This window comes from Zalophus californianus, chromosome 5, assembly GCF_009762305.2.
Source record: "Zalophus californianus isolate mZalCal1 chromosome 5, mZalCal1.pri.v2, whole genome shotgun sequence".
NCBI classification, from domain to species: Eukaryota; Metazoa; Chordata; class Mammalia; order Carnivora; family Otariidae; genus Zalophus; species Zalophus californianus.
Genome location: NC_045599.1, coordinates 5977908 through 6049996, shown reverse-complemented (window position 1 = coordinate 6049996; position 72089 = coordinate 5977908). Strand labels below are relative to the sequence as shown.

The 72089-nt window shown below is 40.4% G+C and overlaps 2 protein-coding genes and 1 pseudogene across 2 annotated transcripts; 1 reads left to right on the top strand and 2 right to left on the bottom strand.

Annotated features, from left to right (window-relative positions):
- Positions 1 to 14351: 14351 nt before the first annotated feature.
- On the bottom strand, positions 14352 to 15259 carry LOC113928653 (annotated as a pseudogene).
- A 5716-nt stretch (positions 15260 to 20975) lies between these two features.
- LOC113929367 (T-cell-specific guanine nucleotide triphosphate-binding protein 2-like) lies at positions 20976 to 35961 on the bottom strand. Its single transcript, XM_027606223.1, has 2 exons — positions 35788 to 35961; positions 20976 to 23135 (listed from the first exon to the last, which is right to left on the bottom strand). The coding sequence occupies exon 2, from the start codon at positions 23113 to 23115 to the stop codon at positions 21793 to 21795; it is 1323 nt and encodes a 440-aa protein (XP_027462024.1). The 5' UTR covers positions 23116 to 23135; positions 35788 to 35961; the 3' UTR covers positions 20976 to 21792.
- A 31738-nt stretch (positions 35962 to 67699) lies between these two features.
- On the top strand, positions 67700 to 69260 carry LOC113929369 (T-cell-specific guanine nucleotide triphosphate-binding protein 2-like). The gene is given in 2 exon segments (XM_027606227.1): positions 67700 to 67760; positions 67763 to 69260. Coding segments are annotated over 2 exon segments (1257 nt in total). The 3' UTR covers positions 68959 to 69260.
- The last annotated feature ends 2829 nt before the right edge of the window (positions 69261 to 72089 follow it).

The window sequence follows — 72089 nt, the reverse complement described above, 5'->3', positions numbered from 1 at the left end:
AGAAGATCTAACAATTGTAAATATCTATGCCCCCAACATGGGAGCAGCCATCTACATAAGCCAACTGTTAACGAAAATAGAGTCATATTGATAACAACACGTTAATTGTAGGAGACCTCAATAATCCACTCTCAGCAATAGACAGATCATCTAAGTAGAAAATCAACAAGGAAACAAGAGCTTTGAATGATACACTGGACCAGATGGACCTCACAGATATATACAGAACATTCCACCCTAAAATAACAGAATACTCATTCTTCTCGAGCGCACATGTAACTTTCTCCAGAATAGACCACATACTGGGTCACAAATCAGGTCTCAACCGATACCAAAAGATTGAGATGATTCCCTGCATATTCTCAGACCACAATGTGTTAAAACTGGAACTCAATCACAAGAAAAAATCTGGCAGAAATTCAAACACTTGGAAACTAAAGACCACTCTGCTCAAGAATGTTTGGGTCAACCAGGAAATCAAAGAAGAACTTAAACAATTAATGGAAATCTATGAGAATGAAAACACCTATGGGGTCCAAAACCTATGGGATACTGCAGAGGTGGTCCTAAGGGGGAAATACATAGCCATCCACGCCTTGCTCAAAAAAGTAGAAAAATCACGAATTCACCAACTAACTCTACACCTTAAAGAACTAGAGACAAAGCAACTAACGCTGCCTAAGCCATGCATTAGAAGAGAAATAATTAAGATTAGAGCAGAGATCAATGAATTAGAAACCAGAAACACAGTAGAGCAGATCAACAAAACTAGAAGTTGGTTCTTTTAAAGATTTAATAAGATCAATAAACCACCTGGCCAGACTTATCCAAAAGAAAAGAGAAAGGACCCAAATCAACAAAATTATGAATGAAAGGGGAGAGATAATGACTAACAACAAGGAAATAGAAACAATTATTAGAAATTATTATCAACAACTATATGCCAATAACTGAGCAATCTGGATGAAATGGAGGCCTTCCTGGGAACCTATAAGCTGCCAGGACTGAAACAGGAAGAAATTGACAACCTGAATAGGCCAATAACCAGTAAAGAGATTAAAGCAGTGATCCAAAACCTTCCAAACAACAAGAGTCCAGGGCCTGATGGATTCCCTGGGGAACTCTACCAAACACTGAAAGAAGAAATAATACCTGTTCTCCTGAAGCTGTTTCAAAAAATAGAAACAGAAGGAAAACTTCCAAACTCATTCTATGAGGCCAGCATTACCTTAATCCCCAAACCAGGCAAAGACCCCATCAAAAAGGAGAATTTCAGACCGATATCCCTGATGAATATGGATTCCAAAATCCTCAACGAAATCCTAGCTAATAAGATCCAACAATACGTTAAAAGGAACATCCACCATGACTCAGTGGGATTTATCCCTGAGATGCAAGGGTGGTTCAACATTTGCAAATCAATCAGTGTGCTAGAACGCATTAATAAGAGGAGAGAGAAGAACCATATGGTCCTCTCAATTGATGAAGAAAAAGCATTTGACAAAATACAGCATCCTTTCCTGTTTATAACTGTTCAGAGTATAGGGATAGAGGGAACATTCCTCAAATTCATAAAATCCATCTATGAAAAACTCACAGCGAATATCATCCTCAACGGGGAAAAGCTGAGAGCCTTTCCCTTAAGTCAGGAACATGTCAAGGATGCCCACTCACCAGTATTGTTCAACATAGTACTAGAAGCCCTAGCAACAGCAATCAGACAAGAAAAAGAAATAAAAGGCATTCAAATAGGCAAAGAAGAAGTCAAACTCTCTCTTTTCGCAGATGACATGATACTTTATGTGGAAAACCCAAAAGACTCCACCTCCAAATTACTAGAACTCATATGGCAATTCAGTAATGTGGCAGGATACAAAATCAATGCACTGAAATCAGTTGCTTTCTTACACACTAACAACGCAACTGTAGAAAGTGAAATTAGAGAAACGATTCCATTTACAATAGCACCAAAAACCATAAGATAGCTCGGAATAAACCTAACCAAAGAGGTAAAGGATCTATACTCTAGGAACTACAGAACACTCATGAAAGAAATTGAAGAAGACACAAAAAGAGGGAAAAGCATTCCATGCTCATGGATCGGAAGAATAAACATTGTTCAAATGTCTCTGCTACCCAGAGCAATCTGTACCTTCAATGCCATCCTGATCAAAATTCCAATACATTTTTCAAAGTGATGGAACAAACAATCCTAAAATTTGTATGGAATCAGAAAAGACCCCAAAATGCCAAGGAAATGTTGAAAAAGAAATACAAAGCTGGGGGCATCACGTTGCCTGATTTCAAGCTATATTACAAAGCTGTGATCACCAAGACAGCATGGTATTGGCACAAAAACAGACATATAGACCAATGGAACAGAATAGAGAACCCAGATATGGACCCTCAACTCTATGGTCAAATAATCCTCGACAAAGCAGGAAAAAAGATGCAATGGAAAAAAGAGAGTCTCTTCAATAAATGGTTCTGGGAAAATTGGAGAGCCACATGCAGAAGAATGAAACTCGACCATTCTCTAACACCATACATATAGAAAAACTCAAAATGGATGAAAGACCTCAATGTGGGACAATAATCCATCCAAATCCTAGAGGACAACATAGGCAGTAACCTCTTTGACATCGGCCACAGCAAGCAACTTCTTTCAAGATACATCTCCAAAAGCTAGTGAAACAAAAGCAAAAATGAACTTTTGGGACTTCATCAAGATAAAAACTTCTGCACAGCAAAGGAAACAGTCAAGAAAACAAGGAGGCAACCCACGGAATGGGAGAAGATCTTTGCAAATGACACTATACATAAAGGGCTGGTATCCAAGATCTATAAAGAACTTCTCAAACTCAACACCCAGAAAACAAAGAATCAAGTCAAAAAATGGGCAGAAGACATGAAAAGACACTTCTCTGAAGAAGACATACAAATGGCCAACAGACACATGAAAAAAATGTTCATCATCATTAGCCATCAGGGAAATTCAAATCAAAACCACACTGACATACCACCTTACACCAGTTAGAATGGCAAAAATGGACAGGGCAAGAAACAACAAATGTTGGAGGGGTTGTGGAGAAAGGGGAACCCTCTTACACTGTTGGTGGGATTGCAAGTTGGTACAGCCACTTTGGAAAACAGTGTGGACGTTCCTCAAAAATTTAAAAATAGAGCTACCCTTTGACCCAGCAATTGCACTCCTGGGTATTTACTCCAAAAACACAAATGTGGTGAAAAGAATGTCCATATGCACCCCAATGTTCATAGCAGCAATGTCTGCAATAGCCAAATTGTGTAAAGAGCTGAGATGCCCTTCAACAGATGAATGGATAAAGGAGATGTGGTCCATTTATACAATGGAATATTACTCAGCCATCAGATAAGATGAATACCCAACTTTTACATCAACATGGATGGGACTGGAGGAGATTATGCTAAATGAAATAAGTCAAGCAGAGAAAGTCAATTATCATATGATTTTACTTATTTGTGGAACATAAGGAATAGCATGGAGGACATTGGAGAAGGATGGGAAAAATGAAGGGGGGAATCGGAGGGAGAGATGAACCATGAGAGACTATGGACTCTGAGAAACAAATAGGGTTTTAGAGAGGAGGGGGGAGGAGGGATGGGTTAGCCCAGTGATGGGTATTAAGGAGGGCATGTACTTCATGGAGCACTGGGTGATATACGAAAATGGATCATATGGATCCATGGATCCAATGGATTATGGATCACCACATCAAAAACCAGTGATGTATTGTATGGTGACTAACATAATATAATAAAAGTAAAACAAATAATTATAAATAAAAAAAGAAAAGAGAGAGAGAAAAACAACTAATAGCCCATGAAGAAAGGCACTGAGAATTTAATTATGCATTGAAAAGAACTGATGTCAGAATCATCGGGATCCAAGGGTGGGTAGTAAGAGAGAGGGCTAGAAGGTATATTTGAGCAAATCATAACTGAGAGCTTCCTTAATCCAGGGTTGGAAACCAGCATTCATGTCCAAGAGGCAGAGAAGATCCCTCCCAAAATCAATAAAAACAGATCAACACCCCAACGTATGGTAGTGAAACTTGCAAATCTTACAGCCAAAGAAGCTATCCTGAGAACAGCGAAGGAGATGAGGTTCCTTATGTACAGACTGAGGAACATCAGAATAACATCAGAACTATCCACAGAAACTGAGCAGACCAGGAAGGGCTGGCAAAATATATTCAGGATACTAAATGAGAAGAACATGCAGCCAGGAATACTTTTATCCAGCAAGGCTGTCATTCAGAATGGAAGGAGTGATAAAGTGTTTCTAGGACAGACTGAAACTGAAAGAATATGTGACCACCAAGTCAGCCCTGCAAGAAAATTTTAAGGAGGATACTCTAAGCAAAGAGAGACCCCAAGAGTAACATGGACCAGAAAGTAACAGAGAAAATCTACAGAAACAGGGACTTTATAGGCAATACAATGGCACTAAATTAATATCTTTCAATAGTTACTCTGAATGTAAATGGGCTGAATGTTCCCATGAAAAGACATAGGATTTCAGATTGGATATCAACCATCCATATGCTGTCTACAAGAAATTCATTTTGAACCTAAAGACACCTCCAGATTCAAGGTGAGTAGATGGAGAAACATTTATCACTCTAGTGGACCTCAAAAGAAAGCTGAGGTAGCAATCCTCATATCAGACAAATTAGATTTTAAACCAAAGACTGTAGTAAGAGATGTAGAGGGACACTATATCATCCTTAAAGTGTCTACTCAACAAGAAGATCTAACAAGTGTAAATATCTTTGTCCCCCAATGTGGGAGCAGCCAATTATATAAACCAATTAATACCCAAAGTAAAGAAACATATTACTTCAACACTCCACTCACAGAAATGAACAGATTATCTAAGCAGAAGATCAACAAAGAAACAAGGGCTTTGAATAACACACTGGACCAGATGGACATCACAGATATACACAGAACACTCCATCCTAAAACAATAGAATACTCATTCTTGAGTGCACATGGAACTTTCTCCAGAACAGATCACATACTGGGTCACAATCAGGTCTCAACGGATACCAAAAGAATGAGATCATTCCCTGCATATTTTCAGACCACAATGCTTTGGAACTGAACTCAACCACAAAAAGAAATTTAGAAGGAACTCAAACAATTGAAGGTTAAAGAACATCCTGCTAAAGAATGAATGGGTCAGGGGTGGGGAGAGGAGCAAGATGGCAAGAGGAGTAGGAGACCTGGATTTCATCTGGTCCTAGGAATTCAGCTGGATAGGGATCAAACCATTCTGAACACATATGAACTCAACAGGAGATCAAAGAAAAGAATAGCAGCAACTCTCTTAAGAGAAAAGCGACCACTTTCTGGAAGGTAGGACGTGTGGAGAAGTGAATCCAAGGCAATATTTGGGAGGATAGATAGCGGGGGAGGGGGCCTCCATTGACTGCTTCTGGCAGGTGATAGAACAGCAGAGCAAAAAATCAGAAATTTTAGAGGTTGGCTCCACTGAGGGACATCGCTCCAGTGGCTAAGCAGGGGGTGGAACCCTCGCTTGGACAGTGTGATCTCAGGACCCTGGGGACACAGAAAGACCAGGGTGCCTGAGTGTGGCAGAGCTCCCAGGTATCAGAGCGGGGAAGCCGGCTGTAGAGACAGAGAGGAGGAGTGGTCTCTCAGTTCGGGGCTGCCATAAACCGTGATCCACGGCACAGTCGGGCCACTGCACTTCCAGCAGGGACCCAACAAGCGGCCGGTCTGGGGAGACTCCCCTTCCTCCTCCCGGGACGAGCGGCGTGGGAGTGCACCGCAAGTACCAGCTGGGTTTGGAGACCCCACACGGGGTCAGGTGCCAGAGATAGAAACACTTGGTCACAGGCCAGATGAGCATGGAGTGTGGCTAGAGACCGGGGATATGGGAGTAATTGACTGCTTTCTCTGGGGGTTCACTGAGGAGTGGGGCCCTGAGTTCTCACGTCCTCCAGGGCGGAGATTGGGAGGCCGCCGCTTTCAGCCTCATTCTTCAAAGCTGTATGGAAAGCTTGCAGGGAACAAAAGCTCCCAAGAGCAAACCCGAGGAGATTGCTTAGCTGGGGCAGGCGGGGGGGCAATTCCACCTCCCACAAAGACATTTGGGAACCATGGCAACAGGCCCCTCCCCCAGAAGATCAGGAAGAACAGCCAGCCAAGACCAAGTTTACCAATCAATGAGAATGACAGAACTCCAGTGCTAGGGGAATCTGCACATAGAATTCATGGCTTTTCCCCCATGATTCTTTAGTCTTTCAAAGTTAATTTTTTTTAGCTATCCTTTTTTTTTGTTTTTTTTTTGAATTTTTCTTTTTCCCTTTTCCAACCAACATCTTCTCAATACATTTTTTAAAAAATTGTTTTTTATTTCTCATTTTTAGAGTCATATTCTATCCCTTCATAGTAGTTACCCTTATTTTTGGCATATATATATCAGTTGTTCTCTCTTTAAAATTTTCAGATACAGTTTCTTCTAACAGATCAAAATATACCCTAAATCTCTAGTGTATGGCTTTGTTCTCGTCTCCTGCCTGATCAGATTCTCTTCCTTTTATTTTTACAAAAATCTTCTTTCTTTTTTCAACCAACTTCTTATCTTATCCATTCCTTTTATAAAATCTTTTATAATGTTCATCTTTACAGTCATAGTCCCAACTCTTATTTTTGTACATATATAAGTTTTTCTTTCTTTAAAGTTTTGGGAGGCACTTTCTTCTAACAGACCAAAATACGCCCAAAATCTAGGGTGTGGCACTGATCTATGCTTCAGCCTTATCATATTTGATCATATTCTGGTTTCTTTGTTTTGTTTTTGTTTGTTTTTTTCTTTTTTCTTTTTCTTTTTTCTTTCTTTCCCTTTCTTTTCCCCCGGTTTCAGGTCTTTTCAGATTTGTTTAGTGTATATTTTCTGGGGACGTTGTTACCCTGTTAGCATTTTGTTCTCTCATTCATTTATTCTCCTCTGGACAAAATGACAAGACGGAAAAAAGCACCTCAACAAAAAGAACAAGAAACAGTACCGACTGCCAGGGACCTAATCAATATGGACATTAGTAAGGTGTTGGAACTAATGTTCAGAAAGATAATTTTAAAGGCACTAGTTGGGCTTGAAAAAAGCATGGAAATTATTAGAGAAACGCTTTCTGGAGAAAAAAAGAACTAAAATCTAACCAAGCTGAAATCAAAAAAGGTAATAATAAGGTGAAATAAAAAATGGAGGCTCTAACTGCTAAGATAAATGAGACAGAAGAGAGAATTAGTGACATACAAGACTAAATGATGGAGAATAAAGAAGCTGAGAAAAAGAGAGAAACAGCTACTGGATCATGAGGGCAGAATTCGAGAGAAAAGTGATACCATAAGATGAAACAACATTAGAATAATTGGGATCCCAGAAGAAGGAGAGAGAGGGAGAGAAGGTATATTGGAGCAAATTATAGCAGAGAACTTCCCTAATTTGGGGAAGGAAACAGGCATCAAAATCCAGGAGGCACAGAGAACCCCTCTCAAAATCAATAAAAATTGGTCAACACCTTGACATCTAATAGTAAAACTTACAAGCCTCAGAGACAAAGAGAGAAGCCTAAAAGCAGCTCGGGAGAAGAGATCTGTAACTTACAATGGTAGAAACATTAGATTGGCAACAGACCTATCCACAAGACCTGGCAGGCCAAAAAAGACTGGCATGATATATTCAGAGCACTAAATGAGAAAAATATGCAGCCAAGAATACTCTATCCAGCTAGGCAGTCATTGAAAATAGAAGGAGAGATAAAAAGCTTCCAGGACAAACAAAAGCTAAGGAATTTGCAAACACAAAACCAGCCCTACAAGAAATATTGAAAGGGGTCCTCTAAGCAAAGAGAGAGCCTAAAAGCAACATATACCAGAAAGAACACAGACAATATACAGTAAGTCACCTTATAGGCAACACAGTGACACTAAATTTGTATCTTTCAATAGTTACCCTGAATGTAAATAGGCTAAACGTCCCAATCAAAAGACACAGGCTATCAGATTGGATTAAAAAACAAGACCCATCGATATGCTGTCTGCAAGAGACTCATTTTAGACCCAAAGACATCCCAGATTGAAAGTGAAGGGGTAGAAAACCATTTACCATGCTAATAGACATCAAAAGAAAGCTGGGGTGGCAATCCTTATATCAGACTAATTAGATTTTAAACCAAAGACTATAGTAAGAGATGAGGAAGGACACTATATCCTACTTAAAGGGTCTATCCAACAAGAAGATCTAACAATTGTAAATATCTATGCCCCTAACATGGGAGCAGGCAATTATATAAGGCAATTAATAACAAAAGCAAAGAAACACATCGACAACAATACAATAATAGTGGGGGACTTTAACACCCCCCTCACTGAAATGGACAGATCATCTAAGCAAAAGATCAACAAGGAAATAAAGACTTTAAATGACACACAAGACCAAATGGACTTCACAGATCTATTCAGAACATTCCATCCCAAAGCAACAGAATACACATTCCTCTCTAGTGCCCATGGAACATTCTCCAGAATTGATCACATCCTAGGTCACAAATCAGGTCTCTACCAGTACCAAAAGTTTAGGATCATTCCCTGCTTATTTTCAGACCACAGTGCTTTGAAGGTAGAACTCAGTCACAAGAGGAAAGTGGGAAAGAACTCAAATACATGGAGGCTAAAGAGCATCCTACTAAACAATGAATGGGTCAACCAGGAAATTAAAGGAGAATTTAAAAAATTCATGGAAACCAATGAAAATGAAAACAAAACTGTTCAAAATCTTTGGGATACAGCAAGGCAGTGCTAAGAGGAAAGTATATAGCAATAAAGCCTTTCTCAGGAAACAAGAAAGGTCTCAAATACACAACCTAACCCTACACCTACAGGAGCTGGAGAAAGAACAGCAAGTAAAGCCTAAAACCAACAGGAGAAGAGAAATAATAAAGCTCAGAGCAGAAATCAATGAAATAGATACCAAAAGAACAGTAGAACAGATCAACAAAACTAGGAGCTAGTTTTTTGAAAGAATTAACATGATTGATAAACCCCTGGCCAGACTTATCAAAAAGAAATAGAAATGACCCAAATAAATAAAATCTTGAATGAAAGAGGAGAGATCACAACCAATACCAAAGAAATACAAACAATTATAAAAACATATTATGAGCAACTCTATGCCAGCAAATTAGATAATCTGGAAGAAATGGATGCATTCCTAGTAATGTATCAACTACCAAAACTGAACCAAGAAGAAATAGAAAACCAGAACAGACCTATAACCACTAAGGAAATTGAAGCAGTCATCCAAAATCTTCCAACAAATAAAAGCCCAGGATCAGAAGGCTTCCCAGGGGAATTGTACCAAACATTTCAAGAAGAATTAATACCTATTCTTCTGAAACTGTTCCAAAAAATAGAAATGGAAGGAAAACTTCCAAACTCATTTTATGAAGCCACCATTACTTCGACCCCCAAACCAGACAAAGACCCCATCAAAAAGGAGAATTACAGACAAATATCCTTGATAAACATGGATGCAAAAGTTCTCACCAAAATACTAGCCAATAGGATCCAACAGTTCATTACTTCACCACGACCAAGTGGGATTTATCCCTGGGCTGCAAGTTTGGTTCAACATCCGCAAATCAATCAATGTGATGTAATACATTAATAAAAGAAAGAACAAGAACCATATGATCCTCTCCATAGATGCAGAAAAAGCATGTGACAAAGTACAACATCCTTTCTTGATCAAAACTCTTTAGAGTGTAGGGATAGAGGGTACATACCTCAATATCATAAGCCATCTATGAAAAACCCACAGAAATATCATTCTCAATGGGGAAAAATGAGAGCTTTCCCACTAAGGTCAGGAACACAGCAGGGATGTCCACTCTCACCACTGCTATTCAACATAGTACTAGAAGTCCTAGCCACAGCAATCAGACAACTAAAAGAAAAAAAGGCAACCAAATCCACAAGGAAGAAGTCAAATTCTCACTCCTTGCAGATGTCATGATACATTATGTGGAAAACCCAAAAAACTCTACCCCAAAACTGCTAGAATTCATACAGGATTTCAGTAAAGTGGCAGGACATAAAATCAATGCACAGAAATCAGTGGTATTTCTATACACCAACAACAAGACATAAAAAAGAGAAATTAAGGAGTTGATCCCATATACAATTGCACCCAAAACCATAAGATACCTAGGAATAAATCTAACCAAAGAGGCAAAGGATCTGTACTCAGAAAACTATAAAATACACATGAAAGAAATTGAGGAACACAAAGAAATGGAAAAACGTTCCATGCTCATGGATTGGAAGAACAAATATTGTGAAGATGTCAATGCTACCTAGAGTAATCTACACATTCAATGCAATCCCTATCTCAAAATATCATCCCCTTTTTTCAAAGAAATGGAACAAATAATCCTAAAATTTGTATGGAACCAGAAAAGACCCCGAATAGCCAGAGGAATGTTGAAAAAGAAAAGCAAAGTTGGCGGCATCACAATTCCAGACTTCCAGCTCTATTACAAAGCTGTCATCATCAGGACAGTATGGTACTGGCACAAAAACAGACACATAGATCAGTGGAACAGAATCGGGAGCCCAGAAATGGACCCTCAACTCTATGGTCAACTAATGTTTGACAAAACAGGAAAGAATGTCTGATGGAAAAAAGACAGTCTCTTCCTCAAATGGTTTTGGGAAAATTGGACAGCCACATGCAGAAGAATGAAACTGGACCATTTCCTTACACCACACACAAAAATAGACTCCAAATTGTTGAAAGACCTAAATGTGAGACAGGAGTCCATCAACATCCTAAAGGAGAACACAGGCTCTTCGACCTCAGCTGCAGCAACTTCTTCCTAGAAACATTGCCAAAGGCAAGGAAAGCAAGGGCAAAAATGAACTCTTGGGACTTCATCAAGATAAAAAGCTTTTGCACAGCAAAAGAAACAGTCAACAAAACTAAAAGACAACCAACAGAATGAGGGAAGATATTTGCAAATGACATATCAGATAAAGGGCTAGTATCCAAAACATAAAGAACTTATCAAACTCAACACCCCGAGAACAAATGATCCAAACAAGAAATGGGCAGAAGACATGAAGAAACATTTTTCCAAGGAGGACATCCAAATGGCCAATAGACACATGAAAAAGTGTTCAACATCCCTCGGCATCAGGGAAATCCGAATCAAAACCGCAATAAGGTATCACCTTACACCAGTCAGAATGGCTAAAATTTACAAGTCAGGAAAGGACAGATGTTGGCGGGTATGCGAAGAAAAGGGAATCCTCCTACACTGTTGGTGGGAATGCAAGCTGGTGCAGCCACTTTGGAAAACAGTATGGAGGTTCCTCAAAAAGTTGAAAATAGAGCTACCATATGATCCAGCTATTGCACTACTGGGTATTTACCCCAAAGATGCAAATGTAGGGATCTGAAGGGGTACATGCACCCCAATGTTTATAGCAGCAATGTCCACAATAGCCAAACTGTGGAAAGAGCCAATATGGCCATCGACAGATGAATGGATAAAGAAGAAGTGATATATATATATATATATATATATATATATAGGAATATTATACAGCCATCAAAAGGAATGAGATCTTACCAGTTGCAAAGACGTGGCTGGAACTGGAGGGTGTTATGCTGCGTGAAATAAGTCAATCAGAGAAAGACATGTATCATATGACCTCACTGATATGTGGAATTCTTAATCTCAGGAAACAAACTAAGGGTTGCTGGAGTGGTGAGTGGTGGGAGGGATGGGGTGGCTGGGTGATAGGCATTGGGGAGGGCATGTGCTATGGTGAGTGCTGTGAATTGTCCAAGATTGTTGAATCACAGACTTGTACCTCTGAAACAAATAATACATTATATATTTAAAAAAAAAGAAGATAGCAAGAAGGGAAGAATAAAGGGGCAGAAATCGGGAGGGGAGATGAACTATGGGAGATGATGGACTCTGAAAAACAAACTGAGGATTCTAGAGGGGAGGGGGATGGGAGGACGGGTTAGCCTGGTGATGGGTATTAAAAAGGGCATGTTTTGTATGGAGTTATATGTTTGTTATATGCAAACAATGAATTATGGAACACTATATCAAAAACTACTGATGTAATGTATGGTGATTAACATAACATAATAATAAAAAAATAGAAAAATAGAATAAAAAGAATGACTGGGTCAATCATGAAATTAGAAGAACTTACCAATTCATGCAAACTAATGAAAATGAAGACACATCAATTCAAAACTTATGGGATACTGCAAAGTGGGTCCTAAGAGGGAAGTACATAGCAGTCCTTGTCTCTAAAAAATTGGAAAAAATCCTAAATACACAAGCTAACCTTACACAGAAAGGAGCTGGAGAAAGAACGGCAAATAAAGCCTAAAGCAAGAAGGAGAATAGAAATAATAAAATTAGAGCAGAAATCAATAAAATAGAAACCAGAACAGTAGAACAGATCAACGAAATTAGAAGCTGGTTCTTTGAAAGAATTAATAAGATCAATAAACCTCTGGCCAGACTTATGCAAAAGAAAAGAGAAAGGACTCAAATTAATAAAATCATAAATGAAAGGGGAGAGATCACAACCAATTCCAAAGAAATACAGGGAAATATTAGAACATATTATGAGCAACTATAATGGATATATTGCTGGAAACTCATAAACTACCAAGACTGAAACAGGAAGAGGTAGAACATCTGAACAGAAGAACATCCAGGAAGGAAATTGAAGCAGTAATCAAAAACCTCCCCCAAAAAACAGGAGTCCTGGGCCAGATGGATTCCCAGGGGAATTCTACCAAATATTTAAAGAGGAATTAATACCTATTCTCCTGAAGCTGTTTCAAAAAATAGAAACCGAAGGAAAACTTCCAAACTCATTCTATGAGGCCAGCATTACCCTGATCTCCAAACCAGACAAAGACTCCCTCAAAAAGGAGAGCTACATAGTAATATCCCTGATGACCATGGATGCCAAAATACCCACCAAGATCCTAGCTAATAGGATTCAAAAGTACTTTAAAAGGATTATTCACCATGACCAGGTGGGATTTATTCCTGGGATGCAAAGTTGGTTCAACATTCACAAATCAATCAATATGATAGAACACATAAATAGAGGAGAGAGAAGAAACATATTGTCCTCTCAATTGATGCAGAAAAAAGCATTTGAAAAAATACAGCATCCTTTCTTGATTAAAACCCTTCAAAGTATAGGGATAGAGGGAACATACCTCAACATTATAAAAACCATTTATAAAAAGCCCGTGGTGAATATGATTCTCAATGGGGAAAAACTGAGAGATTTTCTCTTTAGGTCAGGAACATGACAGGGATGCCTACTCTCACCACTTTTGTTCAACATGGTACTAGAAGTCCTAGCCTCAGCAGTCAGACAACAAAAATAAATAAAAGGCATTCAAATTGGCAAAGAAGAAGTCAAACTCTCTCTCTCTGCAGATGACATGATATTGTATGTGGAAAACCCAAAAGACCCCACCCCAAAATTGCTAGAACTCATACAGCAATTCAGCAAAGTGGCAGCATATAAAATCAATGCACAGAAATAAGTTGCATTTCTATACACTAACAGTGTAACTGAAGAAAAAGAAATTAAGAAATTTATAAGATACCTAAGAAGAAACCTAAGCAAATAGGTAAAGGATCTGTACTCTAGAAACTACAGAACACTTATGAAGGAAATTGAGGAAGACACACAGAGATAGACAAACATTCCATGCTCATGGTTGGAAGAATAGACATTGTTAAAATGTCTATGCTGTCCAGAGCAATCTACACATTCAGTGCAATCTCTATCAAAATGCCATGGACATTTTTCACAGAGCTATAACAAACAATCCTAAAATTTGTGTGGAACCAGAAAAGACCCCAAATTGCTAGGGGAATGTTGAAAGAGAAAACCGAAGCTGGGGGCATCACAATGCCTGACATCAAGCTATGTTACAAAGCTGTGATCATCAAGACAGCATGGTATTAACACAAAAACAGACACATAGATAAATGGAACAGAATAGAAAGCCCAGAAATGGACCCTCAACTCTTGGTCAACTAATCTCCTAAGTCAGTTTTAACTGGAGGAAAGGATTTCCTCAGGATGGTTTTCATTTTATTGGCATCTAAATCAAAGAACCATCTTTACTTCATCCACCTGAAGAAGAGAATGACATAGTTACCCAGAATTGGACATAGCTGGGAAGGCTGAGGAATGCTTTATGACAGAACAAGTCATGAAATCAGTCTCCAGTTCACTTTATGGAGAGGGTACAGATCCAGAGACTTCCTGATGGCCCTGTTCTCCTCCATGGGCATCCCCATACTCTGGGCCACATGATAGAGAGATTCCTCATCTATTCCAAAGAGCTAACAGCAGATGTTCAGACACTACTCTAAATCGTCTTCATCCTGGACACCAAGAATGTCCTGAAAATACAGTCTGGGTATTCTCTTCTGCAGAGAGATTGCCTTGTCATTAATGATCTTCTCACTGGTGTGAACAGGTTTTCCATGGGACTATGACACCTGATGTCAGGGAAGCCTCTGTGCAAGGTGTCCCTCAAATCTGGGAAGTCATGAAATAAGGGGTTGAGGTTGAAGGTCAGGAATATGATGGATTCACATACCCATGCCTGGAGAATTCCCTCGATATTATCCCACATATTCTGCATGAGTCATTCCTCCAAGAGGGCAGTTCCCTGTTCACCTTGGTTCAGACTATATAGAACCTCTTTTCCAGACCCTATATGGTTTTGGCACGCTTCACAACATTCATGCTGAACTGTTTGGATGCAGTGATGTTGAAGAGATTATAATGGTTAAAGTGCTTCTCCTCCAGATAGTTCTCCAGGCTTTGGGTGGCTGCCCCTGTGCTAAGTACATCCCATAGCACCACACTGGTAAAGTGAGAAAAAGAATGGCAAGTGTGAATTTGGGATGTGGAAGCTGACCCCAGTGGGAGCTGAGGCATCCACCTCTTGCTTAGTTCGCCGCAGTGCTTTGATGAAGGACACGTTGTTTCCAGAGTCCTCAGGGAATGCAATGTTTACTGGGGCACTGGATGCTTTCTCCAGGGTCCCCCTGACCAGAGAGACCACCTCCAGCCAATTCCCTTCTCCCAAGGCTTTTTCAATGTTCATGGCACCTCCTTGATGTAAAACCCTCTAGTCCATATTGTATTGCACAGCAGAGGTGAATGAGGAGATAATTAGGTGTGAGGGGACAGAGGTGGCTATATCATACTACTTACTAGTGCAGTAACCTAAAGAAGAAGGAAGACCAGAGGAGTTAGGAGGGTTGGGTGCACAGGACAACAGAGGAATGTCAGACTTAGCATCAATCCCAGGTGATTAGATCCACACCCAAGCTGCTAACAAAGATCTTTTGATTACAGAGTGAGCAAAACCCTCATTCAAGAATATGCACACTCTTAAGGGTCAGAGGAGACTGTTGAGGAATGCTCTACTGCTGTGATGCCAGTGGTCAGCACCAAAGCATGTTATGGACAGAAGAGAACTTGAGTAGCAGCGCATCTGTGGTTCACTCAGAGCCAAGAAGCTGCCCGTCCCTCATCCACACAGCTAAGTGAACAGGACAATCCATGGGGGATGTGTGAAGAGCAGGGGTTAGCTTGTGCTGGCTGTCCATATTCTTCACTCATTGGGAACTTCTGTCTTCACTTCGTTTGCCTTTTGAGTCAAGAATAATTTATTTTTATTGGTATTGAAAAGTGCATTTTCCTTCCCCTCAAGACATTTCTTCATAAAATATTTGATATCTTTCCTTTTTTCCTCTTTTTAAAAATTTAAATTCAATTAGCCAACATTTATCACTTGTGTATAACACTGAATGCTCATCCCATCACATGCCCTCAATGCTAACTGCATACCTAAGGAATGCCTGTGTCTCTTCAACTTGAACATCTAAGTCACAACAAACTTCCCAAATAATTTCCTACCAATTTTAAGTCAACACTTACAGTTGTATTGATTGTTTATCATTGTTGCTGTTGTTATTGTCATTATAACTTATTGTAAGTATTTAAGATCTTCCATGAATGTAGGTTATCTTATAGGCTGAACCCTGCAGTGAGATAAGGCTGGATTAGGAAGGAGAATTGGTTGGGATAACCTGGTGGACTCTCCTCCTGGTCGCTACACACAGTCCTCTTGGCTGGAGGACTTTCATAATGCCACAAGTTATGAGTGCCTACTTGCTAATATCCCTTAAAATTCTACTACTCCTATATGCATGAATGCAAATTTTTAAAATTCAAGACCTTTTTTTTTGGCTAAGGAGTTGCCCTGTGAGCCCATGATGACCTTTTGTTCCTTGGAGGGCTGTCTGTCAGGCCAATCTATGGGGCCCTTTGAAGCGTCTGCAGACCCATCCTCACCTCCATCTGTTAAAGTTCTGCCCCAGAAGACTCACTGTCCCTTCTCTGGTATAAGTTCCACACCTATCTCTATGCCTCATGGTGCTGCTTCATGCTCATCTTCTTGGGGCACCCAAGATCACTTTTCCTAGGGTGGGTTCTATTTGCTTCATTGCTCCTCAGACTCCTCTGGCTGCATTCAGTGCCAGGGCTTGGACTCACTCTCCCCACTGAGGGAATGGGCCAACAACTCTTCCTGAGGCAACATGAATATTTTCACATTGAAAACCAAGTTGCAGTGTTCTTTGCTGTGCAGCAGGGAAGCCATGGGACCTACCTCTCAGGACTTCAGTGAGGGTTTCATGGTATGATGCAGGCGAAGCTCTCTCAGCAGGGCTCCCAGCACCTCTCAGTGAATCCTCTCTTGTCTTAATAGGATCTCTGAGGAAGATTTCCTCTGGTTCCTCTTATTCCCTCCAATTCTTACAACAGTATATGAAGGTCCTATGTCTGTGAGTCTGTCTAGGCTGGGTCTTTTGCATGCCTTTTCTGGATTAATCTTCCCCAAGCTCTATTAGAAAAAGGATATTATTATTCCTGGTTACAGATGAAGAAATACTGTCTCTGCAGATAAGAAACAAGCCTCAGTGGAAAGAGCCAAGATGTCCATCAACAGATGAATGGATAAAAAAGATGTGGTATAAAGATGTCCATCGACAGATGAATGGATAAAGAAGATGTGGTATATATATACAATGGAATATTATGTAGCCATCAAAAGGAATGAGATCTTGCCATTTGCAGTGACGTGGATGAACTGGAGGGTGTTAAGCTGAGTGAAATAAGTCAATCAGAGAAAGACATGTATCATATGACCTCACTGATATGAGGAATTCTTAATCTCAGGAAACAAACTGAGGGTTGCTGGAGTTGTGGGGGCAGGAGGGATGGGGTGCCTGGGTGATAGACATTGGGTAGGGCATGTGCTATGGTGGAGCGCTGTGAATTGTGCAAGACTTTTGAATCACAGATCTGTACTTCTGAAACAAATAATGCAACATATGTTAAGAAAAAAGAAAAAGAAGAAGATAGCAGGAGGGGAAGAATGAAGGGGAGTAAGTCAGAGGGGGAGTCGAACCATGAGAGACGATGGACTCTGAAAAACAAACTGAGGGTTCTACAGGGGAGGAGGGTGTGGGGATGGGTTAGCCTGCTGATGGGTATTAAAGAGGGCACATTCTGCGTGGAGCACTGGGTGTTATGCACAAACAATGAATCATGGAACACTACATCAAAAACCAGTGATGTAATGTATGGTGATTAACATAACAATAAAAAAGAAAAGCAATTTAGTGTTCTAGAAAATCAAATGGAAACATGCAGAATAAAAAAGAAATAGAAAAGTTTTTTAAAGTCATTAAGTATAAGCTTAGCATTTGTAAGTTTATAAATAATGGAATGAGAACAAACGAAGATGTAATAATAAAGAAATAACAGGAAAAAAGATGTCGTATATATATACAATGGAATATTATGCAGCCATCAAAAGCAATGAAATCTTGCCACTTGCAATGACGTGGATGGAACTGGAGGGTATTATGCTGAGTGAAATAAGTTAATCAGAGAAAGACATATATCATATGATCTCACTGATATGAGAAATTTTTGATCTCAGGAAACAAACTGAGGGTTGCTGGAGTGGTGGGGGTGGGAGGGATGGGGCGGCTGGGTGATAGCCATTGGGGAGGGTATGTGCTATGGTGAGCACTGTGAATTGTGTCAGACTGTTGAATCACAGACCTGTACCTCTGAAACAAATAATACATTATATGTTAAAAAAAAAAAAAAGAAGAAGAAGAAGAAGATAGCAGGACGGGAAAAATGAAGGTGGGGAAATCAGAGGGGGAAATGAACCATGAGAGACTATGGATTCTGAGAAACAAACTGAGGGTTCTAGAGAGGGTGGGGTGGGGGGATGGGTTAGCCTGGTGATGGGTATTAAAGAGGGCATGCACTGAATGGAGCCCTGGGTGTTATATGCAAACAATGCATCATGGAACACTACATCAAAAACTAATGATATAATGTATGGTAACTAACATAACATAATAAAAAAATAGCAAAAAAAAAAAAGAAAAGAGAATTCTCAAATAAATGCATGTTGATAAGTAACCCCTACACATACACACACACACATACACAAAAAGAGAGAGAGCAAAAGTAGTAATGTCTCTGACATGGACCCCCACAACATTTTTCTAGAGATGTCTCCCGAAGCAGGGGAAACAAAAGCAAAAATAAACTATTGGGACCACATCAAAATAAAAAGATTTATACAGTGAAGGAAACCATCAACAAAACAAAAAGTTTACTAAATAGAAGATATTTGGTAATGATATATCCAATGAGGGGTTAATATCCAAACATATAATGAGGTAATACAACTGAGCGGCAAAGAAATCTAAATAATCCAATTAAAAAATGAGCAAAAGACATGAACAGCCATTTCTCTGAAGAAGACATACAGATGGCCAACAGGCACATGAAAAGATGCTCATCATCACTTATCATCAGGAAATGCAGATTAAAACCACAATGAGATATCACCTCCTGCATGTCAGAATGGCTAAAATTACAAATGCAAGAAACAACAAGTATGCTGAGGATTTGGAGAAAAGGAACACTAGCACACTGTTGGTGGGAAGGCAAACTGTTGTAGTCACTGTGAAAAGAGTGTGATTGTTCCTCAAAAAATTATACATAGAATTACTGTATAATCCCATAACTCAAAAAGTGAAAAAAACAATCCCATTATCTCCACTACTGGGTATTTACCCAAAGAAAATGAAAACACTAATTCAAAAAAATAAATGCACACTTATGTTTATTGCATCATTATTTACAGTAGCCAAAATATGGGAGCAACTCAGGTGTCCATCCAGAGATGAGTGGATAAAGAACATGTGGTGGACATATAAAATGGAATATTACTCAGCCACAAAAAACAATGAAATCTTACCATTTGTAATGAGATGGATAGAGGTAGAGAGTATAATGCTTGGCAACATAGGTCAGTCACAGAAAGACAAATACAATAGGATTTCACTCCTATGTGGAATTTAAGAAACAAAACAGATAATAGGGGGAAAAAAGAGAAAGAGAGGCAAACCAAGAAATAGACTCTGAACTATATAGAGAACAAATTGATGGTTATCAGAGGGGAGACATGTGAAGGGATGGGTGAAATAAGTGATGGGGATCAAAGAGTACTTATCATGATGAACACTGAGTAATGATTAGAAGTATTTAAATACTATTTTGTAAAGCTGAAACTAATATAACACTATACACTAATTATACTGGAATTAAAAATTAAAAATAAATAAATAAAATCTTGAAATAATTTGTTTTGTTATATCAACAAAGCTTAGATCAATTTGTTTTGATTTGTATTTCTATAAATGTTGGATCTTTTCACTTAATTACACAGTTATATAGTTTTGTAAAACATTTGCATGTTCCAATGTAAAATAAGTTGCATTGAGTAAAACCTAGTCCTTACAACCGCCTCTCCACACAGTACCATCACTTCCCCTATAGATAACTGAATTTTATTACTACAGTTGTCTTGTGTTTAATTAAAGAATATGTGCAAATATATATATACATATTTTACACTGTCTTAGATCATCAGTAACATACTATACACATAATTCTCCATCTTACTTTTTTCAATGAACAATAAACAGTATATCCTGGAGATGAGAGCATAGCAATATATAGGATATTACTCCTTTGTATATATAAGCCGTCTATATTGTGACTGTAACATTTCCTTTAAAGAACATTTGAATTTTGTGTTTTACCATTTCAAATAGTGCTGCAATTAATAATTTTAAGCATGTATCTTTTTAAAATTTTCCAGCTTTTTTGTCCCCCCCAGCTTTATTTAGGTAAAACTGACAAACAGAATCATATATATTTAAAGTATACAATGTGATGATTTCATATATATGTACATATGGTGGAATGAGCACTGCAGTCAAATTAATTAATACATCCATCACCTCACATATTCACCTTGTGTGTGTGGTGAGCAGGCTTAGGATCTACTGTCTTAGCAAATTTCAAGTATTGTTGTTGTATAGTATTATTATACAGTATTATTAACTATAATCACACTATACATTCACCTTATAACTGAAAGATGTGCTCTTTCAACAGCATTATATGTTTCCCCCACTTTCCAATGCCTACCAACCACCAATCTACTCTCATTTTTTTATGACCCTGATTCTTCAAAGTGAGATCACTGGGGCAAAGTGTTAATGTGTGTATAATTTTCCTAGAGATGGGTTAATTTACCACATTGTAAGCTAGATAATTTTGTGTACCCACCAACATTGCATGATGACAACAATTTTTCTATAGTTTCACCCACAGAATATCAAACTCTGCAATTTTCCCCAATCTAAAGGGAGATAAAGGATATTTTTGTGTAGATGTCATTCCTAATTTGCATTTCCCTTATTAGATGGAGGATTGCATATATTTAAATACCTTTTGCATTTTTAAAATTTCCACTTAGATTTATCAAAATCCTCTTGTCTGTTATTCCCTAACCTCTCAAGTTCAGGCACCAAATACACTGATAGCAGCCAAGGAGTGTCTAGACCTACAATATGCAAACCTTGGACTATTTTTCTATCTTAGACACTTGTCCCTCTCACAAAGTACCCCAGATAAAGTTTTTCCTTAGCTAATGTTTCCCTTTCATTTCCTGTGGCACATGTTCAGCTATCTTTTATGCTTTTAAATAAAATGATAACTCTGGAAAGGACAAGGAGGATTATCAGTCACATTAATTGATGATCTACTAATGATCAGAATTTATGCATTCACAAAAGAATGACAGGAATGCCAAAAATAGACTATGTATCCATTTATTTAAAAATCAGTTTTGAGGATCTACTGTGTAAACAGTAGATTTTTTTACTACTATGTCAGTAGAAAGACCAGTGCTGGCTATACAGTAACAATGACACAAAGTGTTATTCTCTCCCATGAGCAGAAAACTCGATTCTTGTCCTTTATTTTCCTAGGAAGGATCATATCAAAGGATTCTTTAGAGCTGATTGCTTTCACTGTTAAGTAACAGTCATTAAATTCATGGTTTGTTCAAGAGTGAATTATGGAAATGTCTGTGAAACACCTTGAGGGCAGTGGGTCAGTATTGTTTCAAGGGAAGTCCTAACTCAATTTTCTAGGCACCAATGCCATACCAACACTGAGAATAATTCAGGAGCTGGCTGCCTCACTTTTCCCATTTTCATTCCCTACATTATGAAGTGGATAGGTTTGCCCAGAGCCCACAAGGTCCTTAAAAATCTCTTCTTTTTTAAAAAAAACTTTTGCGTCACTCACCACAGTCTCAAGGAAATAGTTTTGCAAGTAGAAAATCTTCCTAAAGTAAAGACCAGTGGCAATGAGTCCTCCATTAACAGAGCAGAATTTTTCCACATATCTTAACAGTTTTTCTCCTAACGATTCATCATCCTTTTCAATTGATAGCAAGTGGGGAGAACTAAGGTTTGCCTTGAGTTTCTCCAATGACATGTTAAAGTCCTTGGCCATGGTTTCCAGGGATGCATCATCCAGCCCAAAGTAAGACCTGTAGAGGGTTAAGGTCTCCTCCAGCTTCTCCACATCATTATCACTGATCAAGCCCATGAAAGGGATGGTGGCTGATGCTCCAGCCTTCAGGGCCTCCAACCAGACCTTCTGTCTCAGGGAATCCCTCTTCTGGTCAATGGCGGCCTCAGTAATATTTGGCAGGTATTGCATGAAGATGTGGCGCTTGTGGGCTGGGAGGTCCCTCAGAAGGGTGGTCTCCAGGCTTTGGAAATCATAGTCAGACAACTCGAGGTTGGAGACTAAGAAGACCTGAGGGTCTCTCACTTTGGCATTCTGCAACTGAGTCACACAGTCATTGCGGATCCTTTGCAGGATTTCATCCTTATTGAATGTGTTGGGTTTACTCCTTTTTAGATTATATAAATCACTGTCCACTTTAGATCGGACAAAGTAGAAATTCTTGTTCATTTTTCTAATTGCCTTTGCTAGATGTGCATCATTGCTTTTGAAGCGTGTAGAAGAGATGATAATAAAGAAGTCATACTCACCAAATTTCATTTTCTCCAGATACTTCTGAGGCTGAAAGTTAGTGGTCCCTATGCCTGGCAGGTCCCATAATGTCACATTGGGAAACTTCTTGTGTTCATATTTGGTTCTCTCAAAAGTTGTTTCCAGTTCCCCAGTGGGGGCAGCCCCTTCTTCTTCATGCTCCAAACCCCGCAAGGCATTGATGAAGCTGGACTTTCCTGTCCCAGACTCCCCAGTCACAGCAATGCTCAGTGTGGCATTGTCAATGTCTCTCAATGCATCACTAATTGCAGAAACTGCTCTCTGAAGGTCCCCCTCCTTCAGGCATGATTGAATCAATGTGACGGTTTCCTGAGAGAGGATTTTGCTTTCCACCTTGAAGTTCTTAAAAAAGTTGTCAAAGCTGGAGGCCAAATCGCAACCCTTTCTATTAGAGGATGTGGAAGAGGAGGACCCCATGGCTGGAGCAGTAGAGGACCCTATGGGGAGCAAAGAAGAGGGAAGCAAAACGAGTTAGTGCAAGAGGTGGCTTGGGTGTGTTATTATGGGCAATGGAGAAACTCAGTCTTCACCACAACATTGTATTCAGGAGCTCTTCTCTTTCTGTTCAGGCTTTGTGTAGACTTCTGACCTAGAGGAAAAGTTTGCCCATGCTCAGCCTCTTCCCTTATCTTGGAAAGCCCTTCTTCTTAAAGGTGTTCTTCATTTTTCTAGACTTATTTCAAAGCCTGATTCTTCCATCCAAACTTAGCTGCCCATATTTTTCTTTATTTAACTTGCTTCACTTTTCTTTATTTGTAATGTTATGAAAATAATACTTCTTTGTGGTAGCAAATCTAAAAAGACAACACCAACATTCACCACCACACCCCTTCTCACCTGTGGTGTAAGAACCTCCAGAAAACACACTTCTGATAACCTCCAACATCAGCATGTCATAGACATTGATTCCCCTCTGAGGCAGCTAAATAAGAATTAGTGGCTCCTTTCCTTCTCAGAAAAGATGCTATATATCTTGATTAGGAGATAGAAAGTTTTAATAGTTGCAAATGTGTTTTCTTTTATCTAGAAAATGTGCTGGTTCATGAAACAAGGTATTGAAAGGATTATTTTTATTTTTCCTCTAGCAGAAGGAGTAGGTGGCATGGATTCCCATGTTCTAAAAAAACGTATTGGACTATCCACTTGGGACTTGCTATGAGTCATCCCAACTGTCCTGTGACCCCCACCCATTACCTGCTTTATGCCTGTGTATAAAAGTGGAAAGAAATCATGTAGGAGAGATAATCCACCTAGAGGACTGACTGATGTATAAAGTGTCATTGATGTAAAAGATCATGTTAGCAAAGACTGAAGCAGTTACTGAATGGGATGTAAGATATCAGTCACGATAAGGAGGTCCCTCTGTCACCTTCTCTGATGTGAATGAAACTGAGCACATTTTGGAGTCCTGGATCTATCTGATCACTGGAGACTTATACCTTAAGAGGTGCACCAGAAGAAATCATATACTCAGGACAAAATGTAATGTGCAATAGTTGTATACTGTCCCCTACTGAGATTGGGTGCAGAATTTTTAGACCAGGGAACAACCTCAAGTCACTACTGATGCCTGGGCAGCATGCAGGCTGTAGAAATGTCCTTTGGCTAGAAGTGAGGGATCAGGACATCCTCTATGGGCTTCCTTGTAGCCAAAGTCTGAAGTGCAGGAGAGGATGGCAAAAGATATTTTTGGAAGAAATTATTCAGACCAAGTGTACATTGTCTGGACTGGCACACATATGAATGGGGCATGCAAACATTCTCCTTAGAAGAGAAAAGTATGGGAATCTAGCTTGTCAAATATGAAAAAGGAAGCTATTAAGCTATTAATCATGGTGCCAACACTTCTGACTACCTGGCAGGAATATTTTTCACATACAGAAGAGTGGAAATCTTGAGCATCTGGCATGTGAAGGGACGACCCCTTGCTGTTTGGAGACCAAACCCCCACAACCCCTTTGGACAGCAGGCAGCACACAAAGCAAAATGAGCAAGCCTGGGTGTGGAAGTTGCATATACAACCTGGGCCTCAAGGAGGAGCCAACAAGGTGAGACTCCAGCCCCATCAGGTGTAGTCTCATGCCTGTGCATTCTCAGAGGATGGGGGAGGAAAAACAAAAAGAGTCCTTTAAACACCTTGTTTCATGAGCCAGCATACTTTCTAGATAAAACAATACATAGGAGGGTGAGGAAATCTGACTGAGACAGGTCCTAAGGAATGGAACAAATAAAAAGAAAGGGAACCAAATGACAGGATTAGAGGGTAAGCAGATATGGACAGTAAAATTCTGTGTGCTGAGCAAATTTCAACCTCACAAAAGCCATGCCCTATTGTTAAGGTTCTATACCTCACCTGATGTTGTATGTGAAGCTCTGTTATTTATTATTTTCTGCTGCAACAGCAGTGCAGGGGGAGCAGGGGCAGAGTACTTTATGGTATCCCTGGGAGGTTGTATTTCACCCTCAAGCAGTGTGTTCTCTGTAGCTGGGATAGAAATGGGAGGAAGGTGAGAAATCCATGCCAATAAACCTTAGATGTGCATCTCTACATATATTCCTCATCTCATCCCCTTAATAATTCTGTAAGGACATATAACCATTTCCAACTTCAAATTAAAAATCAAATAAATGATGAGGTTGAGAGACAGACAATGAGGGTCCGACTGTTAGCAATGCTCAGAACTAGGATCCAAGGGCAGAGCTCTGTCTCAGGAAGCAAAGGAAGAGCACACAATTAGGTGGGGAGAGGTAAAACTAGGACTCAAAATGAAGTCAGTGTGAGACACACAGGTTTTATATTTCTATGGAGAGATGTGTTAAAAAGAAAGCCACAGGGCCATAATGGATCCATTTAAGTTAAAGCCCCAAGTCAGTAAACCAAGACTTGGCACCTAACGGCAGTTTCAACCCCCAGGGATGTAATCTTACAGCAGTCAACTTGGCAGTTTCCTGGTTAGCACTAAAAACTGTACTGACAGATCCCCTTCTCTCCCCTTAGGATGGCAATTGTGCCTAAAACAAGGATTCTTTCCTAATAATTGTTTTTCTGCTTTCTTCATTTAAAATCCTTTCCTTTTCTACCACATAATGGTGCTCCTTTCTAATTCCTAGATGAGATATTACCCAATTCAAAAAATCACTTAATAAAGTCAATTAGGTCTTTAGAATTACTTGGTTCAATTTGTTTGTTTAACAGTTTGGTGTCAGTGTCTAGATCCAAAGCAAACTTCTGACTGTATTTGGGGACAACAAGCAAAACAAGTGTGGTGCCCCATGAATCCTTTTGAGTTCACTCTTTCTCAACATTTCCAAGAGCCATTGGTAAGTCCATCTTTCTTTGGGCTCTGCTCTTTTTTGCATTAGAGCTTCTGAATGAATTGCCTTTCCAACCCAGGGTTAATAGATAATTCTGTCACTGATATAGGAGGTTCTGACAGAGCAACCATTCTTAGCCCTTGGTTCAATCCACAAGTCCACATTGGAATTCCTTCCCCAGTTCCAGTCCACAGTCTATATTCACTGCTCTTTGGTGGCTTAGTCTGTTCCCTGTTTCCTGTCTGCCATCTTCATTAATGGAATCTGCTGATTTAGTCCACAATGGAAATTTGTGGTTATGTGTAGAGGGCACTCTATTGAATAGTTCATAGTAACTTAAACCTAGTCCTTGGTTCTGAACTCAGATTCCAAGTTGGGAACTGTTGGTGGCAGCTACAGTTCTCCATGTGTGTGGAATCAGGCTGCAGCCCCCATTCTTGGAGGTCTACTAGTTCAATCACTGTCTCAATCCCTAGTTATTTGGGTACTGCTGGTGTCCATAGTTCAATTACATCAATACTGTTGGTTTCTCTTAATATGTCCATGAGGTAAATGATTAGCTTAGGGTAAAACACTAAATAAACAAATAAACAAAAATAAATGGGATTTTTAAAAACTCCAAACAGTTAAGTGCTCTACCCACCAGCACACTGTGTATGTTATATCTAAGATCTATGGTTCTGCCTCTTTCTCTGTTGGTAGGAATGCAGACTAGGGCTGCACTCTGGAAAACAGTATGGAGGTGACCCAAAAAGTTAAAAATAGAACTACCATATGATCCAATAATTGCAATACTAGATATTTACCCAAAGAATTAAAAAAAACTGATTCCAAAGGATACATGCACCCCAATATTTATAGCAGCATTATCTACAATAGCCAAATTATGGAACTAGCCCAAATGTCCATTGACTGATGAATGGATAAAGAACATGTGGTACATATACAGAAAATGGAATATATAGAAAATTTCATCCATAAAAAAATAAAGTCTTCTCATTTACAAAGATGTGGATGGACTATCACATCATTCTGAACACCTATGAATTCAACCTGAGATGTAAGAAAAGAATTGCTGAATCTCTACAAGTGGAAAAGCGACCACTTTTTGCAAGGTAGGAGGTGCAGGGAAGTGAATCTGAGGGGAGAAAGATAAAGGGCAGGTGAGGGAACCTCCATAAGCTGGTTATGGGAAAGAGAAATAACCCCAGAGCACAAAGCCAAAACCTGTAGAAATCTGCTTCAGTGAAAGACATCCCTGCCTGAAATGTGCTCATTAGGTGAAGCGGGAGACTAGTTGGGACAATGTGGTCTCAGGATCCCCTGAATCACAGAAAGAACAGGTTGCCTGAGCCAGTAGAGTTCCCAAGCATTGGAGCAGAGAAACCAGTTGTCAGCAAGCTCTGGAGGAGGCTCTCAATTCAGTTCACCATAAACCACAAGCCATGGCCCGCTGGGGTGACTGCTTTCTGTGTGGAGACCCTGTAAAGGACAGGAGCATGGGGACCCTCTGCCTTCCCCTGGGAGGGGCAGAGCAGGTGCGTGCAGGACCAGGCAACAGTTCTCTGTGTGGGAGCCCTGTAAAGGACAGTAACTGGCAACCATCCGCAGTCCCCTGGGAGGATTGTTGTGGGCACACACCGCAGGAGTCTGTAGAGTTTGGCACACACAAAAGTGAAGACCATTTATCCCTGAGAGAGGGGGCCATAATTTTTCAGTTCTGGGGCTAGAGATCGGGCATGGCCATTTTTATTTTGATCCTCTAAAGAGGCATGAAAGCCTTCAGGGAACAAATGCCAGTCAGAGCAACTAAAAACAACTTACACTGAGTCTGGTCCACTCACAAGGGGAGGTGAAGTACTCCCAGGCAAAGACACCTAAGAATCAATGCAGCAGGTCCCACACCCAAAAGGTCAACTGGAAGAACAGGTGAACAGCAAGTTTACAGCCCACATGGGATTGCAAAACTCCAGTGCTAGGGGAAAATAGTATATACAATTTGAGGGTTTTTTTCTCATGATTCGTTTATCTTTCTGTTTAAAATTTTCCATTTTTTTCTTTTTTCCTCTTTCAACAAGTTTCTTATTTTATCAAGTCTTTATTTTTAAGTCTTTTTTTAACTTTCCTTTTTTACATTTACTTTATAAGTGTATATGTATATATATATATGTATGTGTATATATATTCCTCATTTTGGCTTCCTTTCTCTATTCAATTTTATACACATACACACACACACACACACACACACACACACACGCACATTGTTTTGCTTTCCTTACAATTTTGGGATTTAGTGTCTTCTAACAACAGATCAAAATACACTAAGGACCAAGTGGATCACCCTGTTTTGTCCACCCTATGAAATTATATACTATCTTCTCCTGTCCTTTTTTTTTCTTTCCTTTTTTTCCTTTTTCAGTTTTTTCTAGTTTCTGACCTCTTCAGATTTGTCTAATGTGTATTTTGCTTGGGTCATGGTTCATATTTTTGATAGTGTTCACTCATTCATCCATTCTTCTCTGGGCAAAATGACTAGAAGGAGGAATTCACAACAAAGGAAAGAACCAGAGGTAATACTCTCTGCCACAGATCTAATTGATATGGATATAAGTAAAACATTGGAGTTGTAATTCAGGATAACAATTATAAAGTTACTAGCTGGGCTTGAAAAAGGGATAAAAAACACTAGAGAATATCTTAGTGCAGAAATGAAAATTAATCAGGCCAAAAATAAAAATGCTCTAACTGAGATGCAGTCTAAATTGCATACCCTAACGGGGGGGGTAAATGAGGCAGAAGAGAGAGGGAGTGACACAGAAGACAAGTTGATGGAAAGGAAGGAAGTTGAGGAAAAGAGAGATAAACAACTAATGGAACATGAGGGGAGGCTTTGAGAAATCAGTGATACCATAAAGCAAAACAATATTAGGATTATCGGGGTCCATGAGGCAGAAGAAAGAGAGAGAGAACCAGAGGGTATATTTGAGCAAATCATAGCTGAGAAATTCTCTAATCTGGGGAAGGAAACAGGCTTTCAAGTCCAATAGGGAAAGAGAACACCTCTCAAAATAAATAAAATAGACCAACACCCCAACATATAGTAGTGAAACTTGCAAATTTCAAGGTAAAGAGAAAAATCCTGAAAGTAGCTGAAAGAAATTCTGAAAGAAAAGAGATTTCTTAAGTTACAGGGGTAGAAACATTAGGCTGGCATTAAACCTATCCACAGAGACCTGGCAGGCCAGAAAGGGCTGTCATTATATATTCAGGGTACTAATTGAGAAAAACAGCCAGGAATACTTCATCTAGCAAGGCTTTCATTCAGAATGGAAGGAGAGATAAAGAGCTTCCAGGACAAACAGAAATTAAAAGAATTTGTGACCACGAATCCAGCCTTGTAAGAAATATTAAAGGGGATCCTGTCAGCAAAGTGAGAGCCCAAGAATAACATAGACCAGAAGAAACAGAGGCAATCTACAGAAATCTACATGGGCTTTAAAGATAATACAATGGTATTAAATTCATACCTTTCAATAGTTACTCTGAATGTAAATGGGCTAAATGCTCCAATCAAAAGACATAGATTGGATAAAAAAGCAAGACCCATCCTTATGCTGTCTACAAGAGACTCATTTTACACCTAAAGTCTCCTCCAGACTGAAAGTGAGGGGGTGGACAACAATTTATCATGCTAATAGACCTCAAAAGATAGCTGGGGTAGCAATCCTCATATCAGACAAATTAGATTTTAAACCAAAGACTATAGTAAGGGATGAAGAAGGACACTATATCATACTTAAAGGGTCTACCCAAAAAGAAGATCTAACAGTTATAAATATTTGTGTCCCTAACTTGGGAGTAGCCAGTTAGATCAACCAATTAATAACCAAATTAAAGAAACACATTGATAATAATACAATAATGGTAGGGGACTTCAACACCCCACTCACAGCAAAGGAGAGATCATCTAAGCAGAAGATCAAAGAAAACAAGGATTTTGAATGACACACTTGACCAAATGGACTTCACAGATATACACAGAGTGTGCCATCCCAAAGCAATACAGAAGAATACACATTCTTCTCAAGTGCACATGGAACATTCTCCAGAATAGATCAAAGACTGGGTCATAAATCAGGTCTCAACAAAGGCAGAAGATTGGGATTATTCCCTTCATGTTTTCAGACCACAGTGCTTTAAAACTTGAACTCCATCAGAAGAGGAAATTTGGAAGGAACTCAAACACTTGGAGGCTAAAGAGAATCCTACTAAAGAATGAATAGGTCAACCAGGAAATTAAAGAATAATTTAAAAAATTAATGGCAACTAATGAAAATGAAGACACAACTGTTCAAAATCTCTTGGATACAGCAAAGGAGGTCCTAAATGGGAAGTACATAGCAATACAAGCCTTTATCAAAAAATTAGAAAAGTTAGATTACACCTAAAGGAGCTGGAGAAAGAACAGCAAATACTGCCTAAACCAAGTAGGAGAAGAGAAATAATAAAGATTAAAACAAATCAATGAAATAGAAACTAGAACAGTAAAACAAATCCATGGAATTAGAAGCTTCTTTGAAAGAATTAATAACATTCATAAACCCCTCAGCAAACTTATCAAAAAGAAAAGAGAAAGGACCCAAATTAATAAAATCACGAATGAAAGAAGAGAGATCATGACCAACAGCAAGAAAATACAACAATTTTAAGAACACATTATGAGCAACTATATGCCAACAAGTTAGGCATCTGGAAGAAATGGATGCATTCCTGCAAACTTATAAACTACCAAAACTGAAACAGGAAGAAATAGAAAGCATGAACAGACCCATAACCAGCAAGGAAATTGAAGCAGTAATAAGTCTCCCAAAACACCAGAGTCCAGGGCCAGATGACTTCCCAGGGGAATTCTACCAAATATTTAAAGAGGAACTAATACCTATTCTTCTGAAGTTATTTAAAAAATAGAAGTGAAAGGAAAGCATTCTATGAGGCCAGCATTACCTTGATCCCAAAACCAGACAAAGAACCCACCATAAAGGAGAATTACAGACCAATATCCCTTATGAAGATGGATACCAAAATACTCACCAAGATCCTAGCTAATAGGATCCACAGTACATTAGGATTATTCACCACGACCAAGTGGGATTTATTCCTGGGCTGCAAGGGTGGTTCAATGTTCACAAAACAATCAACGTGACATATTACATTAATAAAAGAAAAGACAAGAACCATATGATCCTCTCAATTGATGCAGAAAAAGCATTTGACAAAGTACAGCATTGTTTCTTTATGAAAACTCTTCAAAATGTAGGGATAGAGGGAACATGTCTCAATATCATAAAAGCCATCTACAAAAAGCCCACAGCAAATATCATTCTCAATGGGGAAAACTGAAAGCTTTTCCTCTAAGGTCAGGAACATGGCAGGGATATCCACTATCACCACTGTTGTTCAACATAGTACTAGAAGTCCTAGCCTCAGTAACCAGACAACAAAAAGAAATAAAAGGCATGTAAATTGGCAAAGAAGTCAAACTCTCACTCTTTGCAGATGACAGGATACTTTATGTGGAAAACCCAAAAGACTCCACCCCCAAGTTGCTAGAACTCATACAGCAATTCAGCAATGTGGGAGGTTATAAAATTAATGCACAGAAATCAGTTGCATTCTTATACACTAACAATCTGACTGAAGAAAGAGAAATTAAGAAATTGATCCCATTTACAATTGCACCAAAAACCATAAGATACCTAGGAAGAAATCTAAGCAAAAAAGTAAAGGATCTGTACTCTAGAAACTATAGAATACTTACAAAAGAAATTGAGGAAGACACAAAGAGATGGAAAAACATTCCATGCTCATGGATTGGAAGAATAAACATTGTGAAAATGTCCATGCTGTCCAGAGCAATCTATACCTTCAATGCCATCCTAATCAAAATTCCAATGGCATTTTTCAAAGTGCTAAAACAAACAATCCTATAATTTTATGGAATCAGAAAAGACCCCGAATCGCCAAGGAAATGTTGAAAAAGAGAAACAAAACTAGGGGCATCACAATGCCAGACTTCTAGCTATATTACAAAGCTGTAATCTTCAAGACAATATGGTACTAGGACAAGAACCGACACAGCCACCAATGGAACAGAATAGAGAGCCCAATGTGAGTCGGTCCTGACATGCAACTCACATTGGGAATGAATAAATTTTAATACAAAAGTAAGCTGGTGAAAAATTAATATTTGGTTTCCTATCTGCTAAAAAGACAAAGTTTTCATTTCTTTGTTTTTAACATTTGATCTACTTTTGGTAATAGGTTGTTAAGGTTTCCTTTCCATTTAAATGATCTTCTTAGGAAGCAAAACACGTGAAATTTCTAGAAATTTGATACCATCTTAATATAATGTTATCACTTGTAATCACTCTCTTACCTTCTGAAATTGCTGTCATCAAAACTGAGGCTCACACTAAAAGGACTGAACCAGAGTATCAGGAAAATGCCCCAGCTGACTCTCACACAAAGGCAGCCAGCAAAAGAATCTATAAAGATTGTGGCACATGTGGATAACATCCATTCTGCTGCTAGAAAAAAATATCCCCTCATTGTGAGATTTCTGCCATTCTGATGTCAGGGTAACATGGCAACACTCTACTTCTGAACCAGAGAAAATAAGATAGATAAACAATGGCTATAAGTTGAACAAACAATTAAGCTTTGGGAAACCCAAGACAGCTGCTTGATTTTTCCTGACTCCTTGATAAACTCCATTTTTTGTTTTTTTCACCCCTTCACCAACCATAGTACATTTAAGATGACTCAAACTATGACTAGACATTCGAGGGGAGATTTGTATAAAATTGTGAGAACAGTCTACCAGCAATGTCTGACTTGTCAGGTCCATTATCCTGGAAAAACTGTTTTGCCCCTGGAGGCCTCACACAGGAATTCCTGTATTGAATACCTGCAGATGGTTTTTATTCAACTAAAACCTAGTACAGGTTATCAATATTTTCTTGATGTTATATGTATGTTTTTCACATATGTTGAAGATTTCTCCTGCTGCAAGGCTGACGTTCTCACAGTAGCACAAAAACAGGTAGAAACTGTGTTTGCCACATGGGATATACCTTCCACAATTGCCAGTGATTGAGGCAGCCATTTCATTGGACAAATCATACCAGCTTAATCAAAACCTTACAAACTTCTTGGAATCATCACTGGCTCTATCACCCTCAATCATCAGGCAAAGCTGAGAGATTTAATGGGATCCTCAAACTTAAAATTTTTAAACTAGCCAAAAATACCTAGATATCCCTACCCTAAGGTATCACCTTTGGACATGCTGACCCTTTGCAGTACCCTCTTTGGGCAATGTAAACTCACCTCACACAACATAGTCACTGGAAGACCAATGTCTATTGGTATAAAACTTTCTGCTGATACCTTGTTGTTTCATGCTAGTATGACCAACTACAGCAAAATATTTAATGTTTTACCATTAAGACTATCATCAACAGGTTAAAGATGTCTTCCTAGATCCCAATTCAAAGGATCCTGTTGGTCATAGTCTAGAGTCTGGTGATTGGGTATTCTGGATCGAAAGGGATCTTGCCAAGTGCTCTCAACCACTGATATTTCTACAAAACTAGAAGATGTTGAATCTTGGGTACACATTTCACAGCTAAAGAAGGCTTTACCTGACACCGGTCCTGTACAGATGCTAGAAATCTCTAAATCAATTGAATAGGTGGATAAGTAGCTGACATCGAGGTAGACTGCCTTCCTCCAAGACAACAGATCAAGTCTTCATACTTTAACTAAATATGAAACCCTTTGTCCTTCTTTTCCTTTCCTTTATTCTGACATAATCCTGGAAAAATAATGCCTGATAAAATAAAAATAAAATAAATAAAAATAAAAATAAAAATAATGCTCAGCTGTATGTCTGAGCCAGTTGCTCAGAAGGGGAGGAAACTCCAGAATGTAAAACAATCTTTTATTTTAGGCTAAGAGAAAATCCAATCATGTCCCTAAATTTTCTCAAGCAAAATATGACATCACATTGGTCAGCTCCCTTGGATTTACATCACTGAGTTAAAAAAAGAGCAACCAGGGCATATTCATAACTCAGGATTTGCTTCCTTTGACAAGGTTATGCTTCCCTGGTTAACAGTAAATTTACAGGACAATTTGATCAGGAACCTTTCCTTAACTCCTAAAGATATTGCAAAATCTATTCCTAAGACAATAAATGCCCAAGAAAGAGCCCTAGACTCTCTGGCCAAAGATTGTCTTGACAATAAGACAGCCTCTGATTATCTTTTAGCCTAGCAAGAGCTGTCTATACTGTAACCAACATCACCAGTGCATCCAGATTAACACTTCTGGGGAAATTGAAACACAACTACATAAGATCACTGAGCAAGCCACTTGGCTTAAAAAGATGACTCCGTTAGTGGGGACTTCCTTTGATTTATTTGATTTTGAGTATTTGGGTCTTGGAAACCATGCCTTCAAAGTACACTCTAATCATTAAAAAGAATCCTGTTTATAAAAATTATAATAATCTACCAGGTATATTGTATGGTATCAAAAGTTTTAAATGCATGTTCACCGGTGCTGACCACTAAGCAAATAATCTCCCTGAGACTGGAATGTCAGAAAAAGAAGGTAGAGGGATGGCTGATACCAAAAGGGTGAACCTGAAGTCATCACCTGTGAATATCACAGAGATTAAGCAAGAACATCATGACATGTGAATACCACGCAAAGGATCAACAAAAGCTGCAAGAACCACTGAAGAGTAGCTCAAGTTGGCACCATTGTCTTACATTTTGATCACATCTTTAAGTTAAGCTTAGAGTCTGAACAAAGTAGGGGAATTGTGAAAAAGAAGTTCCACAGGGCCACAGGGTCACAAGGCCATAGGAGCCTCTTAAGTTAAGGCCTGACCTCATTAAACCAAGACCAAATACCTAACCTAACTACAGTTTCACTCCCCTGGGCATGTATAATTTAACCAGTCAATGTAGGAATTTCCTGATCAGCCATGGGAAATTTGCTTTCCCTTCCCTTTAGGAGAGCAATCCTGACTAAAGCAATGGATTCTTGGGGTCCCAGGGTGGCTCAATTGGTGAAGCATCCTACTCTTAATCTCAACTCAGGTCTTGACCTCAGGGTTGTGAGTTCAAGCCCCAAACTGGGCTCCATGCTGGTCATGGAGTGTACTTAAAAAATAAAAAAAAAAAAATAAACCGCAATGGGTTCTTTGATAATATTTTTTCCCCTTCCTCTCTTCCTTTAAAAACATTTGTTTTCCTACAGTTCAATAGGGCTTCTCTGTATTTGCTAGATAAGATGCTACCTAATTCATGACTCATTTAATAAAGCCAATCATTCTTTCCTATTTATTCAGTTGAATTGTCTTTTAACATATATATGCATTGTATCCCCAAGGGAAGGTATTTAGGCATGAGATGGGGGATGTTTGATCCAGAAGCTCTTGGGGAAAAGCCCCTATCCACTGACACCCCTGACATTCACACGATCCTTCTGCAGTTCACAGGAATAAAGTTTGTTCTCTGAAAATGTCCCAAATAGTTAAGTGCTCTGACTGGCTTAAGACATCCACCAGACATCCTGCCCCTCAGCCTTCTAAGTCCACAGCACCCAAAATCAAGCATCCAGACACTCTCACCCTTAGATGTATGGATCTAGAATTGTATTTTTAAACCTGTACTCAATCCAAAGTGATTTCTTGCTTACCAAATCCTGAAAGAAAAGAGTCTTCTGGTGTCAGAGTTGAACTCTGAATGTGTCCCCTGGCAGCTTAGGAAACGCTAAGTCTGGTTCAAGTGCTCCCTCTAGTCCACAGCAGGAACACTCCTCTGCACAGACTGGCCTTGCACTGTGGTCACTGCAGAGATTAAAGAGCTGACTGTCACCCAAAGGTCTAAACTGTGTGTGAGGAGCAGACAGGATTTAAATCATCTCTGACCTCGGCTCCACCCCCACAGGAATCTGGCCAAGAGTAAAAAAGCAGGCATCACATTACAGAGCCCTGAATTTCCAAGAACAGAAAGTGATATCAAAGTTCAGTAGTTTTCTCTTCTGGGAAACACAGCCATTGTCAGGAAGGGAAAATGAAAGCCACCATAGCCATTGATTTTGTGTATTTTGGGCATCATCAGTAAGAGGAGGGCACAGGATCCCAGGCGGGAGGCTCCTAGTGACAACTGAGGCCCACACTAACCAGGTTATAGGCTCCAAGCCAGGCAGAATCTGAATCCAGAATAGGAGAACACAGGCTGAGTCCTGAGAAAATGACACTTATCTCCCCCCTGTTAACCTTGGACAGCCCAACTCTATGGAGAGTGAAGTCTAATAAAGAGTGTGTCTAGTCCTTGTCCCTGGTTCCTAGCACAGAGCTTCAAAAACCCCAGGGAATTTCACTAAGTGATAGGAGTTGTCTTTGTTATGCTGATGAAGTGATTCCAGGCAGGATCCTAGATAGCTTCATGTCAGTGGCCGGTCACTAGAAAGACCAACCATGTGAATAGAAGGAGGAGAAGGGGGGGTTAGCGATTGAGTTCAATCAAGTGGTCAATGATTTGATCAATCATGTCCATATAATGAAACCTTAATCAAAACCTTGGACACCAATGCTCAAGTGGGCTTTTTGGTTGATTTTTGCATTGATATTCTGGGAGGGTGATGTAAGCATGGAAGCTGTGTACTCCCAGACCTCACCCTATGTGTATTCTTTTAAATAGAACTGTATTTGTACAGATAAAGCTTTCCTTACTTCTGTGTATTATTCTAATTATCAAGCCTGAGGGGGTTATAGGACCCCTCTAATTTGTGGACAGTTAGAGGTCCAGGTGACCTAGGGAATCCACTCAAGTGCAGCTGGTGTCTGAAGTGAGGGTAGTCTTCTGAAGGACTGAGCCCTGATATCTGGGAAATCTTTGCTAACTCTGGGTGGTTAGTGCAGGAATTAAAAGGTAGTATGCCAGTTTGGGGTGGAAACTGAGTTGAGAGTAACCCTGTGTCCTTGGCAACCATATTCTGGCTTTAATTTTTATTTTTTTTTTCATTTATTTGTTGAAAAAGAATCTGCTATATAATTTATATTTAAGAATTATAAGACATATACAATAATATGTCCCTCCAGAAACAATGGCCATTCATCAAGTTTCCATACCAGAGGGACGGTGCCATCCTTAAAGGTCCATTTTATGAATGTATGAGCAAATATGCAAAATGTGTTTTCTCCTTTTTACAAAAATGGCAATATTCCCTACACAATGTCTTCTACCCTGGGTTCTTCATTTGCTTTCGTAATTGTTCTGGATGAATACACTTAAAGCTCCTCCTGTTAAAAATATTTTTATTAATGTCTTTTCAAACAAACATCTATTTTACTGACAAGCAGGTCAAAAAATAAAACCTATGTGAACTATAGCTTAATAAAGCTGTCACTTTAAAAATGAGGAAAAAGAAATGGAACCTGTCCAACCCAGTAAACTCTGGTGATTTCCTGCAAGTAGCAACTATCTCTTCCAATTTGGAGGTTACCCCTTCACACACACCACATTTTGATTGAAGAATAATTAACATAAAATATTATCTTAGTTTTAGGTGCCCAACATATTGATTCAACAACTCTATACATTAATCAAAGCTCTCCACAATAAATGCAGTCACAATTTGACATATAACATTGTTACAATATTATTGACTACATTCCTTACGTTGTACTATTCATCTCTTTTTATTCTTTTTTTTATTATGCTATGTTAGTCACCATACAGTTCATCATTACTTTTTGATGTAGTGTTCCACGATCCTTCCTTTGCGTATAACACCCAGGGCTCCATGCACTACATGCCCTCCTTAATATCCATCACTGGGCTAACACAGTCCCCCACCCTCCTCCCCTCTAGAACCCTCAGATTGTTTCTCCGAGTCCATAGTCTCTCGTGGTTCATCTCCCCCTCTGATTCCCCCCCTTCATTTTTCCCTTCCTTCTCCTAATGTCCTCCATGCTATTCCTTATATTCCACAAATAAGTGAAACCATATGATAATTGACTTTCTCTACTTGACTTATTTCACTTAGCATAATCTCCTCCAGTCCCATCCATGGTGACACAAAAGTTGGGTATTCATCTTTTCTGATGGCTGAGTACTATTCCATTGTATATATGGACCACATCTTTATCCATTCATCTGTTGAAGAGCATCTTGGCTCTTTCCACAGTTTGGCTATTGCGGACATTGCTGCTATGAACATTGGGGTGCATATGGCCCTTCTTTTCACTACCTCTGTATCATGGGGTAAATACTCAGTAGCGCAATTGCTGGGTCATAGGGTAGCTCTATTTTTAATTTTTTGAGGCACATCCACACTGTTTTCCAAAGTGGCTATACCAGCTTGCATTCCCACCAAGAGTGTAAGAGGATTCCACTTTTTCCACAACCTCTCCAACATTTGGTGTTTCTTGCCCTGTCAATTTTTTGCCACTCTAATTGGTGTAACGTGGAATCTCAATGTGGTTTTGATTTGAATTTCCCTGATGGCTAATGATGATGAACATTTTTTCATGTGTCTGTTAGCCACCTGTACGTCTTCTTTTGAGAAGTGTCTGTTCATGTCTTCTATCCATTTTTTGACTTATTTGTTTTTTGGGTGTTGAGTTTCAGAAGTTCTTTATAGATCTTGGATATCAGCCCTTTATCTGTAGTGTCATTTGCAAATATCTTCTCCCATTCTGTGGGTTGCCTCTTTGTTTTGTTGACTGTTTCCTTTGCTGTGCAGAAGTTTTTTATCTTGATGAAGTCTCAAAAGTTCATTTTCACTTTTGTTTCCCTTGCCTTTGGACAGTGTCTGAAAAAAGTTGCTGTGGTCGATATTAAAGAGGTTATTGCCTATGTTCTCCTCTAGGATTTTGATGGATTCCTGTGTCACATTGAGGTCTTTCATCCATTTTGAATTTATCTTTGTGTATGGTGTTAGAGAATGGTTGAGTTTCATTCTTCTGCATGTGGCTGTCCAATTTTCCCAGCACCATTTATTGAAGAGACTGTCTTTTTTCCATTGCATATTTTTTCCTGCTTTGTCAAAGATTACTTGACCATAGAGTTGAGGGTCCATATCTGGGCTCTCTATTCTGTTCCGTTGGTCTATGTGTCTGTTTTTGTGTCAGTACCATGCTGTCTTGGTGATCACAGCTTTGTAATATAGCTTGAAATCAGGCAACGTGATGCCCCCAGCCTTGTTTTTCTTTTTCAACATTTCCTTGGTGATTCGGGGTCTTCTCTGGTTCCATACAAATTTTAGGATTGTTTGTTCCAGCACTTTGAAGAATGTCATTGGAATTTTGATCAGGATGGTGTTGAAGGTATAGATTGCTCTGGGCAGCATAGACATTTTAACAATGTTTATTCTTCTGATCCATTAGCATGGAGTATTTTTCCATCTTTTTGTGTCTTCTTCAATTTCTTTCATGAGTGTTCTGTAGTTCCTAGAGTATAGATCCTTTACCTCTTTGGTTAGGTTTATTCCAAGACATCTTATGATTTTTGGTGCTACTGTAAATGGAATCATTTCTCTAATTTCTCTTTCTACAGTTACATTGTTAGTGTATAAGAAAGCAACTGATTTCTGTGCATTGATTTTGTATCCTGCCACATTACAGAATTGCCATATGAGTTTATGAGTTCTAGTAGTTTGGGGGTGGAGTCTTTTGGGTTTTCCACATAAAGTATCATGTCATCTGTGAAGAGAAAGAGTTTGACTTATCTTTGCCGATCTGAATGCCTTTTATTTGTTTTTGTTGTCTGATTGCTGAGGCTAGGACTTCTAGTACTATGTTGAACAATAGTGGCAAGAGTGGGCATCCTTGTGTTCCTGATCTTAAGGGAAAAAGTCTCAGCTTTCCCCATTGAGAATGATATTTGCTGTGGGCTCTTCGTAGATGTTTTTTATGAATTTGAGGAATGTTTCCTCAAATTCCTACATTCTGAAGAGTTTTAATTAGGAAAGGATGTTGTATTTTGTCAAATGCTTTTTCTGCATCAATTGAGAGGATCATATGGTTCTAGTCTCTTCTCTTATTAATGTGTTCTATCACATTGTTTGATTTGCAAATGTTGAACCACACTTTGATCCCAGGAATAAATCTCACCTAGTCGCAAAGGATAATCCTTTTAAAGTACTGTTGGATCCTATTGGCTAGGATCTCAGTGAGAATTTTGGCATCCATATTCATCACGGATATTGATCTGTAATTACCCTTTTTGATGGGGTCTTTGCCTGGTTTTGTGATCAAGGTAATGTTGGCCTCATAGAATGAGTCTGGAAGTTTTCCTTCTATTTCTATGTTTTGAAACAGCTTCAGGAGAATAGGTATTATTTCTTCTTTGAATGTTTGGTAGAATTCCCCAGGGAATCCATCAGGCCCTGGACTCTTGTTTTTTGGGAGGTTTTTGATCACTGCTTCAGTCTTGTTACCGATTATTGGTCTATTCATGTTGTCAATTTCTTTCTGTTTCAGTCTTGGTAGTTTATAGGTTTTCAGGAGAGCATTCATTTCTTCCAGTTTGCTTAATTTATTAGCATATCGTTGTTGACAATAATTTCTAATAATTGTCTATTTCCCTGGTGTTAGTCGTGATCTCTCCCCTTTCATTCATAATTTTATTAATTTGGGTCCTTTCTCTTTTCTTTTGGATAATCTGGCCAGTGGTTTAACCATGGTATCAATTCTTTCAAAGAGCAAGCTTCTAGTTTCATTGATCTGCTCTACTGTATTTCTGTTTTCTAATTCATTGATCTCTGCTCTAATCTTAATTATTCCTCTTCTCCTGCTTCGCTTAAGCTTTATTTGTTGTTCTTTCTCCAGTTCTTTAAGTTGTAAAGTTAGTTTGTGTATTTGGGATTTTTTTATTTTTTTTTTAGTGAGGCTTGGATGGCTATGTATTTCCCCCTTAGGACCGCCTTTGCAGTTTTGGACCCATGTGTTTTCATTCTCATTGGTTTCCGTGAATTGTTTAAGTTCTTCTTTGATTTCCTGGGTGACCCAAACATTCTTTAGCAGAGTGGTCTTTAGCTTCCAAGTGTTCGAATTTCTTCCAAATTTTTTTCTTTTTTTTTTTTTTTTGTGATTGAGTTCCAGTTTCAAAGCATTGTGGTCTGAGAATATGCAGGGGATAATCTCAATCTTTTAGAATCAGTTGAAACCTGATTTGTGACCCAGTATGTGGTCTATTCGGCAGAAAGTTCCAAGAATGAGTATTCTGTTGTTTTAGGGTGGAATGTTCTGTATATGTCTGTGAGGTCCATCTGGTCCAGTGTGTCATTCAAAGCTCTTGTTTCTTTGTTGGTTTTCTGCTTAGATGATCTGTCTATTGCTGAGAGTGGAGTGTTGAGGTCTCCTACTATTAACATATTATTATCAACGTGTCTCTTTATTTTGGTTAACAATTGGCTTATGTAGTTGGCTGCTCCCATGTTGGGGGCATAGATATTTACAATTTTTAGATCTTCTTGTTGGATAGACCCTTTAAGAATGATATAGTGTCCTTTTGTGTCTCTAACTACCATCTTTAGCTTAAAATCTAATTTGTCTGATATGAGAATTGCTACCCCATCTTTCTTTTGAGGTCTGTTGGCATGAAAAATGGTTCTCCATCCCCTCGTTTTCAGTCTGGATGTATCTTTAGGTTCAAAATGAGTCTCTTGTAGATGGCATATGGATGGGTCCTGTCTTTTTATCCAATCTGCAACCCTGTGCTCTTTCATGGGAGCATTTAGGCTGTTCACATTGAGAGTGATTATTGCAAAATGTGATTTTATGCCCATCATGTTACCTGTGAAGTCCTTGTTTCTATAGATTGTCTCTATAAATTCCTGGTCTATTACTCTTGAGGTCTTTCTTCTGTTATAGAACCCCACTGAATATTTCTTGCAGGGCTGGCTTGGTGGACACATATTCTTTCAGTTTCTGCTGGTCTTGGAAGCTCCTTTTCTCTCCATCCATTCTGAATGACAGCCTTGCTTGGCTGCATGTTCTTCTCATTTAGTACCCCAAATATGTCTTGCCAGCCCTTTCTGGTTTGGCAGGTCTCTGTGGACAGGTCTGAGGTTATTCTGACGTTCCCCCTCTATACATAGGAAATCTCTTCCTCCTCGCCACTTTCAAGATTGTTTCCTTGGATCTATGATTTGCGAATTGTACTACTATATGTCGTGCTTTGGTCTGTTCTCATTGATCTTGGGAAGGGTCCTCTCTGCCTCTTTGACACAAATGCTTGTTTCCTTCCCCAGATTAGGGAAGTTCTCAGCTATGATTTGCTCAAATATATCTTCTAGACCTCTCTCTCTCTCCACCCCATCAGGGATCCCAATCATTCTGACATTGGAATGTTTCATTGAGTCACTAATCTCTCAGTTTGATTCCTTGGGTTTTAATCTGTTTTTCCCAAGCTTTTCGATTTCCTTCTTTTCTATCATCTTGTCCTCTATCTCACTAATTCGTTCTTCTGCCTGGTTTACCCTGGCAGTCAGAGTATTCAGTTTAGACTGCATTTCATTCATAGCATTTTTAAGTTTGGCCTGATTAGATCTCATTTCTGCTCTTAGAGATTCTATATTGTTGTTAATATTTTTCTGCAGCCTAAATATCACCATGATAATTGTACTCTGAAGTCAATTTCTGATATCTTGTTATATCTATATCAATTAGTTCTGTGGCAGAGGCCACAGTCTCTGAATGTTTCCTTTTGGGGGGTTCCTTCTCTTTGTCATTCTGTTGAGAGGTGGTTGAGGGAATGTACAGAGTCCAAATTATTGACCGCAAGCCAAGCAAGATACACCTGTTTTATAGGGACCTTAGGGTTGTCATCCTCTTATTCTTCCAGCCTGTCTTCTGGGAGAGGATCCTGCTGTACCCTGTTTGGGCAGAGTTGCCCTGCCCCCTGTTGGGGGTAGGGGGTGGGCTCAGTGAAAACTGTTTTTGGAGGGGATGAGCTTTTGTTCTCTGACAGCTTTCCCTGGTGGCTTTCCACATCTCTTCTGAGAGTCAGAGCAGAAGTGACCACATTCAAACCCCTGTCTCAGAGCAAAGAAATCGCAGTCTGTTCTTCACTGAGTTCTCCAGGCCACAATGTCTCCATTTCTGTCTGTGCTGCTAAAAACTGCAGCCTCTCTAGTTGTGTGCCCCACAGCAACACTCCCAGCTGTGGAACCCAAGGCTGGGCCCATCTCTGCCCTTTTTGCTTCTAAAACTGCGAGCTGCCCTGGGGTTGCATGTGTGAGTTCCTGGACACTTTCTGGGGGCTACACTAAAGTTTTTCCCCACCGTTGCTGGTCTGTGAGTCTGTGCCCTGTCCCTAGTGCAAGATGCTTTTGCACTTAGTGTTATTTCACCTTCCTGTGCCAGCTTATGGTGGCTCCCTCCCCCTTCTGCTTAGATTCATGACTCCACCCTTCCTACCTTGGGACAGGGGGCATTTTTCTGCTTGTAGAGATCCAGATATATATTCTTACATCTCAGGCTCATTTCATGTGTGTTCAGAATGGTTTGGTAGATATCCAGCTAAATTTAGGGGACCAGTTGAAATAGGGTCCCCTACTCCAATGCCATCTTTTCTGTCCCCAGTATACTGCCTTTTAATTCCTGCACTAACCACCCAGAGTTAGCAAAGACTCCCCAGGTTTCAGGGCTCAGTCCTTGAGAAGACTACCTTCACTTCAGACACCAACTACACTTGGGGGGATTCTGTAGGTCACCTGGACCTCCAATTATCTGCAAATTAGAGGGTTCCTATAACCCCCCCTGGCTTGCTAATTGGTTAGAATGATTCACACGAGTCAGGAAAGTGCTATACTTACAAGAACAATTTTATTTAAAAGGATACACATAGGTGGGTTCTCAGAGGGAGTACACTGCTTCAATGCCTCTCCCCATGGAATCAGGATGCATGACCCTCCCAGAACCTCAAAGCATCAACCAAGAAGCCTACTTGAGCACTGGTGTCCAGGGTTTTGACTGGGGTTTCATACAAACACATGCTTTAACAAATCATTGGCCACTTGATTAAACTCAATCACTTTCCCTTCTCCTCCCTAGATATCCAGCTGGCCCAAAGTCTCCACCCTCTAGTCACATGGTTGGTCTTCCTGGTGACCAGCCACTGACCTGAAGCTATCTAGGATCTTGCCAGGAATCACTTCATTAGCATAACAAAGTCAGCTACCATACTTAGGAAATTCCCAGGGTTTCTGAAGCTCTGTGCCAGGAACCAGGGACAAGGACTAGATACCCTCTTTATTAGATTTCACTCCCTATAGTGTTTGGGCTGTCCATGGTTAACATGAGTGTCATTTTCCCAGGACTCAGGTCTGTGTTCTCTGAATGTGGATTCAGATTCTGCCTGTCCTGGAGACTGGGGCCTGATTAGGGTGCCCTCTGGGGGTCACTGAGAAGCCTGCTGCCTGGGATCCTGTGCCCTGCTGTCACTCATGATGCCAAAAACACACAAGATCAATGGCCATGGTGCCTTTCAGTTTCATTTCCTGGCAATGGTTGTGTTTCTTGGAAAAGGAGCCCTCAGAACTTTGTTTTCACTTTCTGTCCTTGGAAATGCAGGGCTCTACACTGGGATGGTTGCTTCTTTACCGTAGCCAGATTCCTGTGAGGGTGGAGCAGAGGTCAGAGATTTTTTTAAACCCTGCCCACTCTTCACAGGCAGTGTAGGCATTTGGGGTGACAGTCAGCTCTTTAATCTCTGCAGTGACTTTACCAGCACACAGGACCTATTCCAGTGCAAGGCCAGTCTGTGCAGAAGAGTGTTCCTGCTGTGGGCTGCAGGGAGCACTTCATCCAGGTTCAGCATTTTCTGCGCTGCCTGGACACATTCAGAGCTCAGCTCTGACACCGGAAGTTTCTTTTTCTTCAGAAGCTCGTAAGCAAGAAATCATCTTGGATTGAGTACAGGTTTAAAAATAGAATTACAGATCTGTAGGCCTAAGGTTAGGAGAGTCTGCATGCTTGATTTTGGGTGCTGTGGACGTGGAAGTCTGAGGGGCAGGATATCTGGTGGATGGCTGTAACTCAATTAGAGCATTTAACTATTTGGGACATGTGAATTTCAGGGGTGTCAGTGAATAGGGGCTTTTCCCAAGAGTTTCTGGGTCAGACATCCCCCATCTCGTGCCTAAATGTACCTTCCCTTGGGGAGACAATGGATATTAGCTGTTAAAAGACAATTCAACTGAATAAATAGGAAAGAATGATTGGCTTTATTAAATGAGTCATGAATTAGATAGTATCTTATCTAGCAAATACAAAGGAGCTCTATTAAACTGTAGGAAAATGTTTTTAAAGGAAGAGAGGAAGGGGAAAAAATATTATCAAGGAATCCATTGCGGTTTATTTATTTTTATTTTTTAAGTACACTCCATGACCAGCATGGAGCCCAGTTTGGGGCTTGAACTCACAACCCTGAGGTCAAGACCTGAGTTGAGATTAAGAGTAGGATGCTTCACCAATTGAGCCACCCTGGGACCCCAAGAATCCATTGCTTTAGTCAGGATTGCTCTCCTAAAGGGAAGGGAAAGCAAATTTCCCATGGCTGATCAGGAAATTCCTACATTGACTGGTTAAATTATACATGCCCAGGGGAGTGAAACTGTAGTTAGGTTAGGTATTTGGTCTTGGTTTAATGAGGTCAGGCCTTAACTTAAGAGGCTCCTATGGCCTTGTGACCCTGTGGCCCTGTGGAACTTCTTTTTCACAATTCCCCTACTTTGTTCAGACTCTAAGCTTAACTTAAAGATGTGATCAAAATGTAAGACAATGGTGCCAACTTGAGCTACTCTTCAGTGGTTCTTGCAGCTTTTGTTGATCCTTTGCGTGGTATTCACATGTCATGATGTTCTTGCTTAATCTCTGTGATATTCACAGGTGATGACTTCAGGTTCACCCTTTTGGTATCAGCCATCCCTCTACCTTCTTTTTCTGACATTCCAGTCTCAGGGAGATTATTTGCTTAGTGGTCAGCACCGGTGAACATGCATTTAAAACTTTTGATACCATACAATATACCTGGTAGATTATTATAATTTTTATAAACAGGATTCTTTTTAATGATTAGAGTGTACTTTGAAGGCATGGTTTCCAAGACCCAAATACTCAAAATCAAATAAATCAAAGGAAGTCCCCACTAACGGAGTCATCTTTTTAAGCCAAGTGGCTTGCTCAGTGATCTTATGTAGTTGTGTTTCAATTTCCCCAGAAGTGTTAATCTGGATGCACTGGTGATGTTGGTTACAGTATAGACAGCTCTTGCTAGGCTAAAAGATAATCAGAGGCTGTCTTATTGTCAAGACAATCTTTGGCCAGAGAGTCTAGGGCTCTTTCTTGGGCATTTATTGTCTTAGGAATAGATTTTGCAATATCTTTAGGAGTTAAGGAAAGTTCCTGATCAAATTGTCCTGTAAATTTACTGTTAACCAGGGAAGCATAACCCTGTCAAAGAAAGCAAATCCTGGGTCATGAATGTGTCCTGGTTGGTCTTTTTTAACTCAGTGATGTAAATACAAGGCAGTTGAACAATGAGATGTCTTATCTTGCTTGAAAAAACTTAAGGACATGATTAGATTTTCTCTTAGCCTAAAATAAAAGGTTGTTTTAAATTCTGGAGTTTATTCCCCCTTCTGAGCAACTGGCTCAGACATACAGCTGAGGGCATTGTTTTTACAAGACTATTCCAGAGTAAAGGAAAGGGAAAAAAGGAGAAAGTGTTTCACATTTAGTTAAAGTATGAAGACTTGACCTATTGTCTTGGGTAAAAGCAGTCTACCTCAATGTTAGCTACTTAGCTTCCTCATCAGTTTGATTTGGAGGTCTCTAGTATCTGTGCAGGACCAGATGTCAGGTAAAGCCTTCTTTAGCTGTGAAATGTGTACCCAAGACTCAACACCTTCTAGTTTTGTAGCAATGTGAGTGGTTGGGAGCACTTGATAAGATCCCTTTTGATCAAGTTCAAAAGCTGTATTTTTCTGATGACAATTCCAAAATACCCAGTCACCATGATCTAGACTATGACCAACAGGATCCTTTGAATTGAGATCTGGGAAGACATCTTTAACCTATTGATGATAGGTTTGGTGGTAAAACATTAGATATTTTGCCATAGTTGGTCATACTAGCATGATACAACAAGGAATCAGCAGAAAGTTGTATACCAATAGACATTGGTCTTCCAGTGACTATGTTGTGTGGGGTGAGTTTACATTGCCCAAAGAGGGTACTGCAAACAGTCAGCAAGTCCAAAGGCAATACCTTAGGGCAGGAATGTCTGGTACTTTTGGCTAGTTTAAAAATTTTAAGTTTGAGGATCCCATTAAATCTCTCAACCTTGCCTGATGATTGAGGATGGTAGGGCCAGTGATGATTCCAAGAAGTTTGCAAGGTTTTTGTTAAAGCTGCAATGATTTGTCTAATGAAATGGCTGCCTCAATCACTAGAGATTATGGAAGGTATATCCCATCTGGGAAACACAGTTTCTACCAGTTTCTGTGCCACTGTGAGTGTGTCAGCTTTGTAGCAGGGGAAATTTTCAACCTAACTGAAAAACACACATATAATAACAAGAACGTATTGATAACCTGTAGTAGGTGGTAATTGGCTAAAGATGAGCTGCAGGTGTTCAAAAATCCCAGAAGAAAATGTCTGAGGCCTCTGGGTTTTCAATGAAACTGATAGGTAGCAATAAACACTGATGGAAACACATTTACTTTACACCAAATAAAACACAATTCCTGACTTGAGGTTGTATTATAAGCTGCAGTGATAAAGATAATTCAATATTTATGGCAGTCTCCTTAGATAAAATGCTCAAGTCCATATTGTACTGCACAGTAGCATTGAAGGATGTAGATAATGGGGTGTGAAGGGACAGGAGTGGCTTTGTCATGTTGCTGCATAATTGACTGACCTGGAGAAATTGTGAGAGAAGGGGAGTTAAGAGGGCTGGGGAACAGGGTGTCAGAGGCATTATCAGATTTGGTAACCCAAACCTGGTTGTCATATCCACACCCAACTCCCTGCAAAGGCATTTAGATGACAAATAGCAAGCCTCTGCAAAAATGTTTGATAGTTTGTCAAAAATTTAAATATATGATTCAACTATAGAAAACAAGGAAATCCTACCATTTGTAACACGGGTGTACCTTGAAAACATTATGCTAAGTAAAATAAATCAGGCAAATAATGCATGATCTGATGGGTGGAATCTAAAAATAAAATAAATAAATTCATAGAAAAAAAGACCAGACTTGTAGAGAGGTGGAGGCACAGGGTAAGAAAGGGGGAATTGGAAGAAGTGATCAAAGGTATAAGATTTTAGTTAAGTAAGTACTATAGATAACGTCCCTGTATGATTTATAGAAACACTGTTAAGGGAATATATCCTAAGAGTTCTCAACACAAGGAGAATTTTTTTCTCTTTTTTTCTTCTCTTTTTTCCTCTTATTGAGATGATGGATGTTAGCTGAATCTACTGTGATAATTACTTCACAGTATACTTCACAATATATGTAAATCAAATCATCATGCTATATGCCTTAAACTCATACAGTGATGTATGCCAATTCTTTTTCAATAAAAATGATAAAATATTTTTTAAATAATTTTTATTGTTATGTTAATCACCATACATTACATCATTAGTTTTTGATGTAGTGTTCCATGATTCATTGTTTGTGCATAACACCCAGTGCTACACGCAGAATGTGCCCTCTTTAATACCCATCACCAGGTTAACCCATCCCCTCACCCTCCCCCCCCCTCCAGAACCCTCAGTTTGTCTTTCAGAGTCCATTCTCTCTCACGGCTCGTCTCCTCCTCTGACTTACTCCCCTTCATTCTTCCCCTACTGCTATCTTCTTCTTTTTTTTTTTCTTAACATATATTGCATTATTGGTTTCAGAAGTACAGATCCGTGATTCATCAGTCTTGTACAATTCACAGTGCTCACCATAGCACATACCCTCCCCAATGTCTATCACCCAGCCACCCAATCCCTCCCAACCCCCACCACTCCAGCAACCCTCAGTTTGTTTCCTGAGATTAAGGATTCCTCATATCACTGAGGTCATATGATACATGTCTTTCTCTGATTGACTTATTTCACTCAGCATAACACCCTCCAGTTCCATCCACGTCGTTGCAAATGGCAAGATCTCATTCCTTTTAATGGCTGCATAATATTCCATTGTGTATATATACCACTTCTTCTTTATCCATTCATTTGTCGATGGACATCTTGGCTCTTTCCACAGTTTGGCTATTGTGGACATTGCTGCTATAAACGTTGGGGTGCATGTACCCCTTCTGATCCCTACATTTGTATCTTTGTGGTAAATACCCAGTAGTGCAATTCCTGGATCGTATGGTAGCTCTATTTTCAACTGTTTGAGGAACCTCCATACTGTTTTCTAGAGTGGTTGCACCAGCTTGCATTCCCACCAACAGTGCAGGAGGGTTCCCCTTTCTCCACATCCCCGCCAACATCTGTCGTTCCCTGACTTGTTAATTTTAGCCATTCTGACGGGTGTGAGGTGGTATCTCATTGAGGTTTTGATTTGGATTTCCCTGATGCCGAACGATGTTGAGCACTTTTTCTTGTGTCTGTTGGCCATTTGATGTCTTTGGAAAAATGTCTGTTCATGTCTTCTGCCCATTTCTTGATTGGATTATTTGTTCTTTGGGTGTTGAGTTTGATAAGTTCTTTATAGATTTTGGATAACAGCCCTTTATCTAATATGTCATTTGCAAATATTTTCTCCCATTCTGTCGGTTGTCTTTTGGTTTTGTGGACTGTTTCTTTTGCTGTGCAAAAGCTTTTTATCTTGATGAAATCCCAATAGTTCATTTTTGCCCAGGCTTCCCTTGCCTTTGGCGATGTTTCTAGGAAGAAGTTGCTGCGGCTGAGGTCGAAGAGGTTGCTGCCTGTATTCTCCTTTAGGATTTGGATGGACTCCTGTCTCACGTTTAGGTCTTTCAACCATTTGGAGTCTATTTTTGTGTGTGGTGTAAGGAAATGGTCCAGTTTCATTCTTCTGTATGTGGCTGTCCAATTTTCCCAACACCATTTGTTGAAGAGACTGTCTTTATTCCATCGGACATTCTTTCCTGCTTTGTCAAAGATGAGTTGACCATAGAGTTGAGGGTCCATTTCTGGGCTCTCGATTCTGTTCCATTGATCTATGTGTCTGTTTTTGTGCCAGTACCATACTGTCTTGATGATGACAGCTTTGTAATAGAGCTGGAAGTCCGGAATTGTGATGCCGCCAGCTTTGCTTTTCTTTTTCAATATTCCTCTGGCTATTCGGGGTCTCTTCTGGTTCCATACAAATTTTAGGATTATTTGTTGCATTTCTTTGAAAAAGGTGGATGGTATTTTGATGGGGATTGCATTGAATGTGTAGATTGCTCTAGGTAGCATTGACATCTTCACAATGTTTGTTCTTCCAACCCATGAGCATGGAACGTTTTTCCATTTCTTTGTGTCTTCAATTTCTTTCATAAGTGTTTTATAGTTTTCTGAGTACAGATCCTTTGCCTCTTTGGTTAGATTTATTCCTAGGTATCTTATGGTTTTGGGTGCAATTGTAAATGGGATTGACTCCTTGATTTGTCTCTCTTCTGTCTTGTTGTTGGTGTATAGGAATGCCACTGATTTCTGTGCATTGATTTTATATCCTGCTATTTTACTGAATTCCTGTATGAGTTCTAGCAGTTTTGGGGTGGAGTCTTTTGGGTTTTCCACATACAGTATCATATCGTCTGCAAAGAGTGAGAGTTTGACTTCCTCTTTGCCAGTTTGGAAGCCTTTGATTTATTTTGTTGTCTGATTGCTGTGGCTAGGACTTCTAATACTATGTTGAATAGCAGTGGTGATAGTGGACATCCCTGCCGCTTTCTTGACCTTAGGGGAAAAGCTCTCAGCTTTTCCCATTGAGAATGATATTCGCTGTAGGTTTTTCATAGATGGCTTTTATGATATTGAGGTATGTACCCTCTATCCCTATACTCTGAAGAATTTTGATCAAGAAAGGATGCTGTACTTTGTCGAATGCTTTTTTTGCATCTATTGAGAGCATCATATGATTCTTGTTCTTTCTTTTGTTAATGTATTGTATCACGTTGATTGATTTGTGGATGTTGAACCAGCCTTGCAGCCCAGGGATAAACCCCACTTGGTCATGGTGAATAATCCTCTTAATGTACTGTTGGATCCTATTGGCTAGTATTTTGGTGAGAAATTTTGCATCCATGTTCATCCAGGATAATGGTCTGTAATTCTCCTTTTTGATGGGGTCTTTGTCTGGTTTTGGGATCAAGGTAATGGTGACCTCATAAAATGAGTTTGGAAGTTTTCCTTCCATTTCTATTTTTTGGAACAGTTTCAGAAGAATAGGTATTAATTCTTCTTTAAATGTCTGATGGAATTCCCCTGGGAAGCCATCTGGCCCTGGGCTTTTGTTTGTTGAGAGATTTTTGATGACTGCTTCAATTTCCTTAGTGGTTATAGGTCTGTTCAGGTTTTCTATTTCTTCCTGGTTCAATTTTGGTAGTTGATACATCTCTAGGAATGCTCCCATTTCTTCCAGGTTATCTAATTTCCTGGCATAGATTTGCTCATAATATGTTCTTAATTGTTTGTATTTCTTTGGTGTTGCTTGTGATCTGTCCTCTTTCATTCATGATTTTGTTGATTTGGGTCATTTCTCTTTTCTTTTTGATAAGTCTGGCCAGGGGTTTCTCAATCTTGTTAATTCTTTCAAAGAACCAGCTCCTAGTTTCGTTGATCTGTTCTACTGTTCTTTTGGTTTCTATTTCATTGATATCTGCTCTGATCTTTATTATTTCTCTTCTCCTGCTGGGTTTAGGCTTTATTTGCTGTTCTATCTCCAGCTCCTTTAGGTGTAGGGTTAGGTTGTGTATTTGAGACCTTTCTTGTTTCTTGAGAAAGGCTTGTATTGCTATATACTTTCCTCTCAGGACTGCCTTTGCTGTATCCCAAAGATTTTGAAGAGTTGTGTTTTCATTTTCATTGGTTTCCATTAATCTTTTTAATTCTTCTTTAATTTCCTGCTTGACCCATTCATTCTTTAGTAGGATGCTCTTTAGCCTCCATGTATTTGAGTTCTTTCCGACTTTCCTCTCGTGATTGAGTTCTAGTTTCAAAGCATTGTGGTCTGAAAATATGCAGGGAATAATCCCAATCTTTTGGTACCAGTTGAGACCTCATTTGTGACCTAGGATGTGATCAATTCTGGAGAATGTTCCATGGGCACTAGAGAAGAATGTGTATTCTGTTGCTTTGGGATGGAATGTTCTGAATATGTCTGTAAAGTCCATTTGGTCCAGTGTTTCATTTAAAGTCTTTATTTCCTTGTTGATCTTTTGCTTAGATGATCTGTCCATTTCAGTCAGGGAGGTGTTAGAGTCCCCCACTATTATTGTATTGTTGTCAATGTGTTTCTTTGCTTTTGTTATTAATTGCCATATATAATTGGCTCCTCCCACGTTAGAGGCATAGATATTTACAATTGTTAGATCTTCTTGTTGGATAGACCCTTTAAGTAGGATATAGTGTCCTTCTTCATCTCTTATTACAGTCTTTGTTTTAAAATCTAATTTGCCTGATATAAGGATTGCCACCCCAGCTTTCTTTTGGTGTCCATTAGCATGGTAAATGGTTTTCCACCCCCTCACTTTCAATCTGGGGGTATCTTTGGGTCTAAAATGGGTCTCTTGCAGACAGCATATTGATGGGTCTTGTTTTTTAATCCAATCTGATAGCCTGTGTCTTTTGATTGGGGCATGGAGCCCATTTACATTCAGGGTAACTATTGAAAGGTATGAATTTAGTGCCATTGTATTGCCTGTAAAGTGACTGTTACTGTATATTGTGTGTGTTCCTTTCTGATCTATGCTGCTTTTAGGCTCTCTTTTTGCTTAGAGGACCTCTTTCAATATTTCTTGTATGGCTGGTTTTGTGTTTGCAGATTCCTTTAGTTTTTGTTGTCCTGGAAGCTTTTTATCTCTCCTTCTATTTTCAGTGCTAGCCTAGCTGGATAAAGTATTCTTGGCCACATATTTTTCTCGTTTAGTGCTCTGAAGATATCATGCTAGTCCTTTCTGGCCTGCCAGGTCTGTGTGGATAGATCTGTTGCCAATCTAATGTTTCTACCACTCTAGGTTACATATCTCTTCTCCCGAGCTGCTTTCAGGATTTTCTCTTTGTCTCTGAGACTTGTAAGTTTTACTATTAGATGTCGGGGTGTTGACCTATTTTTATTGATTTTGAGAGGGGTTCTCTGTGCCTCCTGGATTTTGATGCCTGTTTCCTTCCCCACATTAGGGAAGTTCTCTGCTATTATTTGCTCCAATATACCTTCTGCCCCTCTCTCTCTTTCTTCTTCTTCTGGGATCCTAATTATTCTAATAGTTTTGTCTTATCGTATCACTTATCTCTCGAATTCTGCCCTCGTGATCCTGTAGTTGTTTATCTCTCTTTTTCTCAGCCTCTTTATTTTCCATCATTTGGTCTTCTATATCGCTGATTCTCTCTTCTGCCTCATTTATCCTAGCATTTAGTGCCCCCATTTTTGATTGCACCTCATCAATAGCCTTTTTGATTTCGACTTGGTTAGATTTTAGTTCTTTTATTTCTCCAGAAAGGGTTTCTCTAATAACTTCCACACTTTTTTCAAGCCCAGCTAGTATCTTTAAAGTCATGATTCTGGACTCTAGGTCCGACATCGTACTAATGTCAGTATTGAGTAAGTCCCTGGCAGACGGTACTACCTCTTGTTCTTTTTGCTGAGGTGATTTTTTTCATCTTGTCAATTTGTCCAGAGCAGAACAGATGAATGAGAGAATAGAATGCTAACAGGTTAACAACGTCTCCAGCAAATATACTCTATATAAATCAGAAAAAACCTGAAACCAGGGGACAAGAAAGGGAAAGAAAGAAGAGAAAAAAAAAAAGAGAAAGAAAAAGATAAAAACAAACAAAAACAGAACAAAACAAAAAAAAACAGAATATGATCTAATATGATCAGGCAAGTGCATAGATCTGTGCCACACACTAGCTTTTGGGCATATTTTGGTCTGTTAGAAGAAAGTGCCTGCTAAAATTTTAAAGGAAGAAAGACTTATATATGTACAAAATAAGGGTTGATACAATAAAGGGATGGCAGATGACTGTAAAGATGAAAATTATAAAAGATTTTATAAAAAGAATTGATAAGATAAGAAGTTGTTTTTAAGAAGAAAGAAGAAGATTTAAAACGAAAAAAAAGAAAAAAAAAGGGAGAGAATGTGATCAGGCAGGAGAATATAACAAAGCCATACACTAGTGATTTAGGGTATATTTTGATCTGGTAGAAGAAATTGTATCTCAAAATTTTAAAGAGAGAACCACTTATATATATATATATATGCCAAAAATAAGGGTAACTACTATGAAGGGATAAAAATATGACTCTAAAATTGAAAAATAAAAAATGTTTTTTTTTAAAAAGGGATTGATAAGATGTTGGTTGAAAAAGGGAAAAAGAAAAATAAAAAAAACAGTTAACAAAAATTAACTTTGAAAAACTAATGAATTATGGTAAAAAAGCCATGAATTCTATGTGCAGTATTCCCCTAGCGCTGGAGTTCTTCCATTCTCCTTGATCGGTAAACTTGGTCTTGGCTTGCTGGCTGTTTGTGCTGATCTTCTGGGGGAGGGGCCTGTTGCCGTGGTTCCCAAACGTCTTTGCCAGAGGCGGAATTGCCCCGCCCTTGTGAGTCCAGGCTAAGCAAGCTGCTCCAGTTTGCTCTCAGGAGGTTTTGTTCCCTGCAAGCTCTCGGTACAGCTTTGGAGGACCACAGTGAAAATGGTGGCCTCCCAATCTCCGCCCGGAGGAGCTGAGAACTCGGGGCCCCACTCCTCAGTGTGCCCCCAGAGAAAAGCAGTCACTCCCATCTCCCTGGTCTCCGGCCGCACTGCGTGCTCACCTGGCCTGTGACTGATCGTTTCTATCTCTGGCACCCGACCCCGTGTGGAGTCTCCAAACCCAGCAGATCCCTGCGATGCGTTCCCACACCGCTCCTCCCAGGGGAGGAGGGGGAGTCTCCCGGGCTCTGCCGCTTGTTGGGTCCCTGCTGGAGGAGCAGTAGCCCGACTGGGCCGCGGATCACATTTTATGGCAACCCCGAGCTGAGAGCCCACGCCTGGGCTCCGTCTCTGCAGGCGGCTTCCCTGCTGCCATACCTGGGAGCTCTGTGGCACTCAGGCACCCCCAGTCTTTCTGTGACCCCAAGGGTCCTGAGACCACACTGTCCCGCGAGGGTTCCACCCCCCGCTTAGCCACTGGAGTGATGTCCCTCAGCGGAGCTGACTTCTAAAAGTTCTGATTTTGTGCTCCGCCGCTCTATCACTTGCCAGAAGCGGCCGACGGAAGCCCCCTCCCCCGCCGTCTATCCTCCCGAATATCACCTCGGATTCACTTCTCCACACGTCCTACCTTCCAGAAAGTGGTCGCGTTTCTGTTCAGAGTGTTGTTACTCTTCTTATCTTTGATCTCCTGTTGAGTTCGTAGGTGTTCAGAATGGTTTGATCCCTATTCAGCTGAATTCCTGAGACCAGACAAAATCCAGGTCTCCTACTCCTCTGCCGTCTTGCTCCTCTGATAAAATAATTTAAACAGAGTTACCAAACAACCCAGCAGTTCCATTGCTAGGTATATACCCAAGAGCAGTGAAAACATACATCTAGGTAAAACCTTCATGCAAACGTTAACAGCAGCATTATTACAATAGTTCCTCAGGTGGAATTAACACAGTTGTCCACCCACTGTTCAAAGGATAACAACGGTGGTCTATCCATACAAGAGATCAGTATTGGGCAAGAAAAAAAAAATGATGTAGTGATACCTGCCACAACATGGATGAACTCCCAAACATTATGGTCAGTGAAAGCAGACAGCCCATTGGACCATGTATTCTATGATTCTATTCATATGAAATGCCCAGAAAAGGCAAATCCTTAGGCACAGAAAATATATTGAATGTTTCCAAGATCTAAAGGGCAAATGGTATGAGGCACAGAGAGATGGCAGTCAAGAGGTACAGGATATCTTTTGTATAAGGAAAATATTCTAAACTTGATTATGACAGGTGTACAACTTGTGAATATATTCAGAGCTGCTGAAAACTTTAAAGGGAAGAATCATAGAATGTGTAAATCATATCCCAATAAAGTTGTTGATTCAAGAAAAGCAGCAGAGGTGCTCACTTACGAGATGTGCACATGTTAGGGGTTCAGAGGAGACCAATGAGAAATGCTCTGCAGCTGTGGTGCCAGTAGTCCGCTCCTAAGCAGGTTATAGATGGAGGGGACTTGAGCAGAAGAGCATCATGAGGGTCACTCAGTCAGGAGCCAGGCAGGAGCAGGTACTCTTTCACCCAGATGGGTGAGCAGGATGTCCCACTGGGGAGGTCTGTAGAGTAGAAATAAGCTTTTGCCAACTCTCCATACCCTTCAGTCCTGAGGTCACATATCCTCACTGCATATGTCTTCAGACACAAGAATAATTTAATTATTTTTAACAACAGTGAGAATTGCATTTTCTACTGCATGAGGGCTTCCCTTCCAGACCTATCCGTAGGGTCTCCTGATGCTGCTGGAAATGGTCCTTACACCCAACTGCTCCAGTTTCTGCCTCAGAAGGATCAGAGTCCAGTGGTGCAGCTTCTTGCTCTCCTCCTCCATCCACCCCTGCCTGCTTGCGTCTTCACATCTGGGTCCTGCTTGCATCACTGCTCCCCAGACTCTGGTGCTTTCGTCCAGCATGAGCACTGAATTCACACACAATGAGGAAACTGCCAAGATTCCCAACTGAGTCTGCAGACAACTCAGGCCCAGGGCAATGTGAACATTTTCACATTGAAAACAGTCCCAGTGTTCTATCCTGTGAAGCAGGGAAGCTATGCTACCACCGCACAGGACTTCACTGAGAGCTTTATGGTATGATCCAGGTGAAGATCTGGGCAGGCCTTCCAGCAACCTCTTCGTGAATTCTCTCTGGTCTTATTAGGATCTCTGAGGAAGACTTTCCTCTGGTTCTTCTTACTCTCTCCAGCTCTTACCACAGTGTATGAAGATTCTGACTTGTGAGTCTGTCTGGGTTGGATCTTCTACATGCCTTTCTTGATTAGTCTTCCCCAAGCCCTATTAGTTAAGTGTTATTATTTCTGGTTACAAATGAAGAAACAGTGTCTCAAAGACCAGAAACAAGCTTTGAATTACTAAGCAATGATGGGGATCCAAGATTTAAACCCACAGTTAGATTCTCTGTTTCTATCTAGACAAGAGGGGACAAGGATCCTAGTTAATGCTGAATCTCCAGCCCCAGGGGCTGAGGGATGACTGAACGCTGATGCTTCTTCTGAGGATCTGGGTCTACTTATTGTTATCAACTGCCATTTACCCCTCCTTGGATGCACCCTTACTAATTGGGGGAGAGAAGGGTTGTCACTGTCCTCTCTCAGATCCCAATCTCAGTCCACATTAAAGAAAATTAACTGATTTGCAAGTATGAGGGAAAATCCCACAAAGTGTCCCCACTTCTCAGGACTGTTGCAGGGAACTTGACCCCACCTTGGGAGACAGAGATGCCTAAAGAAATGATCAAGGGATTCAGGGAGTTCAGAGGGAAGAAGCTCATGGAATATGATATGATCACAATCCCATCTGCTTGGGGACCAGAATCCACTGAGGCCTCTGCCCACAAAGACTTCAGTGTTCTCCACCAGGATCCCGTTTGACCAACTCAAGGAGTGATAGGTCAGCAAGGATAGTGCCTCCTCCTGCAGGGAATGGAGGTAACCTGAGCTCAGTGAGGGGGTGAATGACATGGTGGTGAGGCAGAACATACTTGGATAAAGCTGGCTAATAGAAAAAAAGATGGAGCCCTGCTCTGGGTCAGCCTGGAGAAATATTCTAGAATAAGAATACTTAAGAGTAGCCCTCCCTTACCCTTGTACTCAAAGCCTTCTTTAAGACCTCTCTTGACCATTCTTAACAACAACCTGGGTTCTTGTTTATGGGGTACATAGAGGTTTCTGGAGACCTGAGCTGCTATCCTGGCTCCAGGGAGACAATCACTTGGGTGAGTTCCAGGCTCACTGACTTGGTTGTGTGAAGGGGTTTCTTCTGTCCCTGAGCATGCTATGTATTCTGTTTGCCTATAAGTTTGCCCCTAGTATGGGATGGGGAAGGCTGGATGACCTTATTAGTTGTCCTGTGGGGACAGGCCAGCCAGAACTTAAGACCTGGGCTAGAGCCCTTGAATCCTTTTCCTGGTATGTCTAAATCCCATCACAACCTCCACATGAACCCATCTCACCTTGAATTCCCATGTGCTAGATCAATTGAAAACAGCCCTGTGTCTTCAAAAAGTTAAAGTCCAAGACAGTCATGTTTCATCCCGTATTGGTATCATGAAAATACACATGCAGGTCTTGCACTTACAATAAACAATTCCCTAGACTCTGCCTGATGCCCTTAGCACCCAGCAAATATAGGACACATTTCTGCTAGATAAATGGAACACAGTGTACCATTGCATACCTTTCACTTACTTGTTGATGGATCAGTTAATCTTCCTTCTTAAATCTGTCACCTGAAATGCTGAATGCAGCTCATACACACCCCTTTGGAAAGCAAGTAGAGGCTGGGGCAGGGTACAACTCCTTCTGTCCAGGATGGGAATGGCAGGTTAGTCTACACTTTTCCAGACAATTTCTGTGACTGTGTCTGACCCAACCACGGATTTTGCACATGTCCACTCACCTGAACCTGTGCTGGGACCTATTGGAGGGGGTGATTGGAGCCCTACAGCCCCAGGACTGATTCTTGCCCACTGATATCCGATCATCTGGTCCCTGCCCTGCACCTAGTACTAGACAACCCTATACATGAGACTTTTTAAGACAGTACTGTGCCCATGTGTTACTGCCAGGTCAGAGTGGGAGATGGGTAACTCTGTGAGAGTTTGCAGAGTCTTACAGGAGTGGTCCATGTACAGGTATTGTTGTGTGTAAGCCTCTAAGACACTGACCCAGAGATTGAGGAGAGGCCATCAGAGATCAGCCCAGGGAGCAAGTGGCTCCCCAAGCTCCCAACTTGCAGATCCATCTCATGTTATACCTGTCATCTCCTCTATCTGAACAGGGTTTGAGGGTCCCTGAGTAAAGAAACATAGGCCTTTATAGAGGGAGCTCAGAGAGCAGATTCAACTAGAGAGGGCAGTTGTGCTTGCAAGAGAACCAGACCCTGCAAGCAGATCTTTCAAAGTCTTCTGAAGGAGATCAGCCATAAAAGATGCATTTCATATAGGAACTAAGTACACACTGAACACACATGCTTGCACACACATGCATACATCTTAACAATGACTTTACCAACAGTTTGCCTACGCTCCATTTTGTTCTACTGCATCTATTCCAATGGGTAACTTTTTTGAACTCTTGTTATAATGCACCAAATAGATTTCATGACTTAAGGAGCAGAAAGGAAAACACTCATTAGTGGATTTCCCATGCGGGATCCTATATAGTTCATGTCATGCCCAATTATCTTGAGTCATGAAGCAGGGATCAGCCTCAGGCCAGACTAGAAATCTAAGACATCAAGGACTTTAATAGTTTGAACACAATGTGGACCAAGCCCCAAATTACCCCCATTTTACCATCATAGGGAAAGGACGAGGAAAAAAATCAGCATATTGATTTATTCTAGGAAAGTATAATAAACATCTGCATCATCAATGGGCATGAAGCACAAAAGGATCTGGTCTGGGAAAAAGTATTTCAAGAGTCCACCTCACTAAGGTTAAGGATGCAGTTGGTGTCCAACAATAGGGACAGTTTTTCCAATACAGATACACCTGTGCATTGTTACACATTGTCTAAGGCCTGTTAGACACCTTGTCCCTGAAATCCCACCCCTAGTCCCTAATCCACATAAGGTCTATCTGGTGTTCCAGATAGACTCCCAATTCCAGGTTACCCCAGAAATTGTCATTGACCTACATCCTACTTAGGCTCTGAAAGAATATGAATGGCAAATGCTGCTGTCCTTTTCCAACACTGTCCCCATGAGAAGACCCCCGGTGCTATGAACAGGAAGGTGATAGGCCCATTACCTCCACATTGGAGGGTTGGATGGGGTTGGAGCAGCCAAAGAGTTTGGGTGCTGTTTTGTCCCTGAAGAATGTCATAGAGGGTCCCATTTGTGACTAGTCACTGAAATGGATAAGCCAGTCCCCAAGCTCTCCTGCTTTGGTGTCAGGCTCCACCTTTCATGTTTTCACAGTAGCAGGGTTATTAGCCAAGTTGGGTTGTAGGGGCTCTCTCACTTAACCTGCTCCAGAAAGCAGAGGGTGACTGTGATCAGGCAGATGTCAGTGGTCTTCCTGGCAAGTTACCCCACCCTAGGGAAGGGCCCAGCCCTAGGAAGAGACAATTCCCTCTGGGATAGTCCAAAACTAGTTCCAGCCCAGGATCCTCCAATAGGAAGGAAGCAAGTTGTTTTGGGTTGTGGTTGTCCTAGGAAGAGCCTAGAGAGAAGGTGGGAAGTGGTGCTGGAGGTGTGTGATTTCTGGATAAATTTGGTGGCAGGGACTCAGCCCCAGCAGCTGGGAAATCTGGGAGGGCCACTTTCAGGTTCTATTCTTGTAATTGGCTCCAGTTCTCAAAATGGTGTAGAGCCAGCTCCATTTTCTCCATTCTGGAGGGTGGGGCTCCTGCAGCATCTGCCTGAGGCTTATGCAGGGTTATTTGTGTGCCTTCAGCACAGAGGCCCAGGGGAGGGTGGAGGTGCTTTGAGACTAGTTGTTCTGCCTCATACCTGAGATTCTTCCTCCAGTGTCAGCACCCGGACTAGTGAGAAGTCCACATTCAGCCCCTGTGAGTCTGGCCTTTCAGATGGGTGCAGACGCTGCCTGCAGTTGCTCCTTGGGGTTGCTCAGAGTGCCCAGCTCAGGGGCTAACTCACTTCCACCCATGGAGATCAAAGTGCAGAAGCTACATCCACTGTGATGTTCTCTTCTTGACCCCTGCTATGACCTCACCTGAAGTCAATGCACCTGCCTCAACCATGTGAGGATCTGAGCCCAGCACTTCTCACTATTGTCTGGGTGACTCTGGGCAGCTGCTTAACTTTTCAGTGATTGTCATGTCCTCATTCTCATGAGAGAGCAGAAGGAAAAGCCACCTATTGTGATTGTGGTAAGAAGAGGCCCTGGGGAGGGTGCAGTCTGACTGCTACAAAGTGATAAGGATGGTGTTTTATAAGTTTCTGCCAAGATTGCAAATGTCCATAACAATGTCTGTGCCTAAGACCCTGTGAATTTGTCATTGCCATCCTTGATTCCTCCCCTGGGTCATGAAAAGACAGCTGACAGGTTGTAGAGAGGGAAGGCAAGGATCATTTTAGTGAGCCTGTTACAAGGGATGTGGCCAACAATAAGGGCTACATATGGTCTTCCTGGGTAGGATGATCTAAGGAGAAAGAGGTGGAGCTGCCCTTCTGTTCCTGACACTACAGAGGAGGTAGAAGCCTGGCAGGTCTGGACCATGCCTGGCCCAAGATCCCAGTGGGGACATCAGCATGGGTCTTCTTTGGACCCTCCTCCCTGAGAGATATTTGCCACCAAGCCATCAGCTGGATTGCAAATGCCCTACCTGAGTGTGTCCTTTCCTACCTTTGTAGTTCTCCTACTCCACACTCCTCCATGTAATGGGGGCAGAGGGAGGAAGAAAGAGGAGAGAAGCTGACCTTTCCTGTCCTGGCTGCAGGTCTGTCACTGAGTTGGAGGAGGGTCTGAACCAGGCTGGGGAGATTTCTATTTTACAAGAGTCTGGAGATTGTATATTACACTGACTGGACCTCTACTTATCTGAGTGGAACCAGGAGAGAAGGGATTTCCTAAACCATTCCTTCCTAAGAATTGCTTTTCCTTTCCTTTAAACAGAGGGAATGGAATAATGTCCTTGTTAATCATACTTCCTGATTTCCTAACATTAACTTAGAAGCAACAAGTCTGACTCTGGACCCTGTGGTGAGCATACTGGGGCATCAGGCCCCAGCCCACTGGGTGCTGAGGACACTGCAAACCAGAGCCAACCAAACAGGGGAGCAGCCCCAGAGTGATTCTCACACACTGATGGGGAGCAGCCCAGCCCTGGGGAGCCCCTGAATGGGAGCTTTCTGTCACCCACTACAAAGAGCCCCATCACTGCCAGAGTACCTGAGACTCAGAGGTATTTCTTACCTTACTGTTGAGAGCTGTAGTTGGCTGTCTTTGTGTGCTTGTTTGCATCCACAGCCAGTTGTCAAGCTCATGTGTGAACTTGCATCTTTGCCTTGCAGTTGGTTCTACCTGGAATTTCAGTTTCTCTTGTCCCCTGCCTCCTCCCTGAATGATTTCTCAGTCTTTCCCCCATCATAGCAGTGATTGTCTCTGTATGTCAGGCAGAGAATATTTCTCTGATGTCCCCAAAATATGGCAGGAGGGGGAGATTCAGAACTGAGTACATATAGAAGAATATACACAGCAACATTCTGAAAGAACTGAGGTATTTCTCTGTTTTAGATCTTTTACTTACTTGTGTAATACAATGATCACCTACACACTGAACAATTATCCCAAGAAATAGAACATCTCTAACAACTTATACCACCCTCTGTGTTCCTATTCACTCCAGTTCTGTATACAGCCCTGGGTAACAATTTCATGTAGTACATGTTTGTGATTCCTTTCTTTTATTTGTGGTGTTATCACTTACATATGCATGCCTAACCAGTATATTTTGTTTTTAGTTTTCTTGAAGCTTTATTTAAGGGGAATTCTATATGTTCTTAATATTTTTAATCTCAACACTATGCTAAAAGAGAAATTCTCTATATAGCTGTGGTTCATTCCTTTCAATCTGTGTAGCTCAACTTATTTATCTGTTCTCTGTCAATGCCTATCCTCTCCTTTTTCACAGTTATGAAGACTGATGCTAAGAGCACATGTCCACATGTGTTCTGTAATTTTTACAAAGTGATTTTCAGTATAGTGTTAAGAGTGCTGCTGAGTCCTGAGGTGCATGAATGTACAATTTTATAAGATTCCGACATACTGTTCCTTCAAAGTGATTGTATTGATTTACATTCCCAGCAGCCATGTTTCAGAGATTCTATCATTCTACATTCTCACCAATACCAAATTTTGTCTAACTTTGGAAATTTTCCAGTTGAATAATGTACAATGTTATCTCATAGTACATGGATGTGCATTTGCCTCATTACTAGTTAAACTGTGGTACTTTGTCTATTTTTTAAAGATTTTATTTATTTATTTGAAAGAGAGTGAGAACTAGAGAGAGAGAGCACACACAGGGGGAGAGGGAGAGAGAGAGAGAAGCAGACTCCCCACTGAACAGGGAGCCCAACGTGGGGCTCTATCCCAGGACCCCGGGATCATGACCTGAGCTGAAGACAGACGCTTAATGACTGAGCCACCCAGGTGCCCCTATTTTTTTTTTTTTTGTACTAACATGTTTCTTTTTCTGACAAAGTTCTGTTTATGCCTTTTGCCCGTGTACATGTGGGATGATTTCCCTTTCTCTAATTGATTTCTGGGATTTTTAAAATACCTTCCTTCCATTGATCCTTAAAGACTATATTTGTGCAACTATCTCCTCCAGATAGGGAGATTTTCAAACTCTCTTTTTGCATTTGTTTTCATGAAGAGAAGCTCTTCACTTTAATGAAGATATCACATTGGTCAGTCTGTTTTATACAGCTGTCATCTTGGTATCTTTTTACATGTATCATCTCATTTAAGGAATCTTTCTCTAAGAACAGCTGTATTTTCTTCTACAGATTCCATTTGAGATTTAGGTCTTAAATCCATCTGGAGTTGATTATCATAAGTGATATAAGCAGAGGTTCAATAACCTCTGTCCATATGGAGAACCAATTTGTCAGCTCCATTTACTAGATAGTGCCTTCTATACCCACTGACATCCCATGCACTTCTCCCATGCAACAGAATGCCAAACATGCCTGAATCCTATACAGGGCTGTGTGTCCCTTTCTGTGGGTCAGATGGTCTATCTCTGTGTCAGCATCCAACTTTCTTAGATACTATATAGCATTGCAATAAGTCTTATCTGATACAGCAGATCCTTCTATGTTCTTCTTCTGCAGAAACTCTGATGTTTTCCTCTTGATATTCCATATAAATCTTAGAGGGCAGGTTCATTCCTCCCTCTATGCATCTCCCTCTCTGCTGCTTACCAAATTCCCTCAAATCCTCTCCCAGTAGTTTGTTGTTCCTGAGATGTGACCCCCTGATTGTACATGCCCAAGGGTGACAAAGTGGCCGCCAGCAACAAGGCTCCTAAAAATGAAACAGAAAGAAAAATAAATGGTATAGTCTATCTCCTTTCTGAATGAAATGCTTCTCTCATTTACCAGAAGCTTTGGAAACTTGCTCACAGCCTTCCTCACTGCCTCCAGGGCTCCCATGGGAGTCTTGGCTAGATGACCTCACAGGGGTTATCAGAGACCTGTTTCTCATGGCCTCTGGTATTACCCTCCCCTCATTCCCTGAGCACCCTGAAGTCCAAACACTTTTATGTCTCTTTTCCTGAAACTGCTGGTTCTGCAGAGAAATGATGGTTTCACTTTCATGTCCTATAAATGTGGGCCTGCAACCATCAGCCAAGTCTTCCTGAGGGAGGGGCTCAAGTCAGAGGCTGTCATCCTTCTTGTTGTTTTCACACTTTACCCAGGCAGAACAGAGACTCTCCAGCCCCTTGCTCAGGGCAGTGACCTCAGGAGGACCCAGTGTCTGCATTTCCCAGGGAGTATAGGCCTTTGGAGTATTCCTGTGCCAGGGGCTCCAGGGACACTACACCAGACTCAGCATTTTTTGTTATTTTGGTAGAAACATAAATGATCTCTGACATCAGAAATCTCCTTTCTCTCCAGGCTGGTGAGTGAGCAAACTCTGTACTTGCAATGATGAGATACTGGCTTTATGCTTGGAGGGTTTAGGGGTAGGTCTGACTGGTTGAGGGGTAAGATTTCATCCAGCTGCTCATGCTGTCCTCTTTGGAGAAGAGAGCACCATAGTCTGAAGATGTTCTTTTTCTTCTTTTTTTTTATGAGAACGTTTTAAGAAAATTTGGAATAAGCAGAATGTTTACTGGGTGTCTCCACTGGAAACTATGCCATTTTTAAATACAATCTAGCCCTTCATACCATAGATCTGTTTCAAAATTCAAGGAGTTTTAATAATTGGTGGCAATGCAAAATAATTCTTTTGTTGAGAATTTCATCCCATCCATTCAGGCTGGGTGGCTTATAAACAGAAATGTGGGCAGGACTTGTCTTTTAGGAGAGGCAGGGGCCAGAGAAAAGCCCACCAGGATGTGTGGCTTATAGCCACCCACAGACTGGGTGGCTTATAAACAGAAATGTACTTTACATACTTCTGGAGGATAAGAAGACCCAGATCAAAGCATTTTTGTTTCAGTGTTTGGTGAGAGCTCACTTCCAAGGTGGACATTTCTGTATCACTTCACATGGCAGAATGGGCAAGCTACTCTCCACAGTCTCTAAATCTAGAGTCTCTGAGGCACTAATCCATTCACGATCACTCTGTCCTCATGACTAAGGCACCATCCACAAATCTACCTATTAATACCAGAGCTTTGAGCTTATGAATTTAGCAGAGGACACAAACATTCAGCTCATAGCAGTCATATAGATAAAAATCTGTCTGTGGAAGTTCAGAGTCAAGAGTGCTAACCATTACATGATGGAACTGCCACTGTCTGTGGAGGTTCAATTGACTTCCCACCCTCACCTTAGAATACAGCACTCTTGTCCCATTTCAATATTCTTGAAATATAATTTTCACTTTTTGGGATTCTCCATTTAACAAGTAATATCATCTGCCTGGTTCCTTCATAAGTAAGCTGATAAATAAAATCTTTAACATACATTTATTTTATATTTCTTTGGGAGCCATGATTCTCCCTCTTTTGAAAATTTTCCTTGCAGGACTTGCAAGATGGGGATGAGCACTGAGCACGCCCTTACTGGTAAAAGCATACTGGCAGTCCCTGAGACAACCTTATGGGTATAAATATTTTTAAAATCACAGTTTCTTCAGTCAAGTGAATGATAAAAGGCCCCATCTGGTAATCTAGTAATGATTTCCTTGAATTGCCACGATTTAATCAGATATCTATATTTTAAGACTGCAGAATTGAATAGGGAAAATTAGAGCTTTTATCTACTTCCTCTGCCACTTCCTGTCACATCGTCTAAATCCCACCAAAATTCTCCCATGAGGTGAGGCAAATGAACATTAAGTTGCTATAAGGCAATTATTACCATGAGGACTATGAGCTTGGCTATCCCCCTTATAGAACACACATCCTGGTGGGCTTTTCTCTGGCCCCTGCCTCTCCTAAAAGATAAGTCCTGCCCATATTTGCTGCAAGGGATGGGAGGTGAGCTTTGTCTACAATTCTTCTGTGCTTCCCAATGTGTTGACCTGACTGATTCTTTCTGTAGAATGGAAATGTGTTGGGCTCTATATTGAGATTTTAGGAAAAGCAAACTGTCTGCTCTAGTTTCTCATTGTTGTGTAATAAGTTAACACAAATTTAGCAGCTTAAGACAACCCAGATTTACTGGCATATAGTTCCAGAGACAGTTGTCCAAAATAAATCTTAAAGGAGTTAAGATCAAGGTGTCAGTGGGTGATGGGTATTAAGGAGGGCACTTGTTGTGATGAGCACTGGGTGTTTTATGTAATGATGAATCACTAAATTCTACTCCTGAAACTTATATTACACTATATGTTAACTAACTCTAATTTAAATAAAAAACTTCAAAGTAAAAATAAAATAAAATATATCAAATCAAATCAGGGTGTCAGCAAGGTTGGTTCCTTCTGTAGGCTCCAGAAGACAATCCATTTCTTTGTCTTCTCCAGTGTTCAAAAGCTGCCTGAATACCTTTGTTTGCAGTCCTTATTACAACATTCTGGATCTTCACTCCAATATCTGCTTCTATTGTCCCATCTCTTTTTCTTCCTTTGGCCTTGTCTCCTTCTTATAAGGTCCTCTGTTACTATGCTGAACCCATTTGGGTTATCTAAGAAAATCTTTTCATCTGAAGATCCTGAACTTTATCACACCACCAAAATACCTTTTGCTATGCAAGGTAACACATTCACAGGCTCTGCGAGGTTCAGGATGTGAACGTCTTTGAGTACCGTTACTCTCTATTCCACAGGTCCTGATTTTTGTAACATAGGAAACATCAGAGTAGACAACAAGTAGTTTCTACTGTAGCATGAAAACAAAATTCATCAGGAAAAATAAATCAGAATAACATTAGTAAGTGTGAGAGAATGCGAATGGGCTGTTGAGACCTGTGTGTTTCTTCAGCTGACACTGTGTGTCTGTTCTGATGCTCCTTTTGTCTTCCTAATTCATTTTCCTTTTTCCACAGACTTTCCACAGTTAACCAGCATGGATCAGTTCATATCTGACTTCCTGGTAATAAAGAATTTTCAGCAATTGACCACCAACTTTGTCCTCACTACACCACATTAGTCAGTAAGGTAGAGGGGATCATCTCTCCAGAAAATCTTGATGGACTTCAAGCAGCCCTTAAAGAGGCCAAGCTAAAAGATGTGGCTGACATAATTGAGGAATCACTTATGGCAGCAGAGAATGCTCCCCTGGATGTGGCTGTGATTGGGGAATCTGGCACTGGGAATTCCAGTTTCATCAGTGCCCTGCGAGGACTTAGTTATGAAGAGGAGGGTTCTGCGAGTGTTGGCATTGTGGAGACTACCATGAAGAAAACGCCCTATCAACATCCCAAATATCCTAATGTTACCCTCTGGGACCTGCCTGGAACTGGAACCCCCAATTTCCATCCACATGAATATCTAGAAATGGTGGAATTTTCTACCTATGACTTCTTCATCATTATTTCTTCTTCTCGGTTTAGCCTCAATGATGCTTTGTTGGCCAAAAATATCAAGGAGATAGGCAAGAAGTTCTACTTTGTTAGAACCAAGGTGGATAATGATTTATATAATGAAGAGAAAAGCAAACCCACATCTTTCAAAAGGGAGAGAGTGCTTCAGTGGATACGAGACAACTGCCTGGCTAATCTCAGCCACATTGGAGTGCCTGAGCCATGCATCTTCTTGGTCTCCAACTTTAACCTGGATGACTTTGATTTCCCAATACTGGAAGAGACCCTGCTGAAGGAGCTCCCTGTTCATAAGCACTACACCTTTGTGCTCCTGTTGCCCAATTTGTCTGATGCTTCCATTAAGATGAAGAGAGCTTTCCTCAAGGAGAAGATCTGGCTGGATGCCCTGAAATCATCTGCTTTGAGCTTCATCCCCTTCAAGGTCTGCTTTAATGGCTTTGATTCGCCCCAGCAGGAAAAGTGCTTGAACCTTTACCAGAGCCATTTTGGTTTGGATGAGAAGTCAGTCAAAGTGATCGCAGAGAAGCTGAGCATGTCTTTGGAGGAGATCAAGAGTTTCACCAAGTCCTTGAATTTCTGGTTACTTGTGCAGGATGACAGCATAGCAGACAAGACCATGAAGTGTGCTGAATGCTATTGCTTGGTAAATGGATGTCTGCCATCCACTCTCTTCCAGTTTTTTAAAATCTACTTTCTACATTTGAAATTCATCAATACAGTGGCCGATGATGCTAAAATTCTCTTGCATAAGACTTTAGAGAGCTTAAGTCTCGGAAGATGACAGAGAGATGGCTCAGAATGCCTAACTGAATTAACAAATGGGCCTCAGGTCTTGGGTTCTATAGGTGGGGGTGGAGTCCTCTTCCACGCACCAACAAGGCCAGATATTTCCTAAAGTGGAGGGAATATCTCTTCCCTGGACAAAAGCATTGCTCCATATTGATACTCCACTGCTATGCAAAGGGGATTTAACCATGGCCTCTTTCTGCATTTCCTGGGCTATTTTGCTGAATTCATAACATAAAATGCACCCCATAGTTTTCATTGATCTCCATGTGTTATGAAATAGTTTACATTTGCTTCTTTTACTCAGTTAATAAACATTTGGTACAATCAATATAACTGTCATTTTTTTTTTTTATGAATGATTTTCCCCAAGCCTCATATCAATACCCTCCTCACAAAACCAAGGGAAATGCACAAGTCAGGGAAATATCTAAGTGAATACTGTAGTGTGTAGTAGGGCACCCCAGCAGGGAGGAGGAAGTTGAAAGAGGATTAGGGAAATGTTCTAGGATGTCATATTTTCAGATACTACAGGGGAACAGAGGGAAGGGAACAAAGTCAGAGTTTATATTTCTAAGACTTTACAAACATTAGATGGGATGAGAGACCTGTGAACAGGACACGGTGAGGGACAGGAGATATGAGAGAGTGAAGCTGAGTTAGGAATGAGACTGGAAAGCAAAGATGAATTCAATTAGGCAAGTTGGAAGAATAATGTGCTTTGCTTTCACCCAAATTTCCACATCAAACTTGTGAAATGGGACCAGAAAAAATAAAAAAATCCTGCCTTCAAGGCTCAAGGATGGTTATTCCTGCTATCACTACAATTGGGATTTCCCCACTTCTTCCCCACCACTTGTATAGGGTAGATAGATGCTTTATGGTGTAACAGGTACACATGGGGGAGGCTGCCCTCAGATTCCTTACTAGTCTGAAGGCTCACCCCAGAGAGTGGAGAGTACAGATGTAAAGAGGAGAGAACTACCGGCCCACAATTTCTCAACTACTGTTTGCTCCCCCACTGCTCAATAGAGGTCTGCAGGAGGGCAGAAAGGAGTCAGAAAGGGAGAAAGTGAATGACTGTGCTACTTCATGCATAATATATATGTGAAATATTCAAAGGGAAGGAACTCTTGACCCTCTTATATGGCCACATTGCATTTAACAATTTTTGTTCCTTTGATTTTCATATGCACTCCCAGAGCAGAATTCACAATAGCAGGATCCAGGCTGCTTACCGTCTTGCCACCAAATCACATCTATTCATATAAAGAGCTTGGACAGTGAGCAGATACTCCATCTTTTTCATCTCATCAACCAGATGTGGCTGGCAGTGGTCTTACACAACTTTCCCCTCCTCCAGAGGTAATGACCTTTTCAAGACCCCTGGGGCTTTTCCTTCCAATTCAGTGGTCTTAAATTAAGACAGAGAAAGACAAATCCAAAGCATCCTTATGGGTCCTTTGGGGAAGACACTTGTGATGAGATGAGAGTTACCAAATACTTACAGTTGTGGGTTTTTTTTAATTAATTTTATTTTCTTATGTTATGTTAGTCACCATACATTACATCATTAGTTTTTGATGTAGTGTTCCATGATTCATTGTTTGTGTATAACATCCAGTGCTCCATGCAGTATGTGTCCTCAATACCCATCACAGGCTAACCCATCCCCCACCCCCTCCCCTCTAAAACCCTCAGTTTGTTTCTAAGAGTGCTGTGGGGTTTATTTTAAAGTTACTTTTTTTTCAGATGAGACAGGAAAATGAATCTTTCACTGTGGGAAAGAAGAACTCAAAACAAGTTGGATGTAAGAGAATAAGTTTTAGTGCTTTGGGGTTTTTTTTATGATATATAATAAAACTGATTATCTATTTTATTTTATTTTTAATTTTTTTATTATGTTAATCACCATACATTACATCATTAGTTTTTGATGTAGTGTTCCATGATTCATTGTTTGTGCATAACACCCAGTGCTCCATGCAGAATGTGCCCTCTTTAATACCCATCACCAGGCAAACCCATCCCCCCACCCCCCTCCCCTCTAGAACCCTCAGTTTGTTTTTCAGAGTCCATCATCTCTCCTGGTTCATCTCCCCCTCTGACTTACTCCCCTTCATTCTTCCCCTCTTGCTATCTTCTTCTTTTTTTTTTCTTAACATATATTGCATTATTTGTTTCAGAAGTACAGATCTGTTATTCAACAGTCTTGCAGATTCACAGCGCTCACCATACCACATACCCTCCCCAATGTCTATCACCCAGCCACCCAATCCCTCTCACCCCCCCACCACTCCAGCAACCCTCAGTTTGTTTCCTGAGATTAAGAATTCCTCATATCAGTGAGGTCATATGATACATGTCTTTCTCTGATTGATTTATTTCACTCAGCATAACACCCTCCAGTTCCATCCACGTCATTGCAAATGGCAAGATCTCATTCCTTTTGATGGCTGCATAATATTCCATTGTGTGTATATACCACTTCTTCTTTATCCATTCATCTGTCAATGGACATCTTGGCTCTTTCCAGTTTGGCTCTTGTGGACATTGCTGCTATAAACATTGGGGTGCACGTACCCCTTTGGATCCGTACATTTGTATCTTTGTGGTAAATACCCAGTAGTGCAATTGCTGGATCGTATAGTAGCTCTATTTTCAACTTTTTGAGGAACCTCCATACTGTTTTCCAAAGTGGTTACACCAGCTTGCATTCCCACCAACAGTGTAGGAGGGTTCCCCTTTCTCCGCATCCCCGCCAACATCTGTCGTTTCCTGACTTGTTAATTTTAGCCATTCTGACTGGTGTGAGGTGGTATCTCATTGAGGTTCTGATTTGGATTTCCCTAGTACTGAGCAATGTTGAGCACTTTTTCATGTGTCTGTTGGCCATTTGGATGTCTCCTTTGGAAAAATGTCTGTTCATATCTTCTGCCCATTTCTTGATTGGATTATTTGTTCTTTGGGTGTTGAGTTTGATAAGTTCTTTATAAATTTTGGATACTAGTCCTTTATTGGATATGTCATTTGCAAATATCTTCTCCCATTCTATCAGTTGTCTTTTGTTTTTGTGGACTGTTTCTTTTGCTGTGCACATGCTTTTTGTCTTGATGAAATCCCAAT

What these genes read in the sequence shown, in the direction of transcription:
- LOC113929367 (XM_027606223.1), bottom strand. Translation starts at nt 23,115, where the DNA reads ATGGGGTCCTCCTCTTCCACATCCTCTAATAGAAAGGGTTGCGATTTG.